Source organism: Rhyacophila brunnea, unplaced genomic scaffold, assembly GCF_057557595.1.
Source record: "Rhyacophila brunnea isolate RB1 unplaced genomic scaffold, BYU_Rbru_1.0 scaffold_136, whole genome shotgun sequence".
Taxonomy (NCBI): Eukaryota; Metazoa; Arthropoda; class Insecta; order Trichoptera; family Rhyacophilidae; genus Rhyacophila; species Rhyacophila brunnea.
In genome coordinates this window covers 533791-605879 of record NW_028232792.1, presented here as the reverse complement: position 1 = coordinate 605879, position 72089 = coordinate 533791, and the positions used below count along the sequence as shown (strand labels likewise).

At 34.3% G+C, this 72089-nt stretch overlaps 1 protein-coding gene and 2 long non-coding RNA genes across 3 annotated transcripts; all 3 read right to left on the bottom strand.

Moving 5' to 3' along the window:
• Positions 1 to 11935: 11935 nt before the first annotated feature.
• On the bottom strand, positions 11936 to 19034 carry LOC147076018 (uncharacterized). The gene is made up of 3 exons (XR_015069916.1): positions 18923 to 19034; positions 17733 to 17837; positions 11936 to 12062 (listed from the first exon to the last, which is right to left on the bottom strand). It is a non-coding gene; the product is annotated as an uncharacterized LOC147076018 (long non-coding RNA).
• A 4828-nt stretch (positions 19035 to 23862) lies between these two features.
• LOC147076017 (uncharacterized) lies at positions 23863 to 26901 on the bottom strand. The gene is made up of 3 exons (XM_085941749.1): positions 26682 to 26901; positions 26235 to 26378; positions 23863 to 24572 (listed from the first exon to the last, which is right to left on the bottom strand). Exons 1-3 carry the CDS (start codon positions 26826 to 26828, stop codon positions 24522 to 24524), a joined length of 342 nt encoding a protein of 113 aa, XP_085797875.1. The 5' UTR covers positions 26829 to 26901; the 3' UTR covers positions 23863 to 24521.
• Positions 26902 to 31546: 4645 nt separating this feature from the next.
• Positions 31547 to 40114, bottom strand: LOC147076016 (uncharacterized). The gene is made up of 4 exons (XR_015069913.1): positions 39900 to 40114; positions 39444 to 39590; positions 34501 to 34653; positions 31547 to 33014 (listed from the first exon to the last, which is right to left on the bottom strand). It is a non-coding gene; the product is annotated as an uncharacterized LOC147076016 (long non-coding RNA).
• Positions 40115 to 72089: the final 31975 nt, after the last annotated feature.

Sequence of the window (72089 nt, the reverse complement as noted above, 5' to 3'; positions counted from 1 at the left end):
CACAGGATTGAAGCCCACCTGGAGACACACTCGCCGCTTTCCGATAAGCAATTTGGATTCAGAAGAGGCAAATCAACAGTCGACGCCATAAGGAACGTGATTGCCATTGCTGAAAATTCTCGCCGTAAATACGTCCTAGGAGTTTTCCTGGACATTGCAGGTGCGTTTGATAGTGCGTCTTGGCCTCTTATACTTCGAAAGCTCCGGCTGAAGAGACTACCAGGAAATTTGTTCGCGTCAATTCAAAGTTATTTCACCAATAGATCGATCGAGTTTCGAGTTGGTTCAACCACAATAAAGAGGAACACCAGCATGGGATGTCCCCAGGGCTCAGTCCTCGGGCCCCTTCTCTGGAACGTACTCTTCGACGATCTCCTTAGAATTCCGCTTCCAACCGACTGTACTGTCATTGCCTACGCAGACGATGCGCTGCTGCTGGTCGAGGCCGACAGCAGGGCGAAGATTGAGAGCACCGTTGGCGAAGCTTTAGCATCAATTGAGGCTTGGGGTAGATTAACTAGACTATCATTCGCACCTTCCAAGACAGACTCATTGTCCTTAAAGGACCGAGACGACTTAGCTGTTCGAGACTACCCACAGTCCGATTCGGTGACACGAGAGTGAAAGTGTCGAAGATCGTCACCTATCTAGGCGTCAAAATGGACACAATGTTAAATTTCCTATACCATGCCGAAACCCAAGTCCACAAGGCTGGGGTGGCCTTCCAGAGGATCGGCCGCATGGCTGGTGAAGGATGGGGCTTAAAAGTAAGGGCGCTCAAGATCGCCTACGGCGCCATTTTTATGGGAATCGCGGCTTATGCCGCCAGTGCTTGGTGCCCGCGCATTCCCAAAAGTGTCAAACTTAGAATCTCTCTTTTAAGAGGACAGCGCATCGCGCTTCTGTCCATTACCAAGGCCTACCGTACTACCTCAACTGACGCGCTCCCGGTCCTGGCCGGCATTCTCCCACTTGACCTGCATATTCAGGTCAGCGGCGCTTCAATATTGCTCCTCAAGGGCGAGGAGGCCGACGTTGGTGATTTTCACCTCGTCCCTCCCCCTCGGCTAGCTGGCGAAGGAGTAGCATTATTGAGGCGCAGAATTAGACTCATGTCGCTTAACGCGGCCATTACGACCTGGCAGCGAAAGTGGGACGAATCGACCAAGGGCCGGCACACATATACGTTTTTTCCAAACATACAGTGGCGAATGGAGATAACCAAATATCTGACTCCAGACCATTACACCAGTCAATTTGTGACTGGTCATGGTGGATTCGCTGGCAAGCTCTTCGAGCTTGGACTTGTAAGCCGTCCGACATGTCCATGCGGAGGGGAAATACAGGATGCCAACCACATCCTATGGGAGTGTCTGAGTATGTGCTCCGAACGGGAGGAAATGCTCAGGTCGGTCCAACCAGCTGTTGGACCCATCGGCCCGTCCGACCTGGTTGCTACTAAGGCCAATTATCTTGCTTTCAAAAAATTTGCGGCGTCTTACTACGGGCGTGAAGATCTCTTCACATAAATTTTGCTGCCTGTATGATTAGCTTCGTTCTTTAATTTAATAAACAAGTAGGTTCATTTTCTTTTTAGTAATTTCCATGTGCTTTTTCTCTCCCTGGCACTTTGCATTAGAGTAAACTCAGTAAACTCAGTCAGAGCTCACTTTGAGCGTAGCAATCTAAGTCTTGGGCATCTTCTCCCAGGACACTCCCAGGCCAATTCTTAGATGCTTCACATCACCAATTGATGGGTCCCGTGATACTCTCGATTAAGACCGAGGGTGGTACGGGGCGGGTTTGGTGGAGGGACTTTAACTTCAATAGTCCACCGGTTTTTCGTAAAGCCTGTCATCAGGCAGAAAACCTGGGAGGCCCTCCTCGCCCTTTTTAGCTCTGTAAATGAGAGCGATTTGTTTTAAACGTAAATCTAGAGGCATAAGTCCTGCTAGAGCTTGCGTTGAACTGAGCGAAGCCGTTCGGTAAGCTCTGCATATTCGTATCGCTAGTGCTCGCTGAACCGTATTGAGTTTTTTTGCTATGTTTTTCCGTTTGGCAGCTTCATACCATATGCTGGCCGCATACGTGATCATAGGCTCAATAGCACAAGTGTAGAGAATTCGAAGAGCTTCAGAAGATACACCCCATGTGGGTTTGGCCATTCTTGCTAGTTTGAGCGAAGTCACCGCTGCTCTTTTGCAGATGCTGTCCGCGTGCTTTGACCAATTTAGTTTGTCATCGATTACTACCCCCAAAAGTTTAAAATCCCTAGAAAAAGATAGAGGTTGCCCATTCATCACCAGCGAAGGCGGAGAGACGCGCCTCCTAGTAAAGAATAAGGCCTTCGTTTTCTCCGCGGAGAAAGACAGTTTGACCTTCCTTCCCCAGGCCTCGACGCTCTTCAGCACGCTGTTAGTCATGGTTTCTAGAGAACCAAGTTCTTTGGATTCCATAATCAGCAATACATCATCAGCAAAGGCCTGTGCGTGTACACTTTCAGGAAACGGCATAGAGAGAAGATCGTCGAGAACTATGTTCCACAGTACAGGGCCGCAAGACGAACCTTGTATGCATCCCTTTGATGTCTCTTTGGTAGCAGATGCTCCAGCATATTCGACGAAGACTTCTCGGTCGGATAGATAGTTTTTGATGAGCCTGAAAATGTTAGCGGAACAATTTTTAGATTTCAACTGTTGAAGAAGATATGGCCACCATGCGTTGTCAAACGCGCCTTTGATATCAAGAGATACCGCCACTACGAGCTGACCATCGCGGTTAGCCCCCCTGATTCTATCAATTGCTGCATGAAGCGCGTCTTCAGTACTCTTTTGAGGGGTGAAACCGTACTGAGATTCAATTTTGCGAAGAAAAATTAAATGCGATATACGATTGCAAAGATTGAAAGCAGCTTAGACAAAGGTTATTCTAGTATTTGCAAAACCCGACAACTGTATCGTTTTATGAAAATTTGTTAAGTGACTATAATGTACTTACTATAATTATAATACTATATAGATATTTTGTAGATAAACGATTATATTTTCACCTTGTCTATTATGGCTTGAATAATGAAAACAAATACGTTTGATTGACAAAGTTTAGTGTGCACTAATTACATCAGATCTTGACAGCATATCTTCACCATTCACTACTGCTATTTAACCAATATAGCAAAAGGTCGCATGTCACTTGGCTATCATACTGCTCTCAACCACAACGATATGTTGGGGGGCCCACCAAACATCTTGGCCTGGGAACCCGCTTCAGGGTGTGGGTGCCATCGGTGTGATTGATCAAGACTAATCAGTATTATCATGCACATAATTGAGAACATTTCAGATTTTTTAGAAACATGTAAGTAGTGTAATAAAAGATTATGATTATTATGACGAAACCTTTTTAAATATTGTATTATGATTTAAAAAAAATATAATTATATATATTTGTTTTGTTTCTAAGATTATAATTTTAGTCACATTGTTTGCTATTTCATGTTTTTAATTTTGCTATAAAAACAGCAAAGGTCTAAAAAAGTTATAAAAACAGCAAATTGTCGCTTTGGGTTAAAAAGGTTCCACCTGAAAAAAAAGGAGGGCTCAGAAGGACAAATAATTAGGGATTTCAGAAAATGTAACTTTTTATAGAAACTATATTTTAGGTTAAAAGTAATTTATTTCTAAGTATTATTGTAATCAAAATAATATGTATATCAGAATAATTTTATTTAAATATTGTAATTATATTAATTTAAATAGAAAGAATTGCACATGGAACCTTGATGCTTAAAAATGCTCTAAAAATACAAAAAAGTTCTTAACAGAGAGAACCATGTTGCAATAACTATAATAACAGTTTGATACGGCTAATCAAATAATAGATAAGTTTTAGAACTAAGTATTAGGAGAAGAAAAATACCAATTGCTCAGCTACTAACAGGGAAAGGACGCTTTATGTAAATAAGGCATCATCAATAATTTCATTCTAAGACAAAGGGTTTCTAAAGAAAGCAAAATAGACAGCCGATTTTTTAAAATGTATGAATTCTGAATTGATGGTAATATGCAGTAGGTAGATATTTCACCAAATTTAGCAAAAGCACCACAAAATTAACAAGAGGCTTTCGCAAAGGCATGAGGCAATATAGTGTCCAGAAGAATATACCAGCAGCAATACATTTACAACTCGAAGTCATAACCTGGTTTTATGTAAGTGATTAGTCACATCACACGTCTTGTCATCAAAAAGATGCAAAAATGTTCTTAACATTGAATACCGTCTAAAAGAATGACTCCAATCAAGCAGCAAAAAATGGTGTTTCAGTATTATTTTATAATCAAACAATATTTATGCAAAGAATCTTTCCTTGTATATAATTGAACTGGCGATTACGTGGTAGAACTTCATTATAATGATTTTGAAACAAAGTTTTTGTTCATTCTACTTTAAAGTAGTCTTCAAAACCATTGTATGTTTTGTTACTTATGAATAGGTACAAAAAATAAAGTAAAATGTTCATCATTTCCTTCCATGCAACGTTTACAATTTATATTACAATTAATAATACCGTGGCCATATTAATTATTGGTTTCAGAAGAAATATGTTCCAAAGTTAACCGATATTACTCTAAACGCTACACTTAGTAGGTGTAATAGTCTGCAGTGTCACTTTGGCTTGGCCTCACTCTATATGTGTCAATTTTGTTTATTGGCAAATCCTTTAGGCCAGAAATGATCCAAATTGCTTGAAGACAATTTTATCTTCAACTGCTATACATTTCGCGAATCGAAGACTGATTTCAAAGTAAATTTGGTTAATTACGTAACATTGCTAGAGCCTATATTGTGTGATTGCCAAACTAAGCTGATTAGAAAACGAAAAATTGTATAATAATATGTAAGGCACACAAGTAACCAAATTAAAGCAGATGTACAGAGTTATCAATAAATACAGACTAGTGATACCAGATTTTTTTACACCTACAAGAGACACTCAAAAATATTATGCAGATACGAAAATATATAGGACGGTAAAAACAGCCGAAGGCATAATTAAATATTGCTAAGTATAATTTAGAAAGTGATGTATAACAAACTACTAGCTTTGAGTGTTAAATAGGTTTTCAACAGAATGAGTCTTTTTGTGAAATTTCATGCTAACATTTTTTCTACACGAGTAGTCACATTGATCACAATAATGAGGCTCTTTAACATAATGAGTTCTTTTGTGTGCTTTCATGTTGCCAGACGTTAAACAGGAGAAATCACAAAGAACACATTTAAATAGTCTTTCCCCTGAATGGGTCATTTTGTCTTCTTTCATATTACCAGATGTTCTACAAGTCTAATTACATTGATCACATTTAATTGGCTTTTCACCAGAATGAATCAAAATGTGTTTTTTTAACGAACTCGATGATATATAAGAGTGCTTACATTGGTCACATTTAAATGGCTTTTCACCAGAATGAGTCATTTTGTGTAATTTGATATTACGAGAAGTTTTAGAAGAATAATTACACTGGTCACATTTAAATGGCCTTTCACCAGAATGCGTCATTTTGTGTAATTTCATATTACGAGATGTTATACAAGAGAAATTACAGTGGTCACATTTGAAAGGCTTTTCACCAGAATGAGTCATTTTGTGTAATTTGATATAACAAGATGTTATACAAGAGAAATTACATTGGTCACATTTAAATGGCTTTTCACCAGAATGAGTCATTTTGTGTAATTTCATACTACGAGATGTTTTAGAAGAATAATTACACTGGTCACATTTAAATGGCCTTTCACCAGAATGAGTCATTTTGTGTAATTCCATATTACGAGATGTTATACAAGAGTATTTACATTGGTCACAATTAAATGGCCTTTCACCAGAATGCGTCATTTTGTGTAATTTTATATTACGTGATGTTATACAAGAGTATTTACATTGGTCACAATTAAATGGCTTTTCACCAGAATGAGTCGCTTTGTGTAATTTCATATTACGAGATGTTTTAGATGAAAAGTCACACTGGGCACATTTGTGAAGAAGAATGATTCATTTTATGTATTTTCATCATATTAGATCTTGTAGAAGAGTATTTACATTGGTCACAATTAAATGGCTTTTCACCAGAATGAGTCATTTTGTGATTTTGCATTGAATAAGATGTTTTACAGGAGTAATTACACATGTCACATGTAAATGGCTTTTCACCAGAATGAGTAATTTTGTGTTTCTTCATCGAATAAGATGTTGTACACGAGTAATTACATTGGTCACATTTCAATGGCTTTTCACTAGTATGAGTCATGTTGTGTCTTTTCATCAAACTAGGAATTATACAAGAGTAGTTACATTGGTCACATTTAAATGGTTTTTCACCAGAATGGAATATTTTGTGTATTTTCATTTTATAAGATGTTGTACAAGAATAATTACACTCTTGACATTTAAATGGCTTTTCCTTAGTATGAGTCATTCTGTGTAATTTCATAGCACTAGATGTTATACAAGAGATATTACATTGGTCACATTTCAATGGCTTTTCACTAGTGTGAGTCATTTTGTGTCTTTTCATCGAATTAGGAATTATACACGAGTAATTACATTGGTCACATTTAAATGGCTTTTCACCAGAATGATTCATTTTGTGTCTTTTCATCGAACTAGGAAATATACACGAGTAATTACATTGGTCACATTTAAAACGCTTTTCACCAGAATGAGTCATATTATGCATTTTCATATTTTTAGATTGGATACAAGAGTAATTACATTGCTCACATTTAAGTGGCTTTTCACCACAATGAGTCATTTTGTGTACTTTCATGTTACCAGATTGTTTACATGAGTAGTCACATTGGTCGCATTTAAATGGCTTGTTATCAGAATGAATCAAAATGTGTTTTTTTAACGAACTCGATGATATACAAGAGTAATTACATTGGTCACATTTAAATAGCTTTTCACCAGAATGAGTCATTTTATGTATTTTCATCATATTAGATCTTGAAGAAGAGTATTTACATTGGTCACATTTAAACGGCTTGTCACCAGAATGAACCATTTTGTGTATTTCCATATCACGGGATTTTATACATGAGTATTTACAATGGTCACAATTAAATGGCTTTTCACCAGAATGAGTCACTACGTGTTTTTTTAGCGAACTAGATGTTATACAAGAGTAATCACACTGGTCACATTTAAATAGCTGTTCCCCAGAATGAGTCATTTTGTGATTTTGCATTGAATAAGATGTTATGCAGGAGTAATTACACAGTTCACATGTAAATGGCTTTTCACCAGAATGAATAATTTTGTGTTTCGTCATCGAATAAGATGTTGTACACGAGTAATTACATTGGTCACAATTAAATGAATTTTCAGCAGAATGAATCACTTTGTGTAATTTCATCGCACTAGATGTTATACAAGAGAAATTACATTTGTCACATTTAAATGACTTTTCACTAGCATGAGTCATTTTGTGGTTAGTCATCGAACAAGATATTATACATGAGTAACTACACTGGTCACATTTAAATGGCTTTTCATCAGAATGAACCATTTTGTGTAGTTTCATTTTACTATATGTTTGACATGAGTAGTCACATTGGGAACATTTAAATAGTTTTTCATCAGAGTATTTCATTTTGTGTAGTTTGAACGAATCAGATTGACTACTGAAGTAGTCACTCTGATTATTAGATTTTTTATTAATTTTGTTTAGATTATTGAAATATGTTTCATATACCCCCAATTCTTTTTTTATGTCCTGATCGTCAATCTGTATTTCATCGTATGGCTCTTGTACTTCTAAGATCCTCTTTGATAAGCCGACAATAGCCGAACATGTCATTGCAGTGGTTGCAGGTATCAACTAAAATAACGTGATTGCATTAACATTAATTCAAAACAACATATAATAATTATGAGAAAACAGTAGGTATTTAATAAATCAAACACTTTAAAAACACGTAGGTCTTGACATGCAACGATGATAATATAATGTAGAGGAAAATGGGTATGTTAATAAGTTATAGCATTGTATCTATTTCAACTGAATTCGCAAGAAACATAAATATATTAGGTATATCGGACGATTGTTTTTGTTCCTATCACCACATATAAGTGCTTAATATTGATACACGTATAAGACCTAAAGTTACCACTAATATGAAATTGGGCGATATATTATATTCATTTGATACCAGAAAACCTGGACTGGATTGAGGCTATAAAGAAAATGGGCCAAAGTATGTGGATAGATTTTCACCATAGGGCATCATTAGAAAAGGGGAAATGGAGTAAGTCTATTCTACCATCACCACGAGAGGTGCCCTGTTTTGTAGAGTCTCCTTTGACGAGAAATGAGCTTAAGTTAATACTGAGGCTAAGAATAGGGCACACAATGGGCAAAAGATTTGATGTCCTCATGGGAAGAAGCGAATCGCAACTCTGCAATGAATGTCATGATGTAGAGGACATTGTAAATATAGCACTGTAATGCCCTTAATATGAACTTCACAGAGTACAGCTGCGAATTGCGGATATCTATGAGAATGTCGACGAATTGAAGGGTAACCTGGCGGTGGGTAAGACGGAAGAGCTAGGCAAAATTAATTAATTCTAGGTACAAATTTAATATTCGTTGATGACTAACATATTTTTTAGCAGTACACTTCTACTCCATCTTGAGTGCAAGTCACAGAAACTATATTGTTTAAAATTTATAGAATATTGTGTATCAGATTGATTTACTGGAGTGCAATTCAAATTCAACCGAGTTGAGATTCACATGTTTGCTTTAGGGTTTTGTGTCAGAATCACACTCTTCGTTGAAATTAACTTCTTGAAAATTAGTATCTGATTTAGTAATGGGAAAATCTGTTGAAGGGCTCTGGGAAAAACAATGGCTATGTTTAAAAAAAATGGATATTTGTTGAGGCACATCCTACTATCAGTTTGGGTTGGGAGAGCGGTAGTTCTCGAATAGTGTCTTTTACCATGTATGTAGTCACCAAATTGCATTTGCCAACTGGATTGAAGGGAAAGTGCTGAATGTTGTATTAAAAGTGAAGACAGGTGAAGGATATTATATCAGAACCGCTTTAACTAGCCTCATGATAGAAATGAAGCAGTTTGACTTGTTTTTAATGAATATTTTACTCGGGTTCTATTGTTTTATTCTCAAATAGTGAAAGATTAACGAGATAAACAACAGTTGGATCTAGGCACGCGTTCCTTTACCCGCACTGATATCACCATTTTACCCTGTTATGTGACCTTGTAATGATGAGTTGTTTGAAATGCATTTATGACCACTTTAAGTTATACCCTTGTAATATATTGAAAACTTACACATAAATTTGTAAGTATATAAAACATATTATATAATATAATATATAATAGTATCAGAGTAATATTATAGAGTGGCTATTGTTCGGCAAAATGTAGCCGTGTTTCTCATGTATAACGCATAGTAGAATCTCAATTTTATTATTTTCAACTTAGGTACTAAAAATAATAATACTACGACCAAAGATACTTCATGGAATTTGAATTTAAATTTCAATGGATTTAAGTTTTGTACTATTCTATTTGAGTCGTCTTTTGCGAGCTGGGTTTCGCCTTTTGGCATTTTCAAGCACTGTGTACACTCACCAAAAGGCAAATTAACATTGACAACGAACACCATTATTAAGATGGTACTTCAGTGAAACGGAAAATAATTTTCAACTATGAGTGCGACGAAATTTCGGACTGGCTGGCAATCGGCGAGCGAAAGTCGAGCTGTGAACGCGTCAATTTGTTTTGTGATGGCGACGGGGGAATTAATTCTTAAATCGTGTAAAGATGGCTAAAAAACGTTACGCATTTACTTGAAAAAGAAAACATGTCAATGAATATATTATTATTATAAGCAATAGAACAATAAACATAACATTAAATGGACGCATGTTGAATTTTTATGACAAATTATGTTATAATCTGTACGCGTCATTTGCACAATCTTCGCGTCGCGTAGTTACGATCGTTTTAGACCGCGCCCCAGCTGAAGTATAGCCATAATGTTTCAAACAAATCATGAATAGTTAAAATGTCTGAAAAAAAACTCTACATCTTACCAATAATAATACACTCGATAAGCGTATAAAGAGTCGTAAAACCTAATAATAGATCGTTCATAATAATAGACAATAAAAATACTACAGTCGAGAGGTGTAAAATCGTCCATTTCAGGAACAATAGTAACGTAGGTATTGGGGATTAATGGAGATATATTATATCTATGATATCAGTCTTTAAAAGTTATTCGTTAAACATTTAGTAGGTATTGAATAATAGTTTTTCATGGAACCTACTTTTTTAATAGTAATTATTTTTTAAATATAACAAATCCACAAATAATACATATAGTAAATATTAAAATAATATATAAATATATTATAGGGCCCAGGCATAGTCTTATGTGTAAAACGTCAGATATAGGTGCACTCACCGCCATCTTTAGATAATACAGCCTGAGAATAACTTTTTGCACAACGATTGGTCCACTTTTCAGCTGTCAAAATCAGATCCCAGATTGCTCGACATATTGATTCGCCCTTTCTCGTTTCAAATTGAATTATGCAAAATTTTCAATTTAAATATATTAACTATCAGTGGTATTTATAAATAATATACATTCCTGTTATTCATCAGCTGTCAAAGTCAGACTAGTCCTTCACACAAAAACCGGTGATAATACATTTTGCAGAAAGTGTATAAATTCTAGTGTATTATTTATCATTTAACTCATATCGTCGGTGTTTTGTAAAAAGGGCGAATTAACCAAAATGCTACTTTACAGGAGGAGGATTTTTAACTTTTGACATTTATTTGTTTTTTACCTGTAGGTGATTATAAATATCTAACAAGTTTATAATAAAGCTTAGAAAGAATACTGTCATTATAATAGGTACTATTATATAATATTTTAAAAGGCCTACTATGTCACATTTGCTTTTTATTTCGTAATTTCAATTAATTTAGTTTTAGTCGATTATCGTTTTTAAGTACTTTCCTATGGAGATAAAAATTCGCCATTTTACACAACAAAGCTAGTGGGGTACATATTGTATTTTCATTAAAATCTCGATTTCGCAAAAATGGTTGATTCGCCCTTTTTACAAAACACCGACGAATATCCAAATCAAACCACTCCCTGTGTCAAGGCAGCTGGAAATATCGATATGTAATAGCATTATAATACTCATATTTTTATTAGCAGTGTATCCATATATTATTATGAAAAGTGTAGGAATAGTAAAAGAATACTCCAACAAGTGAGCACGACAGACGAGTCAGTATGAGCACTCTATAGACAATGACAGGTCATCCAGACAACGGGAGGTGCAAAAAGTAGGACCAGTCGTGTAATGTATCGGCTTTCTTCTTCGGTGGGCAATAGTACACTACATTCCAATTTAGAAACAGACCATAAGGATCAGAAGTTTTATATAACAACGTCATGTTTGGTGCATCAACATTATATTAATCGAATATAGATTCGAAATAAATAAATTATTATCTACGTGGTCGCAGCCATGATTTATTCTGCAAAGGAACGTTTCCTCATATCAAGCCTATCTGGCACCATTAGCAAGGGGTGCAAGATTAGTCAATGCGCTCCAAAGAGACGTAGACATTTTCGGTGACATGCTATGTATTTTGTTTTTGAAATTGTATTTTTCTGTATAAAATTGTACTTATATTTATTATTATTATTATTATATAGTATATTTTCTTCTTTTTTTTGAGAGAGTAATATTTGTTAAAATGTAAATATCATGTTGTGAACGTCTTTAATTTAGATTTGTTATCTCCACAATGTTTTCTATTATTAAATAAATAAATAAATAAATACCTGATTTACAGGGTTGCATTCGGAATAATAGCAGCCGGGTTGAGGGTTATCATAATTGCTTCGCCCTACACCCTCTTGAACCATCTCATTCTCTGAGTCATCCCGCTCGAAATCAGTCTCCAATTTTACACTGGTAGGGTAGATTGAAGGGATCTAAAAAAATACGTTGATTACAGACATAAAAAAGCATATCAATGTCCTATTATGACTATATTATTATAGTGTGCCTGAAACGAATCCGGTGGGGGAATTCCGACCACGAAGTAGATTATTACTTAGGTTCTGCAGCATGTATGCCATATGATGTTGTATTGTAGGCTCCACTACGTACTTGTTAAGGCTAGACTTCAGCTGAGGCATGGTCTAAAATGATCGTGGATAGGCGATGCGCGGCAAAAGACGCGTGCCGAACGAAATATAATTTGTCATAAAAATCCAACATGCGTCCATTTAATGTTATGTTTATTGTTACACTACTAATAATAATAGTATATTCATTGACATGTTTTCTTTTTTAAGTACATATGTAAGTTTTTAAGTACATACATAAGTTTTTTAGTCATCTTTACACGATTTAAGAACATTTTTATCCGACGCCATAACAAAACAAATCGACGTGCAGTCTCCGATTGGCGACTAGTGAGAAATTTTGTTGCACCTACTGTTGAAAATTATTTGCCGTTTCAAGGAAGTACGCTCTTAAGTAACTATAGGGAACCAATTTAATCCTAAAGTCCCAAGTAAGATTTTACTAGCGGACACTTGCTTTTTTTTCAGCAACACAAGTCTCCATACCCGTTCTGCAGACGTATACCATGATGTAAAGACCTTCAATGTTGTGGTGAATGTCCAAGGAGCAACTTACAAAGACCTCGGTACACAGCGTACACTGTGCATGATTCTTATTACAGTCAATCCGCAATGACAAAAGATTTATTCTCCCTCGTAGATAGCAAATCACAAAGGCCGACCGGTGTAAGCGACGGTAGGACCGACTTGTGAATCTCCAACCTTTCAACAGACATATGGCACACCCCTAGATCATAATATGCTTGACATGCTGCAATTACCTACATATAAATTAATCGTAAAACATTGTACAGTAGAAACTCGATTACCCAGAATAATCCGAGTTGAAAATAGTTAGAAAAATCGAAAACTAACAAAAAATCCATTTTACTATTTATATATTTTTCTAGTCAGACTTATAGAAATCTTTTAGAACAAAATAATGATAACATTAGCTACCTACTAACTAAGTTTACTAAATTCCCAATGCGTATGAGTAGATTTCGGATAATATGGCTTGGCACAAAACCATTACAATAACTATATATCATATTGTTCAAAATCAAGAAAACAATAATTATGGTGAAACAAGCAATTTAAGTAGGCCAATTAAAATTCAAAAGGAAGCTGATTTAGCAAAACTAATATAAATATTTATTTAGATTTTACGAAACAAAATATATCAATAGTCACGTAACACACCTGACTAAGCAACTAAAGTTGTAGTCAAATTGAGATGCATGTCACGTCACAGTCATGCTGTTACTTAGAATGATCACCACCTTTCAAAATCATAGCTTATAATAAGTATCTTTAGAATTATCTTCAAATGTGTTAATCTTGCCCATTTTTTGAAAAATAAAAGGCCTAATTCTTGTCAAATTTGGGATCACAGAGATTATCAATAGAATTTTTTATCGTAAATATTTCACTATAATAATGTCGACATAAATTATACTAATGGTTTTATAAATGCGTTTAAAAATTAATAAATGTAAAAAATCTTAACACCACTGCACACGGATGTACTGAAATACGACTATATTCTAGAACATTAGAGCGAGAGGTTCAAAAGAATACTATTTTATGTAATAAAAATACTTTATGCAGTCATCAAATGTTTAAAATAAATATAAAGGATAATAAGGCTTCAAAATTATATAAATAGTTTATCTACAACGTTTAAGGAATGTTCAGAATCATGCTTTGAAAATACAATAAAAGCTGCATTTTGACCTACGCTGAGCATGTCCGCTCTTAACAAACTAATTAATTTTCGTCGCAGAATTTAAACCCTAAAGATTATAAAAATTACAGCTGTTACATCGCCTATTATTTTGTTTAATTAAATTCGGAAAATTCCTTAACTAATTTAATTAAATACCGCCGCTTCATACAAATTATTTTTCAAGTCTCACGTGCGCAGTACATTGTTTTAGGTGGCTTCGCGTCGGTATCCAGGGGATAAATGAAATTCTTGGCAGGGTTATCAAAACTTACTTTAAGAACTGTGACTCGCAACTGTGTTTTTTCTTTAATAAGAGAAAATACCCTTTCTACTGGTGCTTTTCTATCGATTTTTTTAGATTTTCACGCTTTTTTAAATTTTTTACTGTGGGTTTGCTCTCTTTCTAAAAATGGGACATTTCGGCGTCCCAAAGATGTGTTTGGGACAACGGGATAAGCTACCTAAAAAACGCGACGGTCCCATTCAAAACGGGACGTATGGTCACGTTATCTATACTACACGGCGGACTACTGAATTTGATACACGAATAACGGGGAATTATAAAGCTTGATTTTGTGCTCTCGACTTGTAAAAATAACGGCGGATTTTAGTAGTTGTCGGATAAACGAGCGACGGATTACTGAGAGTGTACTGTGTTTTGAATTATTATTAATTATTCATGCTAATTTCAATTAATTTTAACAGTTTCTGCGTGTGCATACGTCAAAATTACTTGCAATATTATATCCATATATTATATCTTGAACATAACCCAACCTGCAGACCATAGATAATCGACAATATTCTTATATAAAATACATAGTGCCAATCATTACAAACAAAAAACGTGATTTTGAGATAATTCGAAAAAGTGTAGACATTTAGAAAATTATAGAAACGTTCAAAATGTCATGCAGGTATCGATACAGTGCGGTTCAGCGAGAGGTGACCTCATTGTTGTTTTGGTGATTTCGGCAGATTTTGCCAACTGACAATGTTCGTTTAAAGGTTCAAAATGTGCTACGGGACGAGGCCATCAGTCTGATAACATTTTAACCACCTAGAAAAACGACATTGCACACTTTTTTCCCGTAGCGACAGCTAAGTATGACGTCACGTGATAGTCCGCGACATGCACCATAATATATTTAGCGCTTAGAATCAAACATGCATTTCATTGTTATTGCAAAATAATAACAAGCAAAAACACACAATGCAGTTTTTCAGTCAATAAATACAAATACCGCGTACTCTGACGGGACACACTCACTTCCCACTTCTTACAAACATTCCGGTACAGTAACGTCGACGTCACTCATTGCGTACCTAATTCGTAGAATTCATATCAGCATTTTTCATTCTTCCTATTATCATCATCATCATCAGCTTGAATCTATCCACTGCTGGATGAAAGCCTCTCCAAGCTGTTTCCACTTCTCTTGGTCCTGTGCATTACGCTGCCACGTATGTCCGCAGAACTTTATCATTTCATCGATCCAGCGGCCTCTAGGTCTACCTTGCGGACGTTTTGTACTTCTTGGATACCACTGGAAGACTAGATTTGTTCAACAATTGTCTCTTCTCCGAGCTTTGTGTCCAGCCCATCTCCATTTAAGGCTTTTAATAAACTCTATTACATCACAAACCCTTGTATTCTTCTTTATCCACTCATTCCTCTATTTGTCTTTTCGCGTTATGCCCAGAATGCACCTCTTCATACCACGTTGTGCTACTCTAAGTTTCTGGATCTCTCTCTTACTTAGGGTCCATGTTTCACACGCATATGTGATCACAGGAAGCACACGCTCGTTGAACACTTTGCGCTTTAGGCACAGTGGAAGATCACTTTTGAGACATTATTCAGGCGGCCAAAAGCACTCCAGCCTAGCTTTTCCCTGCGAACAATTTCATCAAATATACATCCATCTATAGACGTTTGTTGTCCCAGATAGATGTAGCTTTTCACCTGTTCGAGCTGAGTGCCATTGACGAGGATCTATTTTTGGCCCGCAAAGCATTTGAACATGACTTTCGTCTTTGTTACATTTATTTTCAAACATACTTCCTACTAGCCGACTTATTTTCAAATCTTCTACGGCTTTCCCACTTTTCGTGTAATTTAAAGCATGGGTTACTTCCCAGGATGTGATTTCGGAAGTATAGTCTTCCGAATTTCCATTTCTCTGAAGATCTAAATCTATAGTCGTATTGTCAGTGTCATCACTGTAGAGATCGCTGTAGAACTCTTCAACTCGGCTTAATTCTTCCTATAATCATTCATAATTTTCTTATCTGCGAAATTTGAATCAGATAGTATTCAATTGTAACCTTGTAATATCATATTGATATTTTTTTATGTGGGAGAAAAAACTGGTTAAATTACATTGTCAGACGCATTGTATCATTATAACCTCACCTACCCATATCCTTATCCTCGACCCCATAGATGTATCAACGATCCGTAAAAATCCGTAGTTAATCGTGAATATGTTTTAGCAGAAATACGGTACCTAAGACATTTTAAATAATTTAGTCTGGATATCGACTGATGAAACTATAAATTCATATGAGTGATACAAAGCAAATTTAATAATTGGAAAGTATACAACTGAATCCTCTACTCCACATTTAGCCTGTGAAGGGCTGCGAAAAACAAATCACGCCACTATTGCCCGATTCATAATAATTAATGATTCCAACAAATTTTTGTTTCCCAATTTTTGTATGAATGACCAACCGTGTCCGGAAACTTATATGTATGTATGCAGTTCGCCGTATACCTATATTATGATGTATCGGAAATAAATGGTCGTATATTAAAGACCGTCCAACCTCTTTGGGTCGGATATTACTGACATAAAATTCATGTCTAAATAAAACACGCAAAGAATCCAATTATCACATAAACTTGCACATATGTTTTTGTTCATATCACGTGTGAAACTAAAACTATACTTACCTACCATTCGCTTACCCTGAATCCATGGTAATAATTAAAGTCTAAGCCAGGGGTAATCAACCTGCTCCCTACCGCCCACTAATGGGCGTTCCAGCTTTAATGGTGGGCGCTAGGGGTTTTAAAACATTTTCATTATGTTTTCCTAATATTTCCTGTGACAATTTAAATTTCAGAAAATATGCTATTTGTATCGCCCTCGCATAAGTTTAGTTCACGTTACGTAGGTGAAACTAAATGGCTCTATATGTATGCAAACTATAAATAAAAAGATAAATTTAACTGCAGTTAGTTGTTTTATAAAGATTTATTCTGCCAAACTTAGCGAAAGTCTGATATAAAGTATTTGGTAAGTAATTATTATTATATGCTTTAACTTGCTAACTTGCTTTAACTTTCTGAATTTTATAAAGTAAAGGTACTCTGCGACACTTCGTACCCTTGAGGCACAGCCTCAAGGGTTTCGTCGCCGTGGCCGGCCCTCCCTCAACTTACAGCGGTGCTTAAGAGCGACCTACGTGCTGCAGATCTGACATGGCGGGAGGCGCAAGAGTTGGCGAAGGACCGAGGGAAGTGGTGCCAACTTATGCTTACCCCATGCTTCAATTTGGGACGTGACAGGGTGGAAGAAGAAGAAGAATAAGAAAGGTCCTCCTTCCTACTTTATAAATCACCATTACTGTGGAACCGGTGGGCGGTTTGAAAATTTTACCACTAAAAGAGAAACAAAAGTGGGCGGTAGGTATAAAAAGGTTGACAACCCCTGGTTTAAACCAACCGAAATAAACCCCTTCATCTCAGTACGTACATGCATTCATTGTTCAAGTTTCATAGAATATTGTGTATCTACCTGATTTACTGGTTTCCATTCCGAATATGAGCAACCGGGTTGAGGGTCCTCATGAATGCTTTGGCGTATTGTGTCTTCAACATACACCTCTTTAAAATCAACTCCCTGAAAATTAATATCAGATGTTTTAGTGGGCAGGAGTGTTGAAAGGTTCTGAATAATATTGATTTATTTGGTTTAGAGTATTTGACACCCCGTGTTAATAATCGGTTCTTGTCTGTTTAGTGGAAGCTGAAATATACTGTCGGGTGTCGGTTAGGTTAGGTTAACATTCTTGAATTCGTGGATTCTTGCCGAAATTTATTATGAAAATTGCTGCTGTTCACGCCTGGCTTTCAGTAGACAAACGTGTACTTACCTAACATTCTACTATAATAAAAAACATCATAAAACATGAAATATTGAAACATTATAACCTTGAAGTTCAAACTTTGAAGCCAATATCGATCCAGCGGCCTCTTGCGGACGTTTTGTTCCTCTTAGATACCACTGGATGACTAAATTTGTCCAACGATTGTTCCTTCGAGCTATGTATCCAACCATTACTCACTGAAGAAGGAAGCCGATACATTACACGACTGGTCCTACTTTTCACCCCTCCCGTTGTCTATGGATGACCTATAGAGTGCTCATAGTGACGCGCCTGTCGTGTTCACTTGTCGGAGTATTCTTAGTTTCAGATTTCTTTCAGATTATTTTAACGTACCTTGGAGACCTTGGAGTTCATCTGATTTAGTGGTTATGTGTGATTAATAATTGAAAGTGACGATCAAAGTGAGTAAACTTCTTCTGTGTATAATAATATCATAATACACTAGGAAGTTTGTCAATGCGACAGTCGATTCTAAACGACAATAACTAACAACTTATTTATACTCTTGTAGTCATTATAGTATACCAAACTCTACTTGCATGTACGTTATCAATAAATAGTATGGCAGTGGACCACTCGTTGCTTGTGCAAAAAGTTATGCTCAGGCTTTAATAATATGTATAAAGATGGCGATTTATGAACATCAATTTTTTTCAGTTTCTTATATGATTTACAATATTTCCCACCAATGCATTGATAATGTTTATCATAAGAGAGATCGCAATTTAATCAATCACACAAATATTAGCGATTGAAATAAAACAAACACTAATTTAACAGGTATGTTTTTATAATAAATAAGCTCTGAAAAACTAACCTCGGCAGCGTGGCCGGGATTATCGGCATACTCTTGTTTGATGCAAGTATTTGGCTCCGGGTTATTTCCCTGTAAGGACACATCGAACCACTGTTGCTCATCTGCATCAGGTTTAAAGTCACCTGCTTCACGTTTTACGTCCATCTTACGAATTGAAATCGCTTTTTTTAGAGATTATCGTGTCACACGAACGGAATGTAAGTCCTGACAGACCAGAATTTGGCAGACGTGATAGTAGACAAACAATACCATAGACAAGAGATAGAACATAATTTTGATTGTCACGTCATTACATTCGATTTATTATGGAAAGATTGCTTTCTTCTGATTCATTTTGATTACGAATTAAATACCTACCTAGAATTGTATTAAAGATAACAATAATTCTCCAACACACTAGAATTTACTGACATTTTGTCCTTATTACAATAAGTTTGAATGTGGAGGTCAATAATATTTAGAAAATGTTTAAATCAACGAAATGCAACATCAATTATTATAGATACCTACCAACCTATATAATTTAGGAAGTATTATTTTTAAAAAAATCGGTGTGTGTAGTTATGTAAGTACGCGCATTAGAAGTTATACTTCTTTGGCGTAGGTAACAAAACAAAAACAAAACTTGTGCTAAACTAGATTCTTTGACTAGCTCTTAATAATTATCTTATTAAACTACACACTCAAGAAAAAGGACCGCTTATTGGAACGCCGTTGGTTTATTTCTAAACACTTTAACTTATATTAGGTACTAAATTATATACTTAATAGTTTCTTGTTGTTTTTATTTTTAAGGTATCAACTGTCACTCGTTTAATAGTTTGTTTACGTAAGGAATTGCAAATGGCCGACAATAATAATTTCACTGCCTAGGCAACGGAACAATTCTAAACTATAATTATTATACTGTATAATCGTCACGTTTGCAGTATCATGCTATGGCGTAAAGGTAGTGCGTTCGGCTGATAACCGAACAATCGGCGGTTCGAATCCAATGGAGTGCGTTTTTTTTTCGCGTGAAAAAATAAATTATGTGTTACCTACATGTCACACGCCAAAAATTTTCCCAAACGCACCAAAAGAAGTATAACTTCAAAAAGTAATAAATAATAGTAACTAAGTACTTACCTTTTATATTATAATAAATAGTTCACATAGGTAATTAGCTTGGCGTGCATCCTCTAGAACAGTGCTCCGCAACCGGTGTGCCGCGGCACACTGGTGTGCCGCGAGACGATGCTAGGTGTGTCGCGGTACATTGCTCCCAAAACAATACAAATAATTTTAAGATAAGGATCTCTACAAATGTACCAAAGGACCTACCAGACCACCATTGAAAACAAACAATTAATTTTGAATCCGTTTCAAAAATATTTAACTTTAACTTGCAAAAGAAATTTCATAGAAGATTCTATAGAAGCGCTTTCCCTATAAATTCGAGAGGAATTGGTTGAATTGAGAAACGACGGGACGCTAAAACTGAACTTCGCCGATGTTCCATTGGCTATTTTCAGGATTTCGGTTAATAAAGAATATCCTCGGATTTCCGACAAGGCTATCGCAGTTCAGCTCTCATTTTATACGACATATCTAGGTGAGCAAAGTTTTTCAACTCAAGTTATAATTAAAAATAATAAGCAGTCTTGCTTGAAGGGTCTTGACTGACGGCTTCGGGTTACTCTTTCAAATATCAAGTCAAAATAATATATAAAACTTTTCATTGAAAAAAGCTAAGTTATCACATTAATTAGTTATTGATAATACAAATACATGGCAATCTGTACACTTAGTTCTTCGTCGTGTATTATGTTGTTTGTATATTTAATTATTTACCAAATAGAAAAACATAATATACTAATGTAATTATAGCGCATGGCCTTTACAAGGGGAAGCTGACAGGGCTCTCTGGGGGCCCAGGCTCAGGGAAGACTGGTGTGGCAGGTCAACCAGATAAGTGAGATAAACATAAATTACAATTTTGCTAGAAAGGTAAAAAAGTCGCCTGCGGCGCTATTTTACTACGCTGGTATTAATATTTTAAAACATACGATTGTAAGATACAATTTATTATTATGTCAATGCTCGACAAATAATAAAATTGTTCTCAACCCGACAGCTAACCATAATTCAAGTGGATGTATTTATAAATACAAAAAATCTCTAAACTTACAATCAACACCATTTGAAAAACGCTATTTTAGGGTATCACACTGTCTTTAACCTTAGCGATAGGTAGAGGGCCCGCCAAAGATCCTGGCCTGGGGTCCCTCTTTAGGAAGTGGGGTCCATGTTTTGGTGTATAAATTGTTTTACGTGTGGTGTACCGTGGAATTCTCGGAAGAACTTTGGTGAAAAGGTTGCGGAGCACTGCTCTAGAACACTCTCATTTTCTGAGTCAACCCGCTCGAAATCATTTTCCAATTGTATATTGGTAAGTGTATTTTTAAGGGATTTTATAAAAATATAAAAAGCATAATATTATCAGTGTCTTCTTATGACTATAATAATAGTGTGCCTATAATATTAGATATATTATGTAGATTAGGTAGGTGACACTAGCGAAGAGTGGAGGTAGGCTGTTACGATCCGATAAAAATAGTGCAAACCAAACTTTGTCAGTCAAAATATGTGGGTTGGTGTAGTTATGCTTTCATTAAAATAAGACTAGGTACTTTGTGTGGATACTTAGTGTTGGCTAGTTTATAAAATTCAATTAAACCCTACCTAATCCAAGCCATAGTAGGTAGATAATGCATAGTCAAAAAATATGTGTTAATGTATGGTTTAATAGTATAATTATTTAGATATTTTTGTCGATAATGGTTTCGTTGGGCAGGGCTTACGGAATTGTAAGAAACGTAACCTAGACCATCTATATTTTTATTTATGTATCCTTATTTTTTCTACAAAAACGAATATTATGAAGCTAGTATGACCGAAAAAGACATCATAATAATATCATACTTACCAACCTAAACTTTACTATAATGGTTTAGGTTTAGGCATATAATCTGCAAATATTGTGTTCTTAGTTCAATGAAAGTAAAATATAACTAAGTACCTATTTCCCTGGTTTTTATTAGTTTGGTGGTTGATTGGATGTCGTTTGTTCCATTAATCTTATCACAGTGGCAATACATTTCAGATCTGATTCACATTCTTTCACATCTTACAATCATAACAGAAGAGAGAAGAGGAGAATATAGAATATAATAATAATAATAACAGAAAAAAAATCAAAACATACATAAGTACAATAATTTAATACAGAAAAAAAATTAAAAACAAAAAACATACCTACAATTTTACACAGAAAAATAAAGTTTCTAAAACAAAAGACAAAGTACATCATTGAAAATGTTTATGTCTTTAGGGAGCGCATTTACTAATTTGCACCCCTCGCTAATGGTGCCTGATAGGCTTGACACGAGGAAACGGTTCCGATCCAGAATAAATCATGGCTGCGACCATTATAATTGACAGGCGCATGTTAATTCAAATTAGGATACTAGGGTTGGAAACCATCCCTCGATCCCATGATAACCTAACCTAATCTTAAAAAGAGCAGTGACGGTTTTCTATAAAACGAACTGTCATTAGAATGTATCGATATGTTATTTCAAAAAATAGAAGCATAAAAAATCCTGACCATTTAACTATTGTTGTACCTAGGTATTGTTTTACCCATTGTAATACATATTATAATAGGCGAAATTGTCACGAGGTGCTTCGAAACCTATCAGCGCTACATGTTGTCTAAGTAGAATGTTAGATTCTTGTGGCAGTGCTTCAGGTGACTCAGGTGTTTGTTTCGTTACCTACTGTCAAATTTAATGACACCAATACTGTTCCAAAGTGATGTCGTCGTGGCCACAATGCCGGAGGAATCTGTTCTCTCTCTACTTAAAACCGCAACTGTTTTGATAGCAGGTTTCGTGGAAATGTTCTTTTTCTCAGTAGATAGTGTGTAGGTATGTCAATTTATATATTTTTAGAGTATTTGTCTGTTTAGTTTAACATAGCCGAAAATATATTAAGTATTGAGTATTGAAAAATCGTTCAATATCGTAAATCATATTTTTTCTTCATAGGGTTTTTAATATTATCGCTCACTTATTGTAATGCAAACCAAAAACCGATGTGCCGATATTGGCAATAGGCGATAATACAGTCACTATGCACCATATACGTCATCCTCACTGAAATCATTTGCGCCCGGACAATATATTTAGTTTACTTAAAATTAACCCAAAGCTTAGTATGAAATAAAGCCATTAAAAAACAACTTAAACCGTGCTAATAGTTTTAGCCAGAATAGTCCCAGAATCCCCGGTCCTAAGTCCCGGGTAAAATGACATCATATTGGTCTGAGTAGAGAGCAATTACAGATTTGAATTATGGTTTGTTATTATACACGTTGTAGCTTACTACTTGTCGTTCACGGTCAAATTATGTTTAGTATCATATTTAGCAATCTCGTATGTAAAATGCCTGTAAAACTAAAAACAATAGAATTCATTATTTTCTAAATTTAAAATCGGTAAGAAATACAATGTCGGTGAGATATTTTGATTTATGTGTACTCCAATTTAAATCAGTGAAGATAAAAATAATTTTGCTACCTACCGCATTTCTGGAAAATTAATATTTCATTATCCTGTGTGTTGACTAAACGCGAAACGATGTCGGTTATTGTCGGTTTAACGTCTTAAACTTGTAATTTGTAATGTCCACAATATGTAAAAAAAATTAAAATTGAAAAAATAAATAAATTAAAATTGAAAATATAGAAAAATATTAATTCATGAATAATTCTAGTGATGAGCTAATAAATCTTAACACCATTTCACTTAATGCATTTTCATAATAATCATTATTCAACAGTGTACAGATTGCTAAATATACCTAAAGTACTTTTATAGAATAAGATAGTTTCCGTTAAAAATAAGAGGTATTTATCTACTATAAGAGATACAATCGTTTCTTAAAACTAATCCAATAAAGATTTAAGTAAATCGCATCATGTTTTATTAAAAATTTAAATATAGAGGTAATTTCCCAAATATCAATAACCTTTTGTCAAATCAACAACAACGCCGAATTGATTTCATTTTTCAATAAGGTAAGTTTCCAGCGCACCCTCAAAAATAACAATCCAAAAAATCACCGGCCGCCACTGATTCCATCGTGTACAAATTACTTGTTATGTCATTTAACACTTTCTACAGTCACAATTACGATAACAATTATTATTAGGTACTAAAAAATCTATTAAAATCTGAAATAAGCACACTGGTGTACGTATGAATTTTAACAAGAAATAAAAATGTATAGGATAGCTTATTTATAAAATAGAAATAGTTCCAGGTTTAGTATTTATTCGGATTTCACAGAGTTTAATTAAAAATATCGGAGAGTACTTCAAACGGTACTTACACGAAAATAGATTAACAAGATAAGACTTAAAGATTAAAACCACACTTATAGAAACGAATCTTGATAGTGTAAACAACAGAAAGCCATGGATAATATCCATACAGCCGAAAGCAAAGGAGTCTAAAAAATCTCTTCTAGACCCTCTCCACCATAAGGCCGTACTTCAACGATTGCTGGGCCCAAACGATAGATCCACTCTCAAGTCTGCATCTAACTAAGAAGTTATAGAGAATTTTTAGTACCGTAACATCCGAAAAGACCCGGGAAGTACGCTAGACAAAGCACAACTGTTTTAGCGCCTTTTCACAAATGGTATCCATATGACCACTAAATGTAAGTTTATTGTCAAATATAATTTCAAGATCCCTTACAGATGATATTCCCGCAAGAACTCTGCCATGCATCGAATACTGGAACAACAATACTCGCGAGGCTTTAGTAAACCATCTTCAATCTAATATATTATCTATATCAAGTTAAAGTTGACGACAATCGTCCAAGGTGATAACTTTCATGAAGAGTTTCAAGTCATCAGCAAACAATATAAACATAGCATTTTTAATTACCAATGCTATGTCATTTATAAAAAACGGGAACAGTAATGGCCTCAAAATTGAGTCCTGAGGCACACCAGAAAATGTTTTAAATGTCTGTGACTGATAGAGGGTGTACGATTCCTAAAATAACTCCCGAATAACGCGAGAAATCGTTTAACGGCCTGCTCCAAACCCATGCTGCTCATTCATTATAGATGATCAGCGCCACCTTTAGATTAATACTTGTGTCGGCAATGAAATGACTCAATCCTCGGAGAAATCATACTGTGCATGATCATCTTAAGAACTTTTGCTTGTGCATAGAGAATGGCTACCGGCCTATAGTTTTTCACTGATGACTCCGTACTCCTCTTATGAATTAGAGTAACCTTCGACATCATCCATGCTTCCGGAAAGATACCCGTCTCCATTGCCAGGTTGAATATAATATATGAAAGTGGCACTTGACAAAGTCAATACAGCCCTTTAAAAAAAATCTTGGGACATAATATGCGGCCCCTAAGAGCGAGTATTCTTATTTTTTTTAATAAATCTAAACACGTCACTCTCATCAATAATTGGAAAGATGTCAACGGATTGGGCACCGCATTATCGTTTTCTCTACATATAAGCATACAAGGGGCCTTGCCCCCCCAAAAACATTGAAATTGTAAGCCAATAGATTAGACAAATAAAAACACGGCAAAAAATGATTTGTAATAATTCTCCATCACCCTTTTAGAAATTTTTTTTAGATTTTAATTTCTAACACAAAAATTTCTGAACACTAATGTCAGGTTTTTTTAGAAACCCAATACCTAAGGGAACTGTCAAAAAAATCTCGGTGTCCACCCGAATTCCGGAGTGGTGTAGGTCATGGCTGGGGAGGGCTGACAGGGCTCTAGCCTGTGGGCCCGGGCTGTGGGGGGCCCAGCGTGTCGGGTTGACCAGATAAGTGAGATAAACACACATCATAAATATGCTTTAACAGTAAAAAAATCGCCAATAATTCACTGTATAAGTACCCTTAATTTTAACTAAAACACAATTTGAAAAACGTTAATGTAGTGTTTCACACTGCATTTAATCTTAGCGGTAGGTAGGGGGGCCGCCAAATATCCTAGCCTGAGGGCCCGTTTCAGGATGTGGGGACCATGGTATAGGTACACCGAGTGCAATAGACAAAAGACCGATAAACGAGAAATTAAGCTGTGAAGAAGAAAAAGAGTCTATGGAACTAATTTACATTCTCCTCCTCGCCCCCCCCCCCCCCCAATATTAAATCCTGGGTGCGCCACTGCCAAGGGAAGAAAAAGAACAAATTATTCAATTGAACGAACCTGATGTATTGGTATGTAATCTGAACCCGGTTGAGGATCTTCAACATCACATAATGGGTCTATTACATCTTCAATAATCTCGCGCTTGACGACGGATAGTTGATCATCCGTCTCAGGTTTTATATTAGAGAGGTCCGCTAATAGCTGATAGTGAAATAAACATTATGGTTAACACAGTAAAACCACTTTCAGTTCACGTAACTTCATAGAATATCCATATAACAATGTATACTAATAAGTATAGTCAAAATGAATTAGAAGATAACCTGCCCTAACCTAGATCACAAATTTATCGTAGCTGTCAAAATGTATAATCAAATTATTTTTTAAATCAACGTTTAATATCATTGTATGTCTCTACGCAGTTTATAAAAAAACAACATATTATTATTCCACACTAATCTTTATTATTTCAAATTTTAAAAAATCAGTTTCAAAAAAACTAACCTCGAAATTGCAACTTGAAACGTCGGCATACTCCTGTTTTACATGAGTGCCAACTTCCGGGCTGTTTGGGAGGCTAGTCTGCGTATCAAACAGAAGCTTGACTTCTTCTTCAGATTGTTCTCCATCATATTCTCGCTTTCCATCCATGTTAATGGTAAATATGTCAGGAAGACCGTGACAAACAGGATCCGTTCAAGGTAAGTACATTAATTTAAGGGAAGTGTTGCCGCAATACGTAATTATTTATTATTAATGGCCGAAATACTGAAAGGTCTATTCCGTGGAAGCGATCAAATAATAAACTGTGTTTTATTGGATTTAAGTTTTGTACTATTCTATTTTAGTAGGTAGTTTTTTCCCATTCGGTTTTGCCTTTCAATATTTTCAAACACTACCAGTATTCACCAATGGCAAATACACACTAACAGCGTATCTATACTGTAATACACATAACTATTGGGCGTCTCCCGATAGTCTAAGGCCATCATCCCACGGCGCAAACTGAAATCTGATGGAACTGGTTTGTGAAGGAAAGAAAATATGATTTTTCACCGAAATCTAATGATGTTGGTACTACTGTTTTACGGTGACTGGAAACTTCAGAGACCGCGCGACTAGCATGTCGCTTCTCTTCGCGACCGTTTTGAAGCTGAGAGATTCCAGTCTCGCCGTCAGCGAGCCGCCATTGAAATACATTAGCTAGATACTGGCTGGAATTTTAGTTTCAGTTTCGACGGACATAAGTTGTGCCGTGGGAGGATGGCCAAATAATTAATTACGTCGTAATTATTCGGTGTAACCATGACGTCATCTGACCTTCTAGTCAACAATGGGCGTACGTACGTCCAAAATTATTTGATCAACTATCAAAATGTTCAACATGTACTTAGCACGTAAGAATTGTATCTAATTATAATAATAGTGTGCCATGATTGTGCCGAATAAAAGAAACGAAAGCCAAAGAAATTTAATATTCGGGAGTATGTAAAAAAAAAGATGGCATCACTGCTCAATATAAAAAGAGTGGAAAAAATACATACCTAGTCGCGGGAGGACGTGGTATTGAGTTCGCGAATACCCGCGCAAAAAAACTTAACAATTAAAGTACGATTTCAGATAATTAATAATATTAGAATATAAGCGATGATAGGATATAATAAACATTAGGAACGAAGGTAACGATGCCTATAAGATAAATTTGGAGACTATTAAACAAACTAAGTTTCTCTGTAAAATAACCGTTGAAAATATAAAGCTACGTGTTAAACAAAGAAAGACATTTCATTTATTATTTATTTTTTGTGAATCACGGGTCCTACCGACATCCCGAGCTAGCCACAGGACCCGGAATTTATCTCAATACCTACAGTGTTATTTTTATCATATATAATAAAATCAATTAATACCTACAATAATTAAGTAACCTGCCACTGGTAATGCCAATTGGGAGGGCGATAACTATGTTCAACGAAATTGCTTCGGGTGTTGATATATTCCACCTACGTGAGGATGAGTATAGGTGGACGTTATTTTATAAATTTTTAAAATAGGGTCTGCTTAAATCATCCGGTGTATTTCCATGTACCTATATAATTAATATTTTTGTATGTACATATTTGTTTAATAACATATTATCTATCTCTTTTTTTTATGTCATGTTGTGAACGTCTTAAACTTATAATTTGTAATGTCCACAATATGTAAAAATAAATAAATTGAAATTGAAATTGAAATTGAAAAAAATTGAAATTGAAGTAAGTATAACAAACAAGACATTGTCAAAGAGCCATGTCTATTGACATTGCCTTGTCTCTTCGTGCATGGTGCAAATCACACCCAATGTCCGTGAGCCTGGCTTAAAATACGGGTGGCATTATGTTTGTATGTATTGCACTGACAGATAATATGTTCTTTTGCCACGTTTAAGATAAATATTGTATTTAAAAACGTCTGTAAGAGAAAACTTTAATATAGAAAAATGCAGATGGGCCCTTTTGCAATCTGAAAACCGAGTACGCTGATCTCGTTATGATTGAGGAAATGCTGATTTTCATTTTCGCTCCATTGTTTTATTTCGACAGCAAAACATACATAAGTATTATTGAAGTGTGTCACCCGTGTGAAGTGTTAATGTATGTATTATAAATATTAGTATCGACCGCAAACACTTTTCAGTATTGTGGCAACACTTTTCTAACCATTTTGACGGGGTACTTAGTGAAAATGGAAAAATGCGAATTTTTCGTGTAATTTATATGGAAAAACAATAAAAACTTCATGAAAAAAAATGTTTGGTGTTAAAACTTGACGGCCACTCAAAATCAAATTACTAGCTTTATATAAGAGATAAAAATTTGAAAAATCATGTTAAAAGTTAACATAAAAATTCTTAATCGGATGCACTGAACAAAAAAATTTAAGGAAAATTTAATGGTTCAAGTATCAAGTCACTAAATTTTAAAAATTAATATCTCACAATATAAACGAAAAAACAAAAAGAGTACGTGCACAAACGTAAGCCAATAATAGACAAATTGATAACATAATAAAAAGTTTATTGGTTGGTACAACTTAACGTTCATCAAATATTTAATATAGAATAACTCACGTACTATTTGAGAAAAAAAATAACAAATTATGCAGAATCGTACAATAGCTATGCGTCAAGAGATTTCAATAAAAAAAAAATTTAAACCCACGCAGACAGGTTTTGCATACAAACTTAAAAATTAAATAGCGCACTGAATATATGAGAAAAAGCAAAACAAAATCGTGCAATAACGTTCACTACTAACGCACAAGTATTTACAATTTAAATTTAAGAAAAAACCTAAGTTTAGTGACACAAGTATCCAGCATTTAGCTGGGTAACCCATATTATTGAAATGCGAATAACCCCTTTAATGTGCGTGCACAAACGAAAAAAACGCATGCACGAACGTGCACTAACGATGCACAAACGAATGCACTCAAAAAAGTTGAAATTTCAACATTGGGTGACCCAACGTTTAGCTGGAACACCCAATTTGAAATTGGAATTTTTCGGTTATTATTATAGGTGCACAAACGAAAAAAAATCGTGCACAAACGTGCACTAACGATGCACAAACAAATGCACCAAAAAAAGGTTGGAGTTTTAACATTGGGTGATCCAGGTAAATGGACCTGAATTTTAAACTTTTCCTTGTGCGATCTATTATTTATCCGTGAAAACAATTTTACCAATGTGTGCAGTTGTCAAAATTTTGTTAACTTATATTTACAATGAGTAATGTATGATTTTTGTTTTGTGAAATAAACTATTTTGTGTGATTTCATTTATTTATTTGTGAAATCATTTATTAAGTGTGAAAACTACTTTCCAAATGTTAGGACCTGTTCCCTTCCCTACATATATGTGAAAATCTAATACTAATCCATCTCTGGCCGCGAGAACAAAATTTTTAAGGCCCACAGGATTTGGCTTGTTAGGCACAAATTGTCTGTGTTCACAGCGGCCAGTGAACGGTATCATTTGCTCGTCGATGGAGTTATGAGCAGGTCTGGGCAAAGTATGGCATTTTTTTAGTACTTCACTCAAAAACAGACTAATTTTCCAAAGTTTATCTGTGCAGCCCGTGTTTAGTAGTGTTATCTGCAAAATGCAAATAATGATTCCGCAGTTCGAACTACCGGTCTCTGGGCATTGCTTGATTAATAATTGGAATGTTTAGATCATAACACTAGTACATTCGAGTCTACGGAAGCTTCAACGTACCTATCATAATTTGTATGCCAGTGAATATGATCAATTCTTTCGAATTCGAAGTCTCTTTTTTGCGTTGAATATAAATTTGTCTGCTCAGCTATTTTTTCGAAGAGAGCGAGGTTGAAAAATTCGAAAAAGGAGTTTAATGTTTTAGGAGTTATTTAGGAGTTTTTCAGTTATTATTTTATTTAGAATTATTTAGGAGTTATGTTTAATATTAAGTAAAGTAGGTATATAATGTCTAATTATACAGTGTTTGACGCATACCAAAAAGGCGTAGTACCAAATGTTTGAAACTCAACGCGTGGAATCATTCGGTCATATTATCATACATATGAAATGAAGTGTGGACAATTCACGTCGTAGGTTATTTGCGTAATTTTAACACAAGCCACGCGTTGTTTCTTCTTAAAAAAGAGTTATCATGGCCACAACGTTTCTGTCAGTGTATTTGAATATGTTGCCTGTTCGCAGTAAAATACAATATATATTATACTTATTATTATGATGAATGTAGCATCTGATCTTTGCAATGTTGGCATTTAAAATAAGTACTGCGTGATTAGGTAAAACTCTTCTCTATAAAAACGTCAGCAATTTCATATCACAAACCTTACCTCAATAACAAACATACCCCTGATAAAAGTTTGCACTCTTAATGAATATTATAAAATATTTAAAAAAAAAAAAAAAAAAACCTCGGCCGAGCCAAGGTCGCTTCGATGAAAAGCAATGGTAAATTTTCAAAACCCAAAAAGACCTGAGAACATTCGGGAATTTAGCTATACTCTTCAGACTTCCTACACATCTCCCTCCCTCTCTTCACAAGATAATAAATAGAATCTAATTATATATTATCTGATATATTTTCCAATCAGTATGATAAAAAACTGCGAAAGCGGTGGTACCTCGCAAGGGTCCGCTGCCCACGCGGCGGATATACCGTGCCAACAGAAAACCTCGCGTGTTTCAACATTATAAATCTGTGTATCCCTTGTGTTATAATAATTCATATAACCTTCAAGCAGCTCGTGAACCTAATAAGGTGGGTCAGTGTTACTCCTGATAATGTACCTATATATATTAGTGGTTAATTTAATAAAACGCAAAAATTTTTAGTGCTTCATCAACTTCCGCCTTAGAGGGACAATTCTAAAGTTGATAATGTCCCTCTAAAGCGGACGTAACCGGTCCAGATTTATTAAAAAGTAAAAGTAAAATAAGTAGTTATAATTTTGCGATTTATTAAAGTAATAATACAATGCAGTTCTACCATTTATTGACAGTAAACACATTAAAAGAAATTCCAGTATGTAATTGACATAATTCATTATTTTTTAAAAATATTTATTGTTTTCTCTTGTTAGCTAGACACCACACTGCGCCTTCAAGAATATATGTCACTCGAAAGTTTCTTAGCGTAATTCCAAGTCATACCAACATTTCGTAGGTCTCCAGTGTGCACTCTATAGATATATGGTATTTAACTACTTTCCAGGAAGCCAGAATCTATTTGGTTGAAAGCAAGATGAAGTTTTTTCTCAAAATCCAGTAAAGCTAGTTCCAGCCTTCTCGGTACCTAGTTTTTTTGCTGTCACATGCATTCTCCGTACATAATGAATACAGCGGGCTTAAGGTTTTTCACCGGTATGTGTCACTTTATGTCTTTTAAGATCACCAATATGCAAGCATCTATATAAACACACACTGCATTTATAAGGTTTTTCACCGGTATGTGTCATTTTATGTTTTTTAAGATCACCGAGTCTCGAGGACCCATATGAACATACATTACATTTATAAGGTTTTTCACCGGTATGTGTCATTTTATGTCTTTTAAGCTGAGATGATGTCGTGGATCTATATGAACATACATTACAATTATAAGGTTTTTCAACGGAATGTGTCATTTTATGTCTTTTAAGATCACCAATATGCGAGCATCTATATAAACACACACTGCATTTATAAGGTTTTTCACCAGTATGTGTCCTTTTATGTTTTTTAAGATCGTGGAGTCTCGAGGACCCATATGAACATACATTACATTTATAAGGTTTTTCACCGGTATGTGTCATATTATGTCTTTTAAGCTGACATGATGTCGTGGATCTATATGAACATACATTACAATTATAAGGTTTTTCACCGGTATGTGTCATTTCATGTTTTTTAAGATCATTGAGTCTCGAGGACCCATATGAACATACATTACATTTATAAGGTTTTTCACCACTATGTCTCGTTTCATGTTCTTTAAGATCACTAAGTTGCGAGACTACTGTGCTTTGATTTCGATCAAGAATCACGTTCATATGCCCCATTTTGTGAGTTTTTAGAGCATTTCTGCATCCGAAAACTGCGTTACAAATGCAGCAAATCAAATGACGTGAGAAATGGATTACTCTTCTAAGAATAAGTCGAATTTCCTTCGGAGCATCTTGTTCTAAGATTTCTTGTTTTATGTGATTCTCTTCTATCGTCACTGCTGAGTACTGTATCGTTCTACCCTGGATGCTATCGTCTGTGGATTGTTGACTCTCATCTGTATCTTGATTCTTTGTGAAAAATCCCTTGGTAGAAACCTAGAAAAATCGTAATAATCGATATCAATATTATCAATTATGAGTTATAATATTCAATTTGTTTTCTTGACGCTTTTGTTTTTTAGCACCTTCTAACATTTTTAAATAGCGAAGTGAGAGTGAGATATTGTTACGGAATGATTCATAAGTGGGTCAAATGCACTTATATGTATGTATACATCATCTTCGAGAGAAAAATTATTTGTTCTGTTTTACTGTGCCGTTGGAGAGTGTGCACAATGCCTGCTATGCTGAAAGGCAAAGCTAGAAAATCATATTCAAATTTCATCAAGCAACCTCGATCATTGACAGTATTTTTATATTTCATACATCAGAATTCCACATGATTTAATAGATTATTAACGACAGGTAATATTCCGTATTGGAGAAAATGTGGCCAATAATTCTCAGTAGAAACTTTTACTGTTGGTTTCAATATATCGTGAATTTGAAACATGATTATTAAAAATATTATCACTATTATTAATGTTCAAATAAATTAATAACGTTTGGCTTGCCGACTTTTGCGGCACACTTCGTTTTTATCTATGAATTATTGGTCGTAAAGAGTTATTGGAACACAAATTTCCATTAATTTTATTTGTCTCATCTGCAACAGATTAGGGTAAGAGTCTAATGACTTATCCACACTAAAAATATACGCTGCATGCAAGAAAAAGTAAACCAAGAATATCTCACTTTAGAGATGTATCTTTAACCACAGCACATGACTACACTCATTAAAGATGGTATTTGTTTTTATAATATTAATAATTTATAAAAAAACACATGGGAGACTTCAAATTTTATGTCTGGAGAAATATTGCTAGTTTCATGACTACTTGGTCCGATTTACATTAAATGTCATTTACCTTTCTGTTTGTTGTTCACAACTATTTTTTTTGCTAAGATAGAACTTACGAGAGGGTTAACTGGGTAAACCGAACTGTGATACTGCGCATACTTTTTGACATTTATGAACAATATTTAGACAGGCAACCATGAATAGAGTGACGATCGAGCACGGATTCGAAATTGTCAACATAATCTTTGATTTATGCGATGACGCTCATTTTTGACTAAACGGATTGGTTAATAGACAAAATTGGCGTATATGGAGTAAATCAAGATATGCCGATAAATTGATTTTGAGAAATCGACCTGTCAATTGGCATTCATCTCTGGATTATTTCCTGTGAGACTTCGTGAAGTCACTCTTATATGCTGATAAACCAGCAACATTTATCGTATTGGAAGCCAACATTTTCCGTGATATACCGCCAGCAGTGCTCGACTATATGTAGTCCAAATTGGGCGCCCCAAATTTACTTCATTGAGAATAGCTGTGGTGGCCATATGCCCGAAATCATTTACAAATGTTAATGCCATTAAGATTTTGTTTTTTCTCAAAAAAATAAATTTAACTTTTACAATTTTATTTAAAGGTCCATTGAACTTAAAAAACAACATTTGTAATTAAACATACCTCGTCTGATGGCTTGTCTCGTAGATAAGAGCAGCCAGGTTGAGTTAATTCATCATTACCTTGGTAGATTGCATTCTCAACATATTCTTCTTTGATGATGACTCCCTCATCATTATTCTCATACTTAATATTCATCAGACCATTGTCACACTTCTGAAAATGATATTATAAATATTATGTAATAGTATCATCATTACGATTAGCCTGAAGGGTCACCCATAATAGCTCTTTCTTCAATAATTGGTCGACAATGTATGACTTAATTTGGCAGGTGAATGTATAATCACCAAATGACATTCCAATGTTATGGGCAATTCGACAAAATAGTGTGCTCTTGCGGTCATACTTGTTTATTTTAGTTCAATTGGACGTAGTTAAGCAGAAGCCATCCAACCCCGAAATTGTCAAACTGAGAAAAACGCGTTTGAAAGTTGGAGGCAGTAAAATAAATATTACAAGGCTATTTTAAATGATATTTTAATATTTTTTTCATCAATAGAAATTTAAAAAAATGCTTCTTCATGTGTCATTGTCAAAAATTTCAAAAATGTTTCAATAAAGCCATAATAAGGATTTTTTAGGGTTCGATGGATTCTGCAAAATTGAGAAGGATGTTTTAGTCTATGTGAATAATAGATTATGATACATGTGAACGTTTTAATAATTAATGTATTCTTGTTGCTATACAGAAAAAAAGACAAAATACTTTTATAGCAATTACTATTTACTTCAGTAAAACAAAAGGAGCAACAAAAAAACAATATATTCACCAAAATATTACAGTTTATTAAACTTTAGACATACACAACAAAATTACATCCACATTTTGGTTAAACAATAGGTGTGCAATGCTGATTATACATAAAATATAAATCAAATGAGCAATTATCATGTAGCCTATCATCAAAAGAAGAAAGGAGACAATCAGAAGAAAGCAAAAAATATATTAAACAGAAAATCTTAGGGCTATCCACAGTATTTTTATACTAATCAATATTAGCTTCATATAGCTCCAGATCAAAATCTAATTCACCATTAAAACCGTCGATGTCTTCTATGATGGGTGTTGGTAATGGTGCTAGATTTTTGTAAAAATCTATGGCACCCGCAGGAATCAAATGCATCATACTGTTTATGTCTTTTAATTTTTCAGCAGTGATAGGTTTTACTTCAGGCCAAAGCGGTGTCAAAAGAACGATAAAGCGATGTGAAGGTTTTCCTCTACGATGTACATCCACAATCGCCTCTTCGGCATTCAACTCCGTTTTAATGTTGAAGCAATAAGGGTTTTCTTTATATAATATAATATTTCTTATTTTAAGCCAGTTAATTTTCCTTTTGTCGATATCATATTTCCTGTTTATGATATGCTTTTCCACTTTGATTTCCAACCGTTGATTTGAAGTCTTGTTCTTTTAACATTGTTACAGTGAGAGGATTTTTTTTCCTGCACGACTCCTTTATGGTTATATATTCTCCAGGAGTGTACAGTCTTTGGCACGTTTTTAAGTGACATTCTATGTCACCAAAATCTTTATCATTTGGCAGGTAACTATGCCCAGAATATAAAAACTTAAGTGATATTTTCTCCAATGATGAACTCGATTGTAATATTGCCATCAGCATTAGAGTTAACTTTATATTGCGGTTTTGGCCGCCGCAAGAGTCAGACCACAATATTAAGTTCTTCACATTGGGAGAAACTGCTGATATTATATGTTTGAGGAGGCAAGATCCCACCTCTTGAGCACCTCTTCCAGCAATTCCTTCTAGATAAACATAGCAAAAACTTTTATTAGTTTTGCCACTGTGAACACCCAAATTATACAGCCACAGTTGGCGTTTGTAAAAAATTATATTAGTGAGAATCCGGGGTAGTGGAAGTGTTTTTTGCATATCGAATGTTATACATTCCGTTTCTGGATTATTTTTTGCGATCGTTAAATCTTCTCGCATAAGATTTTGGGCATTTCTCGCCAAGTCCATGTGTGCATTACGTTCAGATTCGATATTTTGTTTTTTCGACGGGTCAACTTCATTCCGAATTTTTACTTCGAATGCGTCACAAATCTGGCAAGTATCTTTTTTTAATGTTTTGGTACGCAAAATGAATTTTTTGTAAAAAATACTTTTATAAATTGAAAAAGTTACCGGTCGTACCTCTTCCGATTTATACACACCATACATTTTAGATAATGTCATGTCTGGAGGTAGAAAATTGGCATTTGTGTCGCTTCGGCAATAATGCGAGACATACTTCGGTAGTTTTTCAATTTGATGGACGACTGTTTGTACATCCTCTTCGGGGATTTTATTCATTCCACCTTGCTTTCGACCCCTCTGATCTAACACTGGAACGCTACTTGTTCTATTTTTGCTCAGTGCTGTGGTTATCCTATACGGGCTAATACTTAAAGTCTTGCAGTACATCATTCGGCATATTCTTGTATTTGCGAGTGAATATATTCTTGTAAATTTCCTTTTTTCTGTGTTTCTTCCGTATAGGCGTTTCTAGGGCTGCTCAGTTACCTGACGGGCAATATAAAGTGTCTGTAAATCATATGAACCCAGATTCCAAAAATGCTCGAATTCACGACGCCTTTCTTCTTCATTGAGAATGTGATCACATTTGAGTGTGCAATTACATTTGAAGTCATTAAATTTTTTAGCAGATTTCAAAACACCCTTATAATCAACGTATGCTTCATTACGATTTCGATTAGTTTTTGCTTCAGAACGGCTTTGCAAAAATTTCTTCTTTCGTCCCTTTTTAGGACGGCCAGTAACAACACAGTTTCGACTCGTTTGGATGTCTTCGGGTGTCGTTGGTAAATTCATTTGATCTAAATCCATGTCAGCATCATCAGCTGATGATGATGTGTGCGAACCGCAGCTAGGCATATAATCATCACCGGAATCTGCATCAACGTCGCTGGCATATTCATTGCGGATAAAATATCTACAAATTATGGCACATATATTGGCAATTATGTAATATTACAAATAATTAATATATTTACCTGATATTCTATGTTATCCATAGTATTTATTTCGTCAACTGTATCAATGACATTCTGAGAAGTAATGTTGCTCTGAAAAAAATAAGTTGAATAACAGTAATTAGTATAAAATATATATTTATTGTTAAGTACGAGTTATGTATTAAGAATGAGGGTTTATAACTATATTTACCTGATTTCCAATGTCGTCGGTAGGCATACAAATCAATTCTCCGGTGTTTTCATCCAACCATTGAATCTGATCGATGTCAATTGCAATAGAATTATTCACATTGTGGCTGTCATTATTATCATTTGTTTTATTACAATTTGTTTTGTCACAATTTGTTTTGTTATTATATACTAAACTGCAGATGTACTTTCCTCTGCTATACATGTTAAATAAGTCAATTAAATAAACACAAACAAGACTAGACAAGACCGGCGCCGTATTGAAAATGACAGTTTAGAAAACATAACCTCACTTTTGAAACACTTGGACCACAAACAAAGAAATAACCGAGCATAGACAATTTTGTAGCAACATCCATGTGGTTTGGATGTGTTCAGCAAAATTTGAATGCGATATTCGATGTATTGTTTTTGAATTGTAGAAAAAATTCAACCCACTTGAACGTTTTCAGCAAAACATAATTTGTGTCATTTATTCAAATGTAAAGACATTCAACCCACATGGATTTATTCTACAAATGTATTTGTATGGTAATTAATTCAATGTCAAAAAGAGCTGAAAGCGCTCAACCCACATGGATGGTTTAAGCGTGTTTTTTTGAAGAATTACATAGCTGTGGGTTAGAAAAAATTATCATAATATTTTTTGTGATGTTCGCTGAGGTTGGATGTCTTCAGCAAATTAAAGTTTCAGTGTAGACTATCTTGAATATGCAAAAATCTCAATTTTGCAAAAATGAGGGTTGGATGGCTTCTGCTTAACTACGTCCAATTAAGAGTACATATTACAGATGGCATCGTTAGTTTTTTTTAAATGCATTAAGCCTTGCCTATACCAAACCAAAATAAATAAAAAATATTCTTCCATCAATAAAATATCTATAACATATTATGGCTTGGTTTCGCAGGGTTTTTGTTAAATTTTAAAAAACTAACATCAAAAATTATTTTAGTGGTAGTTAAATGAAAACAAAAATGTAGATACGAACGAAGAAGTTTTGTGTGTACTATATTTATGTTGGATATTAGCAACCTATGTACACCCTTTGCCGCTGGATGATACCCATTTTGTATTACAAATAAAAAAATATATACTTACTTAAGTATAGGATATAGATACGTATCAGATAACAATATACAATACATTATATACCTGACAACAATAATCAAATGAGCATGTATATTATATGAGTAACCTATGAATCACTGTCAAACATCGACGCATCAAACTTTTCATAGAAGTGACTGCTTTGGTCGCATGGAAAAGTCACTTCATCGAAAGTTTGTTTGAAAGTATGTTTTCAAAATAAAATTGGTCTATTTTCACCCCATTTCAAGTAGATATTGATTTCGTGAATGGTATTGATGGCTGGAAGCAGTTTTTTTTATAAACAATAGAACAAAATGTTATTTTTTTTACAAATCTTACCTTGCATGACTTAAAAGGCACTTACGGGAGATTAATTTAATGTACAATGGATCGCAATTTACGATACCTATTCGCTCTAAAAATCCCTTTACATTCAAATGATGATTGTGATGTATACATCATCATAGTTAATGAAATGCTCACGATTTAACGAAAGATTTATAAACCTATATGTATATAAATTGTATTAACATATTATTAATGTGATCTAAAACCGCTAAATGAAACAAGTTGGAGCGAATTAATAATGGTGAAATAAGTTTCAAAGATGCATTGCAAATTCCAACTTGCTATATAAAACAGTACACATTATATCTACTTACAATATGCCTGTAATCTAAATACGAACAACCCGGTTGAGGATCTTCATCATATAATGGATGTGAAACATCTTCAATAATCTCGCGCTTGACGACGGCTTGTTGATCATCTGTCTCAGATTTTATATTAGAGAGGTCAGCCATTGGGCACTGAAAGAACCAATTATTATATTTTGTAAACACGGTAAAACCAGTCTCAGTTCACGTAACATCCGTATAACAATGTATAATAATTATATTTAACAAGAATTAGTAGATAGCCTAACCTAACCTAACCTACAATAACACAGATGTATCGTAGCTGTCAAATTGTATAAACATGTAATTTTTGAAACCAAGTTTAATATCATCGCAAGTTCATACACTGTTTGTAAAAAGCAACATATTATTATATTACACATATCGCTGTTATTGCCAATCTAAAGTGTTTGTAAAAGATATCATTTTCCAAAAACTAACCTGGAAATTGCAACTTGAAACGTCGGATTTCTCCTGCTTTACATGAGTGCGAACTTCCGGGCTGTTTGGATGGCTAGTCTGTGTATCAATCAAAAGCTTGCTTTCTGTACCAGATTGTTCTCCATCACATTCTCGCTTTACGTCCATTTTAATGGTAAGTGTGCTAGGAACAACGTGACAAACAGGATCCATTCAAGGTATAATATTAGATAAGTGTTGCCGCTGCACGTATAATTATCTATGGCCGAATTTAAGAAAAGTGTATTTCGAGCATAAACACACGGACAAGTTTTACAGGTTGTTTAAAACCTATATTTTAAATTAAAACAACCCAATAGAACAGTTTATTACCTACCTCACCGTTGAATCAATGATCTGGTATGACAAACATATAATTTTGAATGTAGGTAAGTAGGAACGTTAATCATTTGACATGCGGCACCGCCATCTTTAGATTAATGAAGCCTGAGTATAACTTTTTGCACAAGCAACGAATGGTCCACGGCCATTCTATTTATTGATAACGTTATTGCAAGCAGAGTTTTGTATTCTATAATGACTGAAGAGTATAAATAAGTTACTAGTTATTGTCGTTAAGAATCGATTGTCACATTGACAAACGACATAGTGTTATATGATATTATAATACACAGAAAAAGTTTATTTACTTTGATCGTCACTACCAATAATTATTAATAACACATTACCACTAAATCAGATGCACTCCAAGGTCTGCAAGATACGTTAAAATAATTTGAAACTAAGAATACTCCGACAAGTGAACACGACAAACGCGTCAGTATGAGCACTCTAATAGACAATGACAGGTCATCCATAGATAACTGTAGGGGCGAAGAGTAAGACCAGTCGTGTAATGTATGTGTTCTTCAGTGGGCAATGCATAGGGTAATTTTCAAGGCAATAGGTAACTTGTTTCTGCCTACCTACTTTTTTAATCTTTAGGAGGTACTCGAAAGTCTTAATAATAATATGACAAAATAATACATAAATATATATCAAAAATATGAAAAAAAAATCTATAGGTAGGTAGGTACTAGCACGAAAATGTTTCGATATTATAATATCTAACACCGAACATACAAAAAGCTTTCGAGGGTTAGATGGTTCTTCCTCCAAGGATCTCAATACTTATTACAAATAGGCTACCGCGCTCCCAATGGACCGGAACGTACACGTTGATTGTGGTGACGTTTTATATTTTGGAGAAGAATCAAAATAATTATAGTACCTACCTTCGGAACTTAATATTGCGACCCTTCTATTTATTATTGCACCCAGTATTAAATTTTAATAGGTAGGTACTTAGGTAGGTACTATCAATTTAATCCGCGTACTATGGTAATAAGAAGATCCGCACACCAAAATAACTACAGGGGATTAATAAAATTATTGTTCTACGTATCTACATACAAAGTGTGCAGCTATAACTGCACCATCACCTTCCCGACAGCAATAAAATACCTACATGAACAGGGAAAAGTTACCAATATTTTTATTACTTTGAATAATCTTGTTTATGTTATTCTTGTTATTATTTAAATCTTTTTTGATTCAATATTTGAAAATAAATGTATAATATTAAGAGCATACCTACTTCAGTGAAACAACAAATAATTTTCAACTACCTATATAGGTGCGACGAAATTTTGGACTCGTTGGCAATCGGGGAGCGAAAGTCGAGCTGTGGACTAGTCAATTTATTTCGTGATGCCAACGGGGGTAATATTCTTAAATCGTTTAAAGATGACTAAAAAACGTTACCCATTTACTTGAGAAAGAAAACATGTCAATGATTATATCATAATTGTTAATAATAGAACAATATTAATAGAACTAAATGAAATTTTTATGACAAATTATATTTCGTTCGGCACGCGTTATTTGCACAATCCGCGCATCGCCTAGCCACGATCTTTTTAGCCATGCCTCAACTGAGCTATAACCTTAAACAAACGAACTTTTTTTCTAACAACGATAAGAACGCGTATTATATTTTTTGCCAAAGTACAGCGAACTAAGTAGATACTATAATTAATTTCTTGGACTGCGTACTTTAATAATTCGAAGACAAAAAGATGGCAACACTGTCCTGATGTCTATGGTTAATTGGTAGAAGCCATTATAGTCTATGCCATTGTATATTTTAACACCCTTCAATAATATTTATTCAGCGCATACGTGGTCGTGAAGCTATTGGAGATTTTGATATAAAATACCGTATACAATGGAAGTAAAAACTGAATAACGATACCGTCGAATCTTTTTTTATTTTCCGTAGAGAGCATAGACATTTTTTTTTATCGAAGTCATGATGTCTATGGTAGATGCCATTTTATATCTTCCGTGAAACACGTTAGACTGAGGTCGTGAAGCTATTGACAGATTGTAATATCAAATATCGCATAAAATGGAAGAAGAAACCGGTGAATTGTCACATGACGAAACGGCGGAGATTATCAGTGACGGTGCATACCTATCGATTGACGTAAATCACTTCAACAGCAAGGGTCGATTTGACGTGTCAGTCAAACAGGAAAACATCGAGGACAACGATAGTATCCACTTAAAAGAGGTAAGTAGATTTCTAATTTGTTTAGGCGAGGGTATTCAAAATTCTGTTTCAAATGCGCAGTAACTAAGCACGACTAATCTACAAAGTGAACAACAAATTGAAGACAATATTGTTGTAATATCGTACGGAACAAACAATATGTACGAAATAAGTATTGCAAAAGTAATCACGGTTCTAGTCTGTTAAGTGGAAGCCAACGGCAAACAAATTTAATACAGATACCTACTACATTAACTATACTATACTAGATTAAGGTTATGTTAGGGTGAATGCTTTAGGCTAAGGCCACGTAGGCAGGTGCTTTGCTTGGTAACTACGTGCTAGGCAATGACATTATTAACGCATTCGCTGCTAACTATATAATGAGATTTTAATTGCCCCCTTTAAAATGCACGTTAATTACATCGATCGGCCGCCTGGTCATTACGCGCCGTGTGCGTCTTCCGCGTCCAATGTATTAATGGACAATGCACTCAGTACGATGTTTCTTGAGTAGGTATGACAAACGTCAAACACCGCATATTTTGAGGTAATGAATAATAACGCATGGGATCAATAATTGACAGTGCGCACGCAAATCTTTCGCACATCCGAAATTTTAAACTTAAATTCACTGTGAGAAGTTGCTTTTTGGTTAGTTTCGAGAGTGACATAAATAGTTGTTGACTTGAGCGCTCCCAAATGTCAAATGTGTTTGTACCTAAGCACGTAGCATGCAATGTGTTTTTAGTAGACAAGCATTGCAACTACCTATGTGGCCGAAGCCTTGGTAAAATAATCTGCTGTTGATTAACACAGTGCATCGTATTAACCATCATCAGTTGAGTAGGTAATAAGACTTTGTTGTAAGAGACGCTTGTAGTTTTCTAGTGTTGTTATCTATTGGCGAATGCGTGAGATTTTATCTCCACTGTGCTCGGCGACGATCGTTGCGAGTTCGCTCCATACATACTTCAATCTGCGAGTATTTTCCTAACACGGCAAGGTTGAATTTCTTAAGCTTAGACTAAGGCCATCCTCTCACGCAGAAACTAAAATCCGACAAACTGGTTGCTGATGGAATTGATAAACTGGCCAGTGACATGCTTCGCACACCGGGCTACTGAAACCCAACAATCTCATAACCTCAAACTGTCAAACCCATTGTCTTTCCTACTTCATCCTAAGCGTTTTCCGTAATATCTTTACCGATATATTCTGGTTGCCTGTAATTATACAGGCAGGAGTATTTCTCAACATCTGCCACATGTTTTATATTAAAAATCGGTTCGCCCATCTTTATATTTGACTTGTTATTGCTTGTGTATATCAGTTCAGTGGTAACAATTTTGGTAAGAATATATGATTTTTCATCGAATCTACAGATATTGGTACCACTGTTTAATGGGTAACTGGAAACTGACAGACTGGGAGACTAGCATGTCGCGTCTCCTCGGTTTCAGTTGCGGGCGATTTAAAACGAGATATTCCAGTCTTGCCGTCATGCGAGTCGCTATTGAAATACATTAACTGGATACAGGAGTTTCAATCTCGTCTTTTTTTAGTATCCCCGAGAGAGGATGGCCTTACTACGTTTGGGCAATCAGATCAGAGTGTATTTTTGGCGTGTGACATGTGACACATAATTTATTTTATCACACGAAAAAAAAAACGCACTCGATTGGATTCGAACCACCGATTGTTCAGTTATCAGCCGAACGTGATCGCTTATACAATCTTGATAGATTATGCAGCATAATATTATGGTTTATAAATGTTCCGTTGCCTAGGCAGCGAATCTATTATTGTCGGCCATTAGCAATTCCTTACCTAAACAAACTATTAAACGTCACAGTGACATTTAATACTTTCAAAATAAAAAGAACGATAAATAATTATATAATTTAGTAATGCAAGTTAAAATTTATAGAAATAAACCAACAGCGTTTCAAAAAGTGGTCCGTTTTCTTACGTGTTTAATTTAACTAGATAATTAGGAGCTAGTCGAAGAATCTAGGTTATCATAAGTTATGTTTTTGTTTTGTTACGCCAAAGAAGTATAACTTCTAACGTGCGTACAAGAGTACACACACCGATTTTTTTAAATTGTCAGACATTGAAATAATTTATATTTCGAATCCTACTGACGATTAAGTTATTTTTATTGTTCTTTTTTATTTCTCTATGTTTTATATTTTTTTTATTTATATTATTAAAGAATTTTTATATAAAACACTTATTTTAATTAAATTTTATATGGGAAAGGTGCATTTTTTTCTATTAAAACTATGAAGCCGCATGTGCATGTTTGTTCGTCAATTCTCAAACTATATGGCCGCAACTGCAAAAATCCACAATATAATTTAAAAAAATAAATTAATATATTTAAGAACTACAGTAGGATAAAGTACACAAAATTATTCTATCATGGTACAATTTTCTGCATTCTACTGGAAATAATTAAATTGTAGTTAATTATTTCACATTCAAACTCAAATTACTCAAGATCATGTTATTTGCAGTTACGGCCCTATAGATCTCAATGTGCGATATGTTTACAAAAAGGCAGATTAAAGTATGCAATGTCCTGCAGTTAGCTGGAATGTCTTTCGGTGAGTATACATTCACTTGCCAAATGCAGTCGTACATTGGTGGCCACTGAAAGCAGAGGATACAGCTGTGGCAGGTCTTATCCAGAAATGGATTGACTATGGCTGATCATAATGGTGATACTGTTACATAATATTATTAATCATGTTGTTTTTTCAGGAGTGTGAAGACAGCCTGATAAATATAAGGTCGGAGAATGATAATGAGGGTGTCATCATCAAACAAGAATTTGTTTAAGATGCAATTCGCCAAATCAATTATGAGAATCCTCAACCCGGCTCCTCCGATCGACAATACAGCCCAGTGGACCAGGTAAGTTCAATTACAGGTTCACTAATAACACAACTTTTAAACATTTTTTTTTATATTCGAAAGATCGATATCTACATTGTATTAAAATTTATATGGCACCACAGTTGTTTTCAACGAAGAAAAATCTGGTCACCCAAATTGAATGTCACTTATTCGAGCACTGCTGGTCGTATATCGCGAACAATATAGGCTTCCATTGGGTTTATGAGCATAAATCACGAAACTCCACCAAGTTTTACGGGAAATAATCCAGATATATCAAATCGCACGACCTTGGAGGAGGCCAATAATTGTCTGGCCCATTTGTCGAAATCAACTAAAGCAATCGTTTATAATCGGATAAGTCAAATGACAATCGTGTCGTGTTTTCCGATTATATTTTCGTATTAAAGTCCATTTGTAGCGGCAACAAGAGACCCACAGATGGCGCTGCCCAATGACTGGATGCCGCAAGTGCTATATAGATAGATTAAGATTAAACAATATGTTAATTCCGTATTTTTTATCCTATTCTTACGGCCAGTCAGCTTAGTCTAATTGGATCTGACCCTTTTATCATACGGGCCCTCAATTTTGAAACTAAGCACTTAACACTATCAAGATTAATTTCTAGTATAAAATGCGGTTATCTATAATAAGTCTTATCTTGTTAATCTATTTTAGTAAAGATACCGTTTGAAATATTTTCCTTATTTTTAATTAATCGCTGTGATCTCTGAATAAATACTAAACCTGGAACTATTTCTATTTTATAAAAGTTATCCTATACATTTTTTATTTCTTGTTCAAATTCATCCGTACACCAGTGTGCTTATTTCATTTTTTAATAGTATTTTATTACCAAATAATAATTGTTATTGTGATATATCGAGTAGGTTTATAGAAAGTGTTAAATGACATACAATTAATTTGTACATGATGGAATTAAAGAACTGAAAAAGCACAGTTTCTGATAGAATACGCGTTTTATAAAATAAGCCTATGCCGTTAACTTGCCGACAACGAGTGGTCTTACCTCCCCTGCGTCTCCCCTGCGACACCCACTGCTGAACAATCTTTATTCTATGGCAGTGATGGTGAACCTATGGCACGCGAATGTTTTATGTTGAAGAGAAAACAATATTACCTAATATAATAATAAAAAAAAACAAAAAAGTGACACAAATAAAAATATAAGTACTGTTGCGTCCTCGGATTTCAGGTCATATATCTGGATTACCTTTTGAGGGTGTAGGATAGCTTGACCAAGCCCTTGGCCTCGTAGTCATATAAAGGCAAGATAAGGGCACCTAGTTACGCTCTTGTTCATCCAACAGGATGTTTTGTTTTCAAATTAAGTCCCACGATCCATATCTTTGAGACTGAGGACACGGTTCGTTTAAGATCAGGTTCAAGTAAAGTACGCGAGATGATGAGTGATATTAGGCCTTTGCCATTTAACGTGTATTACTACGTGAGTTGTTAAAATATCATGTATAAAACTATGTAGTAAAATGCCTAGTTGAAAACGTATGAAAATTGTAAAACCATGGGTAAAGAATGAATGAGAATGATGACAGGTTGTACCAGAGGAATGAAAGAGTTTTTAGAAAATAATTAGAACTTATAAATGCTAAAATAACATGTTATGGAAATGTCGATATTATGAGATGAACACTTGCGATTCCTCCCGTACCGACTAATCTGTAAAATTCAAAATGTATTATAAATCTGTAAAAATAATCATAAATGCATGTATTGCCTCGCGATAATTCAACCGCGAGATAATGAATGCATAAAATGGAAAAAAATAACGTCAGTAAATTCCGATGTAAAGATCATAATGTACTGGGCATACATTCCAGCTCAGCTGTGCTGTAGACAATGGAAAATGACCTCTATCGCGCGCCGAGTATATCTCAGCAAAAAAATCCCGCTCGGCTGTGATTGATCGAACCGTCTTACGATCCCGCTTCTATAAACGATATATCCTTCGATTATGAACATTTACAGCATCACAATATATGCTTCGCACTATCCTGGAGTGCTAACTTTAATCTAGTAACGATTCGGAGCAATTTCGACCACGAGAAAGTTAGTCACTTCTCCCACCACGGTTGCATTCAGCATCGTGGGCGTGACTACGCCGCAGACCGTTTTCCGTTGCGGACTTGTCAAAATTGTGAAGTAATCTGGCCGAAGTTGACCACTCCAAGATTGTTCTACCGGGATTTCAATACCGATAATCTGTGTATGTGGTTGAACTTCTAGGAGTGCTTAGATCTAAGTTCTAATATGTTATAACTGCGTGAAACGAACCTCCGGCGAATCCGGTCGATTGGAAAAGGGAGCTGAGAGACTAGCATAATTAATATCTCAGAAACGGACAGCGATTCGGTACTCGGGTTTTGACCTTCGTATCAAGAACAAGGTTCTCCGACTGTCAATTTTTTTAGATTTTCTAAAAAGAAAAATTCGGAAAATTATTTTCATTTTCCGAAAAAACTCCCAGGCGAAAAACCGCCTTCGATACGCCTAATGGTTCCTTACGCGCAGTCAATCGTCTTGCAATGCGATTTGTTAATGCAAAATGATTCTAAATATGTAAACACGGCTATTCAAATGTACGCTCTGAAACGTCGATAAATCGGTTAGTATTCACTTTTTGGATACTAATCATGAGACCATTCAATAAGGAATTCCGTCAGCTATAGTTTGACACCCAGATGAGGCCATTCGGAGAAGGTTCATGAAAATCTGTACTTTTAAAATGAAGATTAATTAATTTGAAATTGACTTTTCTCCGATTATTTCAAATCGGACAATTGCATTAGCACCGCTACAAGCTAATTACCATTGTAAAATGATCAGAAATTAACATAGAACAAAACTATTAATTAAATGTACCACTGAAGCGTGAGAATGCCTCATCTGATCGCATTAATTCTGGTGTCTTTTTGTGTGTAAAGAACCAAGCTAAGTAATACAGAAACAAACAATTTAATTGGTACCAACACAAGTGCCTGTACCAAATACGAAGCAAAAACTTGGTGGAGCTAGTAGTAGTGATTCTGACAGACAGTGAAAATGGAAAACCGTTCAGTTATGGGAAATCTATAAAAGAAGCGTGGTTAAAATGCCCCCACGACCGTTTTGAAAAATTTGAAAACAAGCAAAAATAATATATTCAGAGAATACAAGATAAGCATTCGTCTAGAAACATGGTGAAAGATAGCATCTCTCATTGTAATGTTTAAACCTTATTTAATAGGATTCTTAAAAACTACTTTTTCATTTTTTCCTTATAAAAAAAACTGCACGTCACGTCAAGACAGTCGAAAGATTATATTTTCAAAATGTTGGCAGGCGTGCCAACGTAAAAAGGTTCACTAACACCGTGTCTAGGTATAATATTTGTACCTAGATCTCTTATTTATTTATTTATTTGAAAAAGACACGTTAAGTACATAGCAAATTATTAATTCAGGACGTTCACAACATGACATTTAGAATAAAAATTACAAGTAATCAGTTCGGAAAATCAGAAAAAACAAAGTGGAAAAAAAAGAAAGCAAAAATAGTTTTATACAAAAGAAATAAAATCAAAAAAAAAACAACAATGATTCAAAAATTACAAATTAAGCAATAAAATAGAATGAACTGAATAGAATGAATAATTATAATGAACTATTATTTAAAAATCTCAATTTATTAATAATTTTAAATGTATTTTTAGATTATCGCTAGAAGCACTGTCCCGGCCAATGTTGCGAGTCTCTTATCGTCGTTAAGTGTGTAGCGAAGACCTACAAATTGAGGAACATGACATTAAGAAAGAACTCAAAGAATATTTTGAAAGGTACAAAGATATCCCCTGTCGCAATAGTAAACGGGCTATTTTTCAATCGAATAATATGGTAAACACAGAATTATTAGTGGCTGTTATACTACTGGAAAAAAAATCGTTTCATAAACAAAATTTTGTGTGCAGTATCTGTTTTGATTTTTTTTCATCGTTCGACCTGATGTTGCTTCACAAAGCGATACACAAAACCACAATTGCGAAAACGAAAGATTCCGTTGCAAGGATGGTTAAAAGTGACGATGGTCATTTTTCAAGATTTCGTCCTGGTCACGTCATGAAGTCCCTAAAAATGACATATTCTGATGAAAAGCCATTTAAGTGTGATAAATGCAATTACTCATGCAGACATTCAAGTGACATGAAAAAACACAAAATGACTCATTCTGATGAAAAGCCACTTAACTGTCCTAAATGCAATTTCACATGCAGAGTCTGGTAACATGAAACCACATAAAATGACTCATTCTGGTGAAAAGCCATTTAACTGTGATCAATGCAGTTACTGATGCAGACAGTCAAGTACCATGAAAACACACAAAATGACCCACTTTGGTGAAAAGCCATTTAACTGTGATAAATGCAAGTACTCATGCAGACATTCAAGTGACATGAAAAGACACAAAATGACTCACTCTGGTGAAATGCCATTTAAATGTCATATATGCAATTACTCATTCAATCAATTGAGTAACGTGAAAACACACAAAATGACTCATTTTGGTGAAAAGCCATTTAACTGTGATAAATGCATTTACGCATGCAGACAGTCTGGTAGCTTGAAAATACATAAAATGACGCATTCTGGTGAAAAGCCATTTAACTGTGATAAATGCAATCACTCGTGCATGACGTCTGGTAACATGAAAACACATAAATTGACTCATTCTGGTGAAAAGCCATTTAAATGTGATAAATGCAATTTTTCTTGCAGACATCCAAGTCTGTACTCAAATACTCAAACAGACATTTAGGTGACATGAAAACACAAAATTACTCATTCTGTTAAAAAGCCATTTCAATGTGATAAGTGTGCTTACGCATCCACAACGCTTGGTAGCATGAAATTGCATACACGGACCCATTCCAGTGAAAAGCAATTTAAATGCGATAAATGCAATTATTCATGCAGACATCCAATTCATATGAAAACACACAAAATGAGTCATTCTGGTGAAAAGCCATTTAAGTGTGATAAATGCAATTACTCATGCAGACAGTCATGAAATGGCATGAAAACACACAAAATGACTCATACTGGTTAACAGTTATATTGTGATAAATGTAATTACTCATGTATAACGTTTAGTAGCATGAGAATACATGAAAGGACGCATTGAAAAGCCGTTTCGTGTAAATTCTTATACGCATGCAAATTGTCTGTAAAAGACACTAAAGTAAAAGACACCGGCTGTGCTTTTAGGTGAGCTGTAAACTGTGAAGGAATGATTCGGGTACTGAGAGGAGAGGGTATGTCTAGGATGCCAGGTACTGACCTTTTATGCTATTGCGGCTGGCTCCCAGGTTTGGTTCTCGATCCTGGTCGTATTATCAGTCTTGTTCGCTATTGTTCATTGGGTCATCCGGTAATATTATTGCCTCTGTGCTAAATACACTTTTTGAATACTTCAAACCCACTTGCTCTAAGAAATCTTGTTTGTTGTTCGGTGTATTTTGGATTTGTGTTAGTGGACATTAGGTCTTAGTGACATAAATTGAAGTGTATCGAACTCCACTACCGTAAAATAATTGTTTTTTTTTTTAAACCACATCCGATCCTAATAGGAACACATGGGCCTTCAACAGATTTTGTTTTTACGAGAAACGGATGTCAGCCACTTGCTTAATCTATAAAGTTCATACTCTGACCCTACACAAATTGAAAAACAATATGTGTACACGCCAGACACAAGATTTGAACCCGGAACCCACGACGCCATAAGCCGACGCTCAAGACGTGCGGTCATAATTAGGTTAGCTAGTTCATAGCTTTGTGTTTTGATCCATTTGATCCGACAATATGGTGCACACTTTTTCATTCAGATTTATTTGTTTTCGTTGAATTAGAAATACATAGCACACATGTTGTTTGTTAATTTTTTTTTTTAAATATTAATGCCCTGCCCAAACCAAGCTATAATCGATTAAAATATTATTCCATCTATAAAATATCTTATTTTATGTATGATTAAATGGCATATTTTTAGAATGATGAATATTTTTTGACAAAGTATATTCTGTTATGGTTTGGTTTCGACGGGGTTTAAGGCGATAGACATTTTTTTGATAATGCACAATTTTATCTACAATAAATAATAAATATGTAAGGATCTGAAAACATTAAAATTATATATTTTTTATTTCAAGTCAAAGATAAACTTACAATTTAAAAAAATGTTATAACATGTGAATTTGTCAAAGGACCGCATCTTATTATTACTTAGGTACATATTTTTTATGGTCATATTATTTAGGTATTATTAAAATTTAGTTTAATAAGTTTTCTATGATGTATTTAAGAATTTTTTACTAGTTCATGGTTTTAATATAATTTATATTTATTTTAAAAAACATCGATTTTTATAAAAATATAATGCGTGCAAGCATCGTCTTTTTGCGCTAGGTGCCTTTGCACCTCTATTCTGTATACAAGATTGCTATACAGGGTAGTTTTTTTTTCCAATTTTGTAGGGGAAGGGAGGGAGACTTGATCCCCGTTTTATATTTGTTGTTATAACTTTTCTCCTACTGTGATTGTAGTAATTCTTTATAACCTATTAGTTGCAAAATTTATCTAGGTATTCGTTTATAATTCACAAAATGTGGATAATTGATTTAAAAAAAATATATTTAACAAATTGTCAGGTAAGGGAAAAGTGATCAAGTCTCCCCCAATGAGGGTGACTTGATCACTACATATGGGAGATTTGATTAGGGGGATCCCATATATGTATGATAGTCATAATCATAAATAATACCTCTAGTTATTAAAAGAAAATATTTTATTGACCTACATAATAATTTATGCTTTTAATAATTAAATCAAGGCACATCATTCAACACTAAAATTGCGAAGAAACTTGCGGAAAACTGAATTCGCTTGCTCATAGACTTAAAAATTGGTTTAAGTAGATTCTTTGCAATCTGATATCTCGCTACATCACCTATGTCTTCGACTGCAGGCCATTTAAATGTCTTGTGGTCACGTTTTCTGGCAAATTTTACATTAAATCTATTTGCTGTCTGTTGCTGAATGTACCCAACGTAACGATGTAGCTTCTTTTTGTGTGAATCTACCGTAAGCTCAAAGGCATCATCGCCGTCAGATTCGCACTCTGTTTAAAAATCAGCTTCGAGGACTCGTCACTTAGATTGTAAAGAGAATCAGGCGATGGATGAACGGGAACATCATCTTCCGATGAACTCGAAGAATTTTGAATTTGTATCAAATTTTTCTTAGTTTTTAAACTTATTTTTGCTTTTCTGATTTCCATTCTATTTTCTTTGTCCCCTTTATGTTCCCTGGCCATATATTCTGCCTCAATAGCCTATAGAAACTAACTATGGGAGATGTGATCCCTAGGGATCTAGTGTCCCATAGTAAACGTGATCAAGTGTCCCCAATACTAGTAAAATCAAAATTATTTATTTTAAACAGTAACTACAAACGAAATTAAAACAACTACTAACAGCAAATAAATCTTGAATATATTCATATAGACTGAATAAATACAGCAATCACTCACCGTTATGTTAAAAGCAGATATTGAAGTCCAAAGATTTAGAAAAAAACTTGTCTAAATTGTCAAAAAGAGTTCGGTCAGACGTGTTCTTTACTCCATTGATTTCGACAGCTCTAAATATACTCTGACGTCTATGGTATATGGCGGGCAGCCAGTGTTACTAATATTGAAAGAATTTTTTTACACAATAACGAGTTCTTGGTGGGTGAACAAGTCTCCCAGGGGATCATGTCTCCCTCCCTTCCCCTACAATTACAACCAACTTCTTGCAATTGTTACAATAAGTGCTAATACTTCGATACAAAATAATTGAAAACTATCCTCGTTGGTTGCCGATAGCGGCCGATATCAGTCTTGTGTATAGAATAGATGCGCCGGTAGGTAAAGACATCTCCTTAATTGAAATACAAAAAAAAATGTAAAACTGTCATCCTATTTTCGTTTATGCCTGTAATTTATTGGTGTTATTTAATGTTCTGTGCATGCTCCTCTTAATCGAAAATTATAAACTTTTGCCTTGTTATGGTACTAATAGTTATGTCCAAAGAGATTGGACTTGGTTCTGTCTAAATAAAATGTCAGCCGACGGAAGTTTTGTTTTGAATGAATGAACCCAACATTTTTATCCGTTTGACAAGTGGAAGGTCCTGCTGACGATAGCTTTGTTAAAATCTGTATTTAGTGACAATATGTATATTATTGTTTTATATATAAATAAAGAAAATCGGAAACTTATTTGGTTTTAATCGTTTTTATTCACACTATCCCATTCATAATAAGTAGCACCTGTTCGCACAAGGAAACTACATTAATATGAGATTCATCATTGTAACCCATATAGTCGTTGCCATCTTCCATCAGAGCAAAGAAGATGCATTCTCTTTCTTCGCTCTTTATGCTGGTTGCTGGTCATCGTCTGTTATTAGGACTTGGGAGTGAACAAATAAATACCTCGGAATGGTCTTTTACTTTTACTATTTACTTATTACATTTTTATCAATTTTGATAGATAAAAATAGACAGATAAAAGACAGATAAAAACTTGACAGCTTTAAGTCACCTCACAATATTGTTATGCACTAATTGTACTGCATCTTTCATGATGCCAATGAACCCACCTATTTAATTATGGGATCAAATTTTTCTAAGAACTCTAGGTACTGACAAATAATTGGTTATATTTTTCTTGTTTCATCGTCTCATAAATTTCTTGCGATGCCGAAGTCAAATAGATCGCGAGCTCCGATAGGGTTTAATATCGTCACTGCATATTCAATATAACATCTTATGTATAGTAGCTTAATTTTGAAGCGCGCTGATGAGTAGGTATAAAAAGGCCAATAGTTAAAATTTGATGCAATTAGTATGTCACCTTGTAGCAAAGAGGTAATGCATGGACGGGGCATAAACCCAGGAAATGCAGGGTTTGATTCTCTGCCAGGGTGTTGACGACACCCTGATCCTGGTGTGGTGCAGTGGCACCATGATTTTTAACCGGTCCAGTTCCAAACTAGGTTGAGAACCCCTGCTCTCGGCTGGCTCTGCAGGAGCGGAGGGGGTGGTCAAGTAAGAGTTCTTAGTGATCACTGGTAGCACTCTATGGTAGCAGACCACTGTATTAATTCATGATCGCGATGACGTCAGGGGTTACGTCAATTATTATTGTTCATATAAATTTTCAAGGTCTCGGTCACGGCACTATGTATCAGAGACAGCTGATGGCTATTTTCGATCCCGTAAGGTTCAAGTTTAATGTCACCACAATCCTATTGTTGGCCTAGGTCAGGGCCATATAGCAACACTAATTAATTTGGGATTCATGAACTATATTAATTAAAGGTACATTCTTTATTTTATAAGTTATTTATTTATCGTTATTTCATATAAAAGTTGTCATTCGCAAAATTGTTTATAATCTTTTAAAAAACTTCGATATCGTATTTATTCGTAGTCGTAACATTCTTTATAATTATAATAGGCACTTTATGAAAAGGTTGGGAACTACTGACACTTTCCAAGATGTACCTTATGGTATTTCGCGTCTATACTTGTGAGTGACTCACTCACTACGCGAGTACTTGCGGGGTGACGTCACACGCTGTGACGCACTTGCTCGAGAGGTACACGTATGTACCTATTACTTCGCGAAAATTCTCTCGTAAGATTTTTTTACTGGAAAATCGGACACCAAAATGGCGTGGATTAAGCCTATTTAGTTTTGAAGCGGCGAGACCTACTAAATTTTGTATGAAATACTTCGACGTTTTATAACGAATTGGCGGGATTTTCTCGACAATATGACTTCACGGGACGCGAGGCTCCGCCTACGGTTTTAAGACTTTATCAATTCTATCGTAATACCTTGAGATATCTAATCAAGAAATATTAAGGCTAGATGAGGAGCCTAATTACCCTTCATTTTAAATATATTACGAGACTCTATAAACTTAGCAAAATATGCGTACATGACTTTTACATGACACTTCAACGCTCGGGCGATGACCCAATGGGATTGTTTCTATCCCCTTCTTCAAGATAATTGGTAAAATTTCCCGACCAATAGAATCGCTTTTCCCCTTCAACTAAAAAAAGGCAAAATCTTTAAACCAACCACGGGAATGTGGATTATTTTTCCAACCAGATTGGAAGTAACCATTCTTTTAATATCTGCAAGCGATACGACTTTCAATATCGTCATGAAAGCGTTACTATGGGTTTTTACATACCTAATCTAGCTAAATATTTTGTATCATGTGACAATCGATAAAGCTATAATGTCACAACAGTGGGGCCATACAAATATGACATAATAATACGAAGTGTGCCGATGTTTTTCAAATGTGCTTTTTGTCACACGATGTTAAAAAAATGATAGATAACTCGTATAAGACATTTATATGGTATTATTATTATAAATAAAAATAATGCTGGATAATTTCCCAAACATTGGTAAGTATGTAATATACCTACGACAATTAACGCAATACATTTTTATTGGCTCTCAATTTCTTAGGCTTCTGAGAAAAACGCTTTTAAATAATATCGTCACTGTTCTGGCAGAAGACACTAATTCGAAAAAATGACATATTGAGTTAGTTATACCAAAATGTACCTTATTTGAAACTTTATCGTCTGGCAACCTTCTTAATAAATAAAGTCTTTATTTTAAAGTCATCCTTTTTACGATTACTTAATAAACTCACATGATAGACCATTTCAAATATTTTAACAACTTCAAAGTCAAATTACTCAAAACTAGTATTCTCTAGTTAGTGTGTTCTGCGGAAACAGAGTCGATATAATGTCTTTATCAATGACTTAAAACATATGAATAAGATTAATTAATACGATTGAAAAAGGTAAGCGTGAAACTATTTATGAATTGTGTTGGTACTACATTGTTTACATATTGCATAGTAACATTCAATATAATGACTTTATATTATTACGAACGTGAGTCGTTTTGTGTCTTTTTAGTTTATCAGATGTTCTACAAGAGTAATGACATTGATCACATTTAAATGGCGTTTCATTAGAACGCGTCATTTTATGTCTTTTAATCGTACTAAAATATATAAAAGAGTAATAACATTGGTCACATTTAAACGGCTTCTCACCAGAATGAGTCATTTTGTGTACTTTCATGTTACTAAATGTTGTACAAGTGTAATAACATTGATCACATTAAAATGGCTTTTCACCAGAATGAGTCATTTTGTGTAATTTCATGTTACCAAATGTTATACAAGTGTAATTACATTGGTCACATTTAAACGGCATTTCACCGGTATGCGTCATTTTGTGTCTTTTTAACGTACTAGACATTATACAAGAGTATTTACATTGGTCACATTTATATGGTTTTTCACCAGAATGTGTCATTTTATGTAATTTCATGTTACTTAATCTTGTACAAGAGTAATAACATTGATCACATTGAAATGGCTTTACACCAGAATGAGTCATTTTGTGTGTTTTCATCGTACCAGATTGTATACAAGAGTAATTACATTGGTCACATTTAAATGGCCTTTCACTGGAATGCGTCATTTTGTGTCTTTTCAACGCAACAGGCATTATACAAGAGTATTTACATTGGTCACATTTATATGGTTTTTCACCAGAATGAGTCATTTCGTGTAATTTCATCTTAGCAAATTTTATACACGAGTAATTACATTGCTCACATTTAAATGGTTTTTCACCAGAATGAATCATTTTGTGTACTTTCATGTTACTAGATGTTGTACAAGAGTAATTACATTGATCACATTGAAATGGCTTTACACCAAAATGAGTCATTTTGTGTGTTTTCATCGTACCGGATTGTATACAAGAGTAATTACATTGGTCACATTTAAATGGCCTTTCACTGGAATGCGTCATTTTGTGTCTATTCATACCACATAATGTTATAGAAGAGTATTTACATTGATCACATTTAAATGGCGTTTCACCAGAATGAGTCATTATGTGTATTTTCAACGTAACATATGCTATACAAGAGTAATTACATTGGTCACATTTAAATGGTTTTTCACCAGAGTGACTTATTTTGTGCCTATCCATATCACTTAATGTTATACAAGAGTAATTACACTGCTCACATGTAAATGGCTTTTCGCCAGAATGATTAATTTTGTATAGATGGTTAAAATTTTTTTGAATGCTTAAGCAATCAACAGGTACTAATAATTTGGGATCTGTCAAGTTAGATTGTATATTCTTACACTTAGCAGTGCGACTGATTATATTTTCATTCGTTGCATATATCCCCAATTCTTTTTTAACGTCTTTATAGTCAACCTCTATTTCATCGTATGGCTCCTGTACTTTAAACATTTTCTCTGACAATCCGAGACCGAAATAGGTCACGTCAGTGGTTGCAGGAATCAACTAAAACAAGGTAAAGTATCGCATTAACATAGGCAAACGACATAGGTATATAAAATAATAATTTTTAAAAAACCAAACATCTTAACGTAATTATGTAGAAATGTTGACATGCTGCGAGGATCAAAGTCGTATAAGTAAAATGTTGATTCTTTAAAATAAATAGATTGATATATACCTGACTTCCTGGGTTGTATTCGGAATTAGAGCAACTAGGTTGAGGGAAATCATAATTTGCATTGGAAATGAAATCAAACATTATTTCATAATTCGCTGCTATCCCCACATTAAACAAGTCTACCAAATAACTGACATGCAACATTGAATCAAAATAATACATGTGCAGAACAAAACATTGCTGTAGATCAGGGTCTGCTAAACTCTGTGCCGCAAGAAGTCTTTGGGTGTGCCGCGAATGAAGATGCCTCCAAACGGTTGATTTTAAATAAACCCTATACATTTAATTTTTTTTTAAATTTTATATTAATAATAAATTCAACATTTACATATTCTAATAAATATCTGTCGCTGTGTCGGAGTGCTTCATACTGAAGTACGTTGACTCTCAAAAGGAAAAGTACTGCCACGATTTATCTCTACGAGCAGAAATTATTTCTTTCTTCGATGCTGAAAATATGGGTTACAATTTTCTTTCCTTTCTTCCTTCTTTTCCGAAATGCAAGGAGCAAACGAAAACATCATCAAGATTACAGAAAAATGTAAATCTTTAACTGAAAAGCTAGACCTGCAGGCCGACAAGTTAAAAATTTACAGCTTGATTGCTTCCTAGGTGTAGACGCATCCATGATACCATTTCCCCTAAACTACTCCCCACTACTCTTGAAGACTTATTTAGGAAACTTGATTGAGAGGAAAAGGTGTTCCAATTAATGGGGAGCACCACAGTCACCTGCGCTTTGCAGATGATATTGTTATACTCTCACTAGACCCGAAAGACCTCCAAGGTAGAATGCAAGAACTCGCGAATGTCAGTCAAACGGTCGGTCTAAAGATAAATGTCTGAATGAAAAGAGGAACTGTTTTTCGGACCCTGCGATTATCAGTATTAATGGCACCCAACTCGAGCAAGTCAGCAGCTACGTCTATCTCGGACAGTTGTTGCCCATAGACGGAAGCATGCACGATGAAATTACTCGAAGAACAAGGCTGGGATAGAGTGCTTTCGGACGTCTGAATAGTATCTTCAAGAGTGACCTACCATTATGTCTTAAGCGTAGGAAATACAACCAATGTGTACTACCCGTGCTCACGAATGGCAGCGAGATGTGGACCCTCAACACGAGAGATTTCCAAAGGCTAAGAGTCGCACAGCTAGGCATGGAGAGGTGTATGTTGTGCGTCACGCGAAAGGACCGTAAGAGAAACGAATGGGTTAGGAAGCAGACAAGAGTACGCGATGTAATAGACGTTGCCAAACAGCTGAAATGGAGATGGGCGGGGCACTTTTCTCGCCGAAAGGATGGCCGCTGGATAAATGCCATCATCCAGTGGTACCTACAGGGCACGAAACAGCCACAGGATCACCCTAAAAGTCACTGGATTGACGAACTAGTATACATTAAATACATATTCTTTTGTATGAATTGAAAGAGGCCAACAAGTTTTATCTCCATCAATGTAATTTACTTACTGTAGTATGTGAAAAAGGGTGAATAGGGAAAACAAGTGAATGCTCTCACACAAACGGAATAGCTTTGGTATTTAAAAAAAAAATAAACATACAAACTATGGAGTGATGGTGGGTTTCAAATGTGATAAGTAAAGAAAAACAATCGATGTGTGTACTTTTGTACGCGCGTAGAAATTTATACTTCTTTGGCGTAACAAAACAAAAACAAAACTTGTGATAAACTAGATTTTTTGACAACTCGTTAAATTACACACTCAGGACCGCTTATTGGAACAACGTTGGTTTATTTCTTTAGACTTTAACTTATATTACTAAATTAAATAATGGTTTCTCGTTGTTTTTATTTTTAAAGTACCAAAGGTTACTCTGGCGATTAATCGCTTGTCTACGTAAGGAATTGCAAATGGCCGACAATAATAAATTAGCTGCCTAGGCAACGAAACAATTCTAATTTATAATATTATACCGTTTAATCGTCACGATTGCAGTACCATACCGTGGCGTATAGGTAGTGCGTTGACCTGATAACCGAACAATTGGTGGTTTGAATCCAATCGAGTGCGTTTTTTACGTGTGAAAAAATTAATTCACACGTTAAAAATACACTCTGATCTGATTTCCCAAACGCGCCAAAAGAAGTATAATTTCAAAAATCTTAATATAGTCATCAGCTTCTTTAGCACACGCAGGTACAACGATCAAATACTAAACTAATTCAAGTACTTATATGAATGTGGGTACCTAAATAGAGTTACCTCAATGAAGAATAGAAGCTAGTTATAGCTAATTCAGAATTGAGATATAATGCAATTAGTTTGCCGACCTTTGACAGAAGACGTCACCCAGGAGATGAAGTCTTTACATGTAAAATTGGAAATACCTGTTGTACTGGTCTGTAATTTGAATACGAGCATCCTGGTTGAGGATCATCATCATAAAATGGGTTTACTGTATCTTCGATAAGCTCGCGCTTGACGTCAACAAACCCACAGTCTTTCTCAGATTTTGCGGGGTACTGAAAGGAACATAATACTATAAGATCACAATATAATATAAATAGTATAGTATAGCCAATGTATCGTTATACATGTGAATACGTGTATTAATTAAGGCGCTAAGTATCAAAAAGTAGTTTTGCTTGTGGCTACAAAATACTGATTTGTCAAATAAAATTGTATGAAGCAGACATTTTGAAAAATGTAGTTTCACAGTATGAAGCAATCTCGGCAGCTTCTATAATTTTAAAACTTAAATTTATTTTGAATTTCCACAGTACATAGCTTTGAAATTAACATTTCCGCTCACGGTGTAAGTACCACGCAAAGAATCTTATTTTAAGGTCTAAGTACTAGCTCAGGGACGCTGGTAGGATCTAAGTACACACTGATGACATTTTCAATAGAGATGGGTAAAATATTACAAATTATAAAAAGAAGATTTTTCGATATTTTTGATTTAATAATTCAATTATTTATTTACCTACTCCTAATACAACCATTCTGCGTTTTATTTCGGCGATGTGCATATGACCCTAGAGACTATAGAGCAGTGGTTTCCAAACTTTATGTTACTACGCCTCCCTTTTAAAAATAAACTAATCTTGGCGCCTTCCCCCCTTTATTTCATTAAATAATACAGACACCTTTTAAAATAGTCAACAATGTACTAACACAAAATGAAAAAAAAATAAACAAGGTTTTACTAAGTACTTATATATTAATTTTTAAATTAATTTGTTTTTCATGCGATGAATGTGCTTGTTTAATAGCACAATCAATTTCAATAGAAGTCAATCCAAATTTATCATGTTCATTGACAAATGGATTCTATCATGGACCCTACATCCTGAAGCGGGCCCCGAGATCAGGAACTTTTTTTACAATTAATAAAATAATGTTAAAAGTGCATTATCAACTATTCTAGAACTCTGCAGTAAATAGGCCGGCCATAATGAAATGCTTGTTATGTTATGTCATTATGTGTGCAGTGATTCCCTTTATCCTTTACCTGTAAACAATACTCAGCCAGTGTCTATATTATAAACATCTACTGGTGATATAACTGATAAATTATCATTAATTATTTTGAACTTGTTTTGTATTAAGTAGGTACATATGTGAGTCAGTCAATATCACACTTTGAAATGTTTTAATTTAAATAGTAGTACACATTTTTTTTATTTGATACCGTACAACTTAGCAATCGTGAAATAATTAATATAAAATATGTTCTTAATTAATGATAGGATGTATATTTCCCATTTAATTCAATAAGGCATAATAAATTATTATTATTATATTCTGTAAATTATTGAAGAAGTAGGTACAATGTGTTTTATATATATATATATATATAACTAGCTTAAGTACCCGGCTTTGCGCAGGGTCGCTTCGTGGTTATATTTATCTTAGATATTTATAAAATAATAAGAGGTTAATATTTTTTTAATATTAAAATATCTGTTTAAAACAATATGGCAATATGAAAATAATTTTAATAGCAGTAAAGGTCAAACAAAAGAACACTAAATTAAAATCAAATCCAAAATATGAAAACGTTATTAATGTTATTAATATGTAGTAAAAAAAATCAAAATTGGATGGAACAGACAGACAAACAACAAACTTTGTATTTTATATAATACTAATTTAGAAACCTTCGCAGGTGTGCGCACATCAACTGACAATAGTTTCATTGCAATCGGATGAATGGTATAAGAACGCATACGAATAGAAGAAGAAAAAGATGGTTGTACTAATTCAGAAACCTTCGCGGGCGTGCGCACAACAACTGTTCAATATTTCATTGCAATCGGATGAATAGTATAGGAACGCATACGAATAGAAGAAGATAGAATAAAAGAAGAAGATGAAAATGGTTGTACTAATTCAGAAACCTTCGCGGGTGTTGGCACAACTACTGACGAAAATTTTGTTGTAATTGGATGAATGGAATAGGAACGCATACGAATAAAAGAATATAGAATAGAAGAAGAAGAAGATGGTTGTACTAATTCAGAAACCTTTGCGGGTGTTATCACAACAACTAACGAAGGTTTCATCGCAATCGGATGAATGGGATAGGAACCATACGAATAAAAGAAGATATAATGACGAAGAAGAAGAAGAAGAATAAGAAGAAGAATATGTTTTTTCTAATTTAGAAACCTTTGCGGGTGTGCGTAAAATAACTGACGAAAGTTTCATCGCAATCGGATGAATGGTATAGGAATCATACGAATAAAAATAGAATTAAGAAGAAGTAGATGATGATTTTTCTAATTCAGAAACCTTTGGGGGTGTGCATACAACCACTTAACAAAATGTCATCGCAATCGGATGAACGGTATGGCAGCGCATAAAATACGAACAAACAAACAAACAAATAGGTATTGATTTTTATATATCAGATATACTTAATATTCTGAATTTCAAACCAAGAAAATGTATTTAAAAAAACGATATATAACGATACGCATTGAACATCACTAGCGCTTTCTTGACAAATTAGCGGATTGTGTGAAACAATTATAAAAATGTACCTACCTCAGAATTTCGAGGTTTTATGGCTAGAATCACTTTACTATTAATTGTAGAGTACTCCTGGCCACTAGTTTAGAGTTTTTTTTTACATTTTGGACACTTCCTTCATCTTTTTGGCAACGTTTTTTAACAAAACTCGTGAGTGTCAACACACCGTTTTCAGCCATTTTATATGGAATGCCGTTGAACACTGAAGTGGTACTTACACCCTTACAAATAAAACACGCCAATGGACTTACATCGTCGCCAGATTTAAATATTCTATTGTATTTTTTTGACTTGCTTAAGGCACTTAGACCACAGTTAATAGTATTGGCGTTGGTACGTAGAACAGTTTTCTATAAAAATGTCAGTTTTTTTAATTTTCGTACTTGGCGCCTGAATTAATACACGTATTTATGTTATTTGTAGGAGAATTGGAGTACCTATATTATGTTATTACTAATTAAAGGGAAATTAACGTACGTTTCCTTAGCAGAGTTAAAAAATAATCACCTAGGTACCCATGCAATGCTTATTCTTTTAATACAAAAATTTGAGTAGGTATATATGTTATGATATGATAAGTAAATTAAATACAATCACGAAATGTGTTTGACAGTTAGCAATATTCGTTTAAAAACGCAGTATCTTTTAGTAAGCTACACATATCTAGCAGCATGGGTAGGTAGATTAATAGTGCCCGTGAACGTGTACGGATTTATTTGCAGCAATTGTGATTATTTTAAACTATCGTGACAATAGTTGTTTAAACGTAAAAGTGCTGTCTCTCTCCAATCTCATTTATCAACAGTAAGCGAGACGCGATGTTATCATTTCACGGTAAAAAAAATCGGTTCACCTCAAAATGAGGGTGAAGTTTGTTTTTTTGCCGGCAGGTTCGCCACTATCGTTCTACTGCGCTGGCACAGATTTGTCGCATAAAAATTCAGAAGCTTCCGAACTTTTTTGATTGATGCATGCAATATTGCAACTTGCATGACAATACGTGCATTTTCTTGTTATGGCCGCGATAATACGTACTGTCAGCAGTAAATCCATGCACGTGTAAACGAGTTATACGCCTAGCATGTACTTACATAATCACGAACAATTATTACTAAAATAAAATAATAATTGCTGCTGAATTGAATGTTAGAGTGTCATTGATTAAACAAAATTAGAAAACATTTAAAAATAGTTTGTAAAATATAAAATATACTATAGGTACTCCATACTGGTGTTTTGCAAGAGTATTTGACAGATTCTTAACAAAACTAACCTCAAACTTGTAACCTGAATCATCAGCATTTTCTTGCTTTATGGTGGGGGCGTCCGGGACGTTTGGGTTCGTAATTATTGGTACTTCAAACCAAGGCTGCACTTCCTCATCAGGATCGCGCTTGATAAAAGTATCCATGCTTCAATATTTGGGCTTTGGTCTGCGTAATATTATATTAATCTACGGCCCTGCTCAGTGCGGTCAGTGCCAGAAAGGAAATTGAAGGGTCCTCGTTCGTGTTGCCATAATCAAGAAAATAATATTTTGTGAAACGAAGTATACCTACATGAGATACCTACATAAAATCAGATACTATTATTTTAATAGAGTTATTTATTTTTTTATTCATTTATTTATCATTTATTCATATTGTTTTATAATTGTTAGATTCCTAAGGTTAATTATTATATCCTACTAGCTGAAGTACCCGGCTTCGCACAGGGTCGCTTCGTGGTTATATTTATCTTAGATATTTAAAAAATAATAAGAGGTAATTATTTTTTTAATATTAAAATATCTGTGTAATACAATATTTCAATATGAAAATAATTCTAATAGGAGTAAAGGTCAAACAAAAGAACACTAAATTAAAATCGAATCCAAAATACGCAAACGTTATTAATGTTATTAATATGCACTAACAAACCAAAATTGGATTAAACGAACTTTGTATTTTATATAATACTAATTTAGAAACCTTTGCAGGTGTGCGCACCACAACTTACAAAAATTTCATCGCAATCAGATGAATGGTATAAGAACGCATACGAATAGAAGAAGATAGAATAGATGAAAAAGAAGAAGAAATGGTTGCCTCAATTCAGAAACCTTGGCGGGCGTGAGCACAATACTTGATCAAAATTTCATTGCAATCGGATGAATGGTATAGGAACGCATACGAATAGAAGAAGAAGAAGATGGTTGTACTAATTCAAAAACCTTTGCGGGCGTGCGCACAACAACTGGTCAAAATGTCATCGCAATCGGATGAATAGTATAAGAACGCACACGAATAGAAGAAGATAGAATTGAAGAAAAAGATGAAGGAAATAGTTTTATCAATTCATTAACATTAAGCTTAAAAGCTTTTTAAAGCTTAAAAGCTTGATCAAAATTGAAGATCTTGGCATAAAAACATCAAATGTCCACTTTTTTCCATTTTCTTTTTATTGCATTTCTATATTCCCTGTGTATGATTACATACAACTGTGCAAAGATAAATTTAAAAAAAAAATCATAAGTCCCTCAAATCTGCTCTCAAAAATATGCCACTTTTCTAAAAACCGCAATAGTCCAGGCATTTTTGTGTGAAAACAGCAAATGTCCAGTAGTTCTACACTTTTATCACCAGGCGGCGTTAGTAATGTTAGTATACATTCCATACAATTTAGTGTCTGAGCTGTCAAATTATCCTTGATTCGTTTAATTATTGCTTTTTATAACGTTTTCTTATGATTGTTTTTATATTTTATCATGGATATTACTAGCATAGGCATGTGGAACATGTTAAAAATTAACAAAACCATGCACGTTTTTACCAAATAACGGTGACTTTCATTATTGTTCAGTTGGATGCAATAAAGAAAAATCTGGGCCCTTCATTATAAAATCTAAAGAGACCGAAGAAAAAGATTTTTTTAATATGAAATATAGGTTAAAACTTTTGCATTTTTCGGTAAAAATTTGTAGGCTAGTTATAATGTACAAAATAGACCAGGCTAGTAAGGGAGAAGTGCTTTGCGAACATTTCAGTTTCTCTCTAGGCTGTGGGATAGATTCAATGTAGTGAATAAAAATCAAATGCAAGTCACGATTGCGTTTAAAACAACATATAGTGGATTAGTTCCATTGAAAGGAGCTAAATAAAAAAATATTTTAAAATTAACTAAATATTTACAAAACCCAATAAATGTATCGTTTAATTTGCTGATAGTGAAGGTGTCAGACGAGGCTAATCGGTTTTCTTTTTTCGTGTTAACTATCAATTCATGTTGCAAATCCATTGTGGTAATGATTTAATTTAATAAAACACATTTTTTTAGTACTTATTCCACTTTCAATAAATAAATCTAGATAGGTTTCGTCTGCCTTAGAGGGACATTTTCAACTGTTGAAAACAGTTGGCAGAAAAACAGAGCGGACGAAACCGGTCCAGATTTATTTATTAAAAGTGGAATAAGTAGATACTAAAAAATGTGTTTTATTAAATTAAATCAATAATAATATTATGAAGCTAATCAGTATTAACCCGCACATGATTAAAACATTTTTTCAAATATTTAATTCTTGATTTTTTAGAAACATTGAAGTCGTTTGTTAATAGGTAAATAATATGTCCAAACCTTATTAAAAATTGTATTATGATTAAAAAGTAACAGAAATATATATTCTTTATTTTATTTAATAAAATTATAGTTTTAGTCATACTATTTACATTTCGATCTTTTCAATTTTGCAATAAAAACAACAAATGTCCAAAAATTGTGTAAAAACAGCAAATGTCACACTCATTCTTTTTTAAATATCTATTTAACCGAAATAAATTTAATATTTTTTTTACATTCATATAATGCATATACGGTTTCTCTATAATTTCTCATTGTCAAATTAATAAAATTTCTTTTGACAACCAAGATATTATGTTTTTACCCTCTCCTGAAAAAAAAATGTTTTGTGACATTTGCTGTTTTTATGCCAAGATCTTCAATTTCATTGCAATCAGATGAATGGTATAGGAACGCATACGAATAGAAGAAGATAGAATATGAGAAGAAGATGGTTGTACTAATTCAGAAACCTTCGCGGGTGTTGGCACAATTACTGACGAAAGTTTCATCGCAATCGGATGAATGATATAGGGACCATACGAATAAAAGAAGAAATAATGAAGAAGAAGAAGAAGATGGTTGTACTAATTCAGAAACCTTTACGGGTGTTACCACAAAAACTGATAAAGGTTTCATCGCAATCGGATGAATGGAATAGGAACTCATACAAATAGAAGAATATAGAATAGAAGAAGAAGATAGTCGTACTAATTCAGAAACCTTTGCGGGTGTTATCACAACAACTGACGAAGGTTTCATCGCAATCGGATGAATGGTATAGGAACCATACGAATAAAAGAAGATATAATGAAGAAGACGAAGAAAATGTTTGTACAAATTCATAAACCTTTGCGGGTGTTGGCACAACCACTGACGAAAGTTTCATCGCAATCGGATGAATGATATAGGGACCATACGAATAAAAGAAGAAATAATGAAGAAGAAGAAGAAGATGGTTGTACTAATTCAGAAACCTTTACGGGTGTTACCACAAAAACTGATGAAGGTTTCATCGCAATCGGATGAATGATATAGGAACCATACGAATAAAAGAATACATATATAATAAAGAAGAAGAAGAAGATGGTTGTACAAATTCAGAAACCTTCGCGGGTGTTGGCACAACCACTGACGATCGGAATCGGTTGAATGATATAGGGACCATACGAATAAAAGAAGATATAATGAAGAAGAAGAAGAAGAAGAAGATGGTTGTACTAATTCAGAAACCTTTACGGGTGTTACCACAAAAACTGATAAAGGTTTCATCGCAATCGGATGAATGGAATAGGAACTCATACAAATAGAAGAATATAGAATAGAAGAAGAAGATAGTCGTACTAATTCAGAAACCTTTGCGGGTGTTATCACAACAACTGACGAAGGTTTCATCGCAATCGGATGAATGGTATAGGAACCATACGAATAAAAGAAGATATAATGAAGAAGACGAAGAAAATGTTTGTACAAATTCATAAACCTTTGCGGGTGTTGGCACAACCACTGACGAAAGTTTCATCGCAATCGGATGAATGATATAGGGACCATACGAATAAAAGAAGAAATAATGAAGAAGAAGAAGAAGAAGAAGGTGGTTGTACTAATTCAGAAACCTTTACGGGTGTTACCACAAAAACTGATGAAGGTTTCATCGCAATCGGATGAATGATATAGGAACCATACGAATAAAAGAATACATATATAATAAAGAAGAAGAAGAAGATGGTTGTACAAATTCAGAAACCTTCGCGGGTGTTGGCACAACCACTGACGATCGGAATCGGATGAATGATATAGGGACCATACGAATAAAAGAAGATATAATGAAGAAGAAGAAGAAGAAGAAGATGGTTGTACTAATTCAGAAACCTTTACGGGTGTTACCACAACAACTTATGAAGGTTTCATAGCAATCGTATGAATGATATAGGAACCATACGAATAAAAGAAGATAGAATGAAGAAGAAGAAGAAAATAATGATTTTTCTAATTTAGAAACCTTCATGGGTGTGCATACAACCACTTACCAAAATTTAATCGCAATCGGATGAATGGTATAGGAACCATACGAATAAAAGAAAATAGAATGAAGAAGAAGAAGAAGATGATGATTTTTCTAATTCAGAAACTTCATGGGTATGCATACAACCACTTTCCAAAATTTCATCGCAATCGGATGAATGGTATAGAAACGCATACGGGACAGACACACAGACAGACAGACATACAGACAGACAGACATTCATTTTTATATATTAGTATAGCCTATACTCTTCGCGAAAGTGCAAGCAATAAGTTGACAAAGTTTTATCGCAATCGGATGAACGGTATGGCAGTGCATTCAAAACGAACAAACAAACAAACAAACCCACAAACAAATATTATTTTTTATATATTAGATATGTATACTATAATAATTTTGCCGCCACCAGTGACGTCCCTGGACAAAATGCCGCCCCGGGGCATTAATATCATTATTACAGTATACAAATAGGATATAATAATTAACCTTAGGAATCTAACAATTAATTAACAATATGAATATTTGTTTGCTGTTTAGCATAATTTTATTTTATAAAAATAACCGTTGAAAATAATATAAAGCCACGTGTTCAACAAAGAAAGACTTTTCATTAATATTTAATTGTGTGATTCCTGGGTTCAGCCAACATCTTGAGAAGAAGCTAATAGAACCCGGAATATCTCATGTGGTACCTATATATTATTTAATTATTTTTAATATGATGAATTATTCAATTGATTTTAACAACACTACTTACTTTGATTTTTTTGATATACTTTATTATATCAATGATTGTACCATATAGGGACGGCAACTTATATGAAAGTATGGTGAGGCAGGCTGGGAATCAAGTTATGGTAGCACTTCAACGTGCGTCACATTGACGCTCAGTTTGCATTGGTAAATCAACGTGGAAGGTTCACCTGAGCTAGGAAATATTCAGTAAAAATGGTTGTGTGTAGTGTGTTAAATTGTAAAAACGATAGAAATGAAAAGAATGAACGCTTAGGAGCCGTGACGTTTCACAAGTGAGTATATTTAATTACTTTTATACATGTTAAAATAATAATCTTAAATAATCTCGGCTGCTAACGCGTGGTTAAATTCGTTCCGAATTACTCTGTTTACATCGCATGACACAGCAGTCGTGTTTGTATTGCTCAGGACCGCATTTAAGTGAACGCATTGATTATTAATATTATGATTGAATATAAGAAACACATTTTGATTGTATCGTATATTTGAGCATTGTTATATCATTTTATGCGTTGATACTTTGATATTATTCACTGTTAATTCTTCGTGGAATACCAGTACACAAGATTTTTTAAGATTGTAAATAACGTGATATATATTTATTTATTTTGTTTACAATATTAATTGATTATAAGACGAGTTTGTGTTCAGATATTTATAATCCATATACCTACCTATAGATATGTACGTACTGCTTATATTATGTTTGCCTTAGGTTTCCCCGTGACTTGGAACGTCGGCTAAATTGGTCAAAAATAGTACGTGGCAAAGGACCATCACGTCGTTTGTTCGGCGCATTTTGACAGGAAATTTATTAAAATTTTAAACAAAGGACAGCACGTATTACAACAAAATGCATTCCCATCATTTTCTCCAGAATCATCGTCCTCAGAATGTGTGGTAAATATAAGTTGTTTATTTAACATACATAACTTGAAAACACCTCAGATAATATATACAGAAAAACATCACCGCCAATATATTTTTTTAAATGTTGTTTTTTATTGTTTATAGCAATCCATGAATGTCATAGAAACACATGATGACATTGGCATATCACCCAGAAATGAAAATCTTCCCCAGGACATCTGTGAAACACCTCGAAAACAATATTTAAGAAAACAATTGAAACACTTTCAAGACTTAATAAAATTATTGATGACTGTACACGCGTTGAATTGAAGAGGCATTTCCTGCAAACCCACTTATTTGCACATCTTACTGAACTAGCCTTTTTAATAGTTTTAGTTAAAATTATCACTTTATTCAAATTATTTGTATAAATCACCAATTCTACAATATTTATGATCAATTTTAAATGTCAATATAATACATGTAGGTAAGTAGGTTTTTACTATAAAATAATGTTTTAAAGACATTTTGATAGTTATATTTTTACTGATAAGTACCTACTTTTTTATGTTTCAATGAATACCGGTATTCAATAAGAAACACCGAAAAACCGGCATTGATATTTTCATTCGGTATTGCAATCCCTAGGTAAACGTTTTGTGATATGTGATAATGTGATCTTTGTTTCTTATTTTTAAATGATTAGTTGTTATTAATTCAAAATTTTCTTATTAATTCTCTTAATATTTATCATAACAGAAATTTTGGAAAGTTTTTTATATAATATATATATTGTAAGTATATATAATATTGTAGTATAACTTAATTAAACCCGAACTAATTACAAATATGTAAGTTAAACTTAATTAAGGCTGAATAATTAATTACAGTGATGGGATATTTGCAAGAATTAATGTGTTTTCTATATCTTTATGTAAACTTTATTTTTGATTAATATAATATGACATACGAGGGTGGGTCAATAAGTCCTTAGAAAAGCCGACAGGTGGCACGACTAGTACTGCAAGCGGTTTGTTTTCATGCAGCGGCACTACCGATTCAGTATGCTGCGAAGTTTCAATCAGATTGGTCGGGTTGTTGTGTGTTTCTCGTAAAATGGAAAATGGAGAAAATTGAGTTTAGAGTTGTTATTAAACATTTTAATATAAAAGGGTTAACAGCAAAGGAAATAAAAAATGAGTTGGATTTAGTTCACGGCATATCTGCTCCTTCACTTGCAACTATTTATAACTGGTTAAATGAATTTCAACGTGGTCGTACATCAACAAAGGATGAACCACGCTCAGGACGTCCTGTAGAGGTGACTACACCAGAAATGATCAATAAAATCCACGATATGGTGTTAAGTGACCGAAGATTAAAGTTGAGTGAGATAATTAGGTTACAGGGATCTCAAAAGGTAGCGTCATTTCTATTTTACATGACAAATTGGGCATGAAAAATATTTCTGCAAGATGGGTGCCGCGTTTGCTCACAGTCGACAATAAACGCAGTAGGGTGGTGGCCTCTAAAGCCCTGTTGTCGCTCATGCAACGCAATCCGGATGAATTTTTTCGTCGCTTTGTGACTGTAGATGAAACATGGATACACCACTATACTCCCGAGACGAAAGAACAGTCAAAGCAGTGGATTGCGAAGGCAAACCATGTCCAAAGAAGGCGAAAACCGTAAAATCAGCTGGTAAGGTTATGGCTACTGTATTTTGGGATGCACGTGAAATTATTTTCGTTGACTATTTGGAAAAAGGAAAAACAATAACAGGGGATTATTATGCATCTTTATTGGA

Bases quoted from the DNA above. Each gene is read 5' to 3' on its own strand.
- LOC147076017 (XM_085941749.1), bottom strand. From the start codon at position 26,828: ATGGATGGAAAGCGAGAATATGATGGAGAACAATCTGAAGAAGAAGTC. The intron at 26,379-26,681 runs GTTAGTTTTTTT...TTTCACTATCAG, and splicing joins TTTCAAGTTGCAATTTCGAG to CTATTAGCGGACCTCTCTAA. The intron at 24,573-26,234 runs GTTCGTTCAATT...ATAACTTCTTAG, and splicing joins ATTACATACCAATACATCAG to TTAGATGCAGACTTGAGAGT.